The sequence below is a fragment of the Coturnix japonica genome, chromosome 27 (genome assembly GCF_054131305.1).
Source record: "Coturnix japonica strain WE chromosome 27, WE-NBRP24, whole genome shotgun sequence".
Classification (NCBI taxonomy): Eukaryota; Metazoa; Chordata; class Aves; order Galliformes; family Phasianidae; genus Coturnix; species Coturnix japonica.
Genome location: NC_140689.1, coordinates 6597387 through 6668092, shown reverse-complemented (window position 1 = coordinate 6668092; position 70706 = coordinate 6597387). Strand labels below are relative to the sequence as shown.

The 70706-nt window shown below is 44.5% G+C and overlaps 3 protein-coding genes across 6 annotated transcripts; all 3 read left to right on the top strand.

Moving 5' to 3' along the window:
• Positions 1-36971: 36971 nt before the first annotated feature.
• On the top strand, positions 36972-42487 carry LOC146756429 (kinesin-like protein KIF20B). Its single transcript, XM_085524467.1, has 4 exons — positions 36972-37029; positions 37243-37314; positions 38481-38676; positions 41111-42487. Exons 1-4 carry the CDS (start codon positions 36976-36978, stop codon positions 42316-42318), a joined length of 1530 nt encoding a protein of 509 aa, XP_085380593.1. The 5' UTR covers positions 36972-36975; the 3' UTR covers positions 42319-42487.
• A 189-nt stretch (positions 42488-42676) lies between these two features.
• Positions 42677-46622, top strand: LOC146756428 (kinesin-like protein KIF20B). Of its 2 annotated transcripts, none has more exons than XM_085524469.1 (5): positions 42677-42822; positions 43442-43581; positions 44778-44933; positions 45862-46052; positions 46488-46622. In XM_085524469.1, exons 1-3 carry the CDS (start codon positions 42783-42785, stop codon positions 44901-44903), a joined length of 306 nt encoding a protein of 101 aa, XP_085380595.1. In that variant the 5' UTR covers positions 42677-42782; the 3' UTR covers positions 44904-44933; positions 45862-46052; positions 46488-46622. The 2 variants fall into 2 exon arrangements, with proteins under 2 accessions (XP_085380595.1, XP_085380594.1); XM_085524468.1 differs by lacking the exon at positions 42677-42822 and adding an exon at positions 42841-43178.
• A 1113-nt stretch (positions 46623-47735) lies between these two features.
• LOC146756427 (kinesin-like protein KIF20B) lies at positions 47736-54850 on the top strand. Of its 3 annotated transcripts, XM_085524345.1 has the most exons (8): positions 47740-48036; positions 48986-49150; positions 49785-49904; positions 51413-51613; positions 52052-52132; positions 52861-52987; positions 53533-53675; positions 54690-54850. In XM_085524345.1, the coding sequence occupies exons 1-8, from the start codon at positions 47848-47850 to the stop codon at positions 54768-54770; spliced, it is 1107 nt and encodes a 368-aa protein (XP_085380471.1). In that variant the 5' UTR covers positions 47740-47847; the 3' UTR covers positions 54771-54850. The 3 variants fall into 3 exon arrangements, with proteins under 3 accessions (XP_085380473.1, XP_085380471.1, XP_085380472.1); XM_085524347.1 differs by lacking the exon at positions 51413-51613 and having other exon boundaries at positions 47736-48036; XM_085524346.1 differs by lacking the exon at positions 48986-49150 and having other exon boundaries at positions 47742-48036.
• The last annotated feature ends 15856 nt before the right edge of the window (positions 54851-70706 follow it).

Below are 70706 nucleotides of genomic sequence, written 5' to 3'. Positions count from 1 at the left end.
ACCCAAAGCACAGGACAATGAAGAGTGGAGAGCAGAAAGTACACAGATCCCGAAGCACCAGCTAAGCAGAGAGGAGAGTAACAATTAAGGTAACATTATAATATAACATAATTAAGTAACAGCAACAATTAAGGGTTTTATAGCTGCAACTTGCAGGAGCAGGTGTTGTCCATGGGGTCAGGGGATGGCATTAGATTGGGTGGGATCCCAAGTAGCAAGGGTTTCCCTGGGCAGCAGCAGCACAGGGTGGGGGAAGCACCACGTGGAAATGGGCAACATTTCTGTGGGGAACTGCATCGCAACGATCAGAACTGTGTAAAGTCCATTAAGTGTTACACTTAAAAACTGAGTTTAATTGCCACCTTTCAAAATGAAGAACACTCCACATGTGAGTACCAACTTTAGAGGAGAAAATCATGGTTTGTGTTACAACAGAAACACAATAGAAAGTGCAGTAATAACAGCATTGTAGGCTGTAACAAAGAGAGATATGCTCAAACAGAGCAGCTGTGTACACAGAAAAAAAAAAAAAGATAAGAATCTGCCTACTCTTTCAAAGCCTCAACTACACAGCGATCTCCAACAAGAAATACTCACCTCCACTGCCAGCCCGTTAATGAGGTCTGGGAAGGGGAGGATCCTGGTTCCACCTCTTTCAGTCAGAGCTCCCCTGGGTTGGCTCTGCCTTCCCACCATGTGCTCCATCATTGCTTCAGGCCACGACAACATTTCCACTACAGCAACAAGTATTATTGAAGTAATACAACTTGTGTATGAGATAATGTTATTTGTTTGCTGTAGTCTTATGGTTCCCAGCAATGTTTTTGCACATGTAGCTGCAGTGGGCATCCTGCCTTTTCCCATGAGTAGTGGGAATGAGCAGGTGAGCGCCTGCTGCAGCCATGAGATCTGGATTATCATGAATCTGATTCCTAAGATTTCAATAATGCTCGGTAATGCCATGGTTTTGGTTATGTATGAGGTGTGCCCATGTAAGTACAGCGCACAGTTGGGCTCCAGTAACTTGTGTGACCCTAAGAGCCCTGGCAAGAGCAGCCTTGCCCCAGGGATGGCTCAGGCTACATACACTTACTGCACTTAGTACTCAGGAAACATCGCATCTAAATCCCACAAAACTCAGGGGTGAAAACATCATGCCATCTTTGTGTCTTTCTGTTTCAGCAATGATGAACAGTTTCTCAGTTCAGTTAGTGCCTTAATTCTGACAGGACACAGAACTATAATGCTCTTTTGCTCTTTTACTAATGGAGGACAGCTCACTAGCAATTTCTGTCTGATCAGCTGTCTACCTTTACTGCTTTCATGACAGCTGTAAGAAAGTGCTCTTAAATGACAATCAACAGATGATGATTCCCACCTGACAATGCAGCATAATGAAAGGAAATAATTCTTTTCAGTTTTACTCAGGGCAGTTACACTGTAAAACAGACACCCATGCTATCTTTGGGCCAGACCCTTCTGTCCTAAAAAAGGCAGAAATGGAGAGATGGTGACACTCGGTGAAGCTAGTGTAACTTCTGTGAGGTCAGGGAGAGAGGAAATGGGTTATGGTCCAGGGGATTGGGTGATGATGGGAAGGGGCATCAGCACACAGGGGTTCATCCAGGTGGACGGCAGTGGCAGAACCAGCTTGAGATAGCCATCATCAGGACATTATGTTGTATAAAAAATAGACGCACAGAATCATTAAGGTTGGAAAAGACCTTTAAGGTCATCAAATCAACTGTCAACCCATCACACCATGCCCACTACACCACATTCCTACGATAAATACTAAGAAAAGAAAAAGAGAGAGAGAAGAGAAGAGAAGAGAAGAGAAGAGAAGAGAAGAGAAGAGAAGAGAAGAGAAGAGAAGAGAAGAGGAAGAGAAAGTTGGAGGAAGGGATTCCTCAGTGAGTTTCCACTTCTAGTAAAAGAAAGCTTAAATCAATCAATATTTTTGTTCTGTGTTCTGTTCCTTCCATTTTCTTTTCATCCCCATGGAAATGAACTGGGAGAAGCAGGAAATGGTGACCTGAAATTGCAGATGAGAAGGGGATTAGAACTGAAACATTTTCCAAAAAACGAGAAAATTCTTCCCAAACTCTTGATTCTTATTTAAGCAAAATTTGAGGGGAAAAAAAAAAAAAAAAGAAATATGTTATGCTTCATTTTGCTGAATTATTTATTTATCCTGCAGGAAAAAAAATAGTGTGTATTTCTGAGTGGCCGTGGTGGCTTAGGACTTTCAAGGCAACCATGAGACAAATGGGGCCTCCAGACTGCTCAGTGCTGCCAAGCAGAGTTCATGGCATGTGGAGCAGTGATAAATAGTAACTGCTATACAGTGCAGACTGAATAAATGCATACAAATTGGGAAAATAAATAAAGCACAAAGGGGACACCCGAATGGGAAAAACACACAACTTGGAGGCTCATAAAGTGGATTGTGAGCCTTGGGAAAATATGGAGGACAAGTTTTCAGTAATAGTTTATGCGATGTCTGTAATACATCAGATCTTCTTTGATGCATTATTAACTGTACCCACAACCGAAAGCTTGAATTAACACCTGTGCAGCAGTAAGTGTTGGTTCCTGGGCCATGATGCTCCATGAGCTTCACCCACAGCCACTCTGCCATTCTGTGTGCAATGTGCTGCTGTTTTCATTTGGCACACCCTATGTTAGAGCACAGCAAAGCTCTGCTTATGGAGCTGTTCTGAAAATCACAGGAACATTTTGTATTTTTGGCCTTTTTACTTTTCATTCTGTCTTGCAATTAAAAAGTGTGAAACACGTAATTAGCCAGAGCAATCCCTTACATGTTTAAGGCTTAGATGCATTATCAGCAGCTCAGCTCAGGGTGAAAGGAACTTCTTCCTGGATGCATTGTTTTGCAATTCTAAAGCAAGAGAACACAAATGTTTCTGTCTTACAAAGGATTTTTATTATTATTATATTTTTTAATCAAATTGACACTTGCAGAAGAGTCAGCTTTGTGAGGCAGTTGTAGAAACCACTGACTGGGATTCCCCACTGGCTGTGCCCTTCCTCAGGACAGAAGCACCGCTGCCCATGTGAAGCACAGCACTGGGGCTGTGGTGCTATCAGGGCAGCAGCACTGAATGTTCACACAGCAGAGGCAGGATCCTGTGCTTTGCTGCCTAATGCACTGGAAGAACACTGGCAATGTTTCAGAAACAAAAGCTCTTCAGATCTGAAACTTCACCAACCGTATCAGTGGTTCTATTAAGAAATAAAATCTCTCAACACATCCTTTATCATCTTTAGTGTTTAGATGAGGGCTGCCATTGCTTTACCTCTGCAACATGGAAAACTAATCACATTTTATGTGTTGCGAGATGCAGCAGATGATGCAATTGGTTCTAATCAAAAGCCCACTAACATCTATCCACTGTGAGCTGAGTCTGAATCGTAGAATAACAAAGTCACAGAAAGGCCTGGGTTTGAAAGGACCATAATGATTATCTAGTTTCAATCCCCCCACCACATGCAGAGCCGCCAGCCTCTAAACCAGGCTGCCCAGAGCCACATCCAGGGATGGGGCATCCACGACCTCCATGGGCAACCTGTTCCAGTGCATCATCACCCTCTGGGTGAAAAACTTTCTCCTAATCTCTAATCTAAACCTCCCCTGTCTTAGTTTAAAAACATTCCCTCTTGTCCTATTCCTATTCATCCTCATAAACAGGCATTCCCCCTCCTAAGTGCTCCCTTCTAGTACTGGAAGACTGCAATGAGGTCTCCCTGGAGCCTTCTCTTCTCTAAGCTAAACAAGCCCAGTTCCCCCAGCCTTTTCTCATAGAAGAGGTGCTCCAGCCCTTTGACTATCTTAGTGGCCTCCTCTGGACCTGCTCCAAGAGCTCCATGTCCTTCCTGTATTGAGGGCCCCAGGCCTGGACTCAGCACTCCAGATGGGGCCTCACAAGTGCCAAGCAGAGGGGGGACAATCACCTCCCTCTCCCTGCTGGCCACCCCTTTTATAATGCATCCCAAAATACAGCTGGCCTTCTGGGCTGCAAGTGCACACTGATGGCTCATATCCAGCTTCTCATCCACCTCCTGGTGGGACCCCCAGGTCCCTCTCCGCAGGGCTGCTCTCAAGGAGATCTTACCTCAGTTTGTATAAATACCTGGGGCTGCCCTGACCCAAGTGCAGCACCCTGCACTTGGCCTTATTGAACTTCATTAATTTTACACAGGCCCACTTCTCCAGCCTGTCCAGGTCCTTCTGGATGGCTTCCTTTCCTTCCAATGTATCGATGGCACCACTCAGCTTGGTATCATCTGCAAACTTGCTGAGGTTGCACTTGATGCCACCGTCTGTCATTGAGGTGTTGAAGAGCACCAGTCCCAGGACTGACCCCTGAGGGATGCCACTTGTGACTGGCTTTTTCAACCTTGAAGATTTTTCAAACTGTATCTGAGAAAACAACTAGAAAATGACTTCAGGTGTTCTCACCACCTCCCAGAATGTTGATGCCACACTCAGCAAGCAGTGCCAGCTTTGTCTGGGAATTGGGTGCTGGGGACTATGGAAAGGGGCACATTCCCCTCATATGAGTCAGATGGAGAGCAGGGAGGATAGGAAACTCCTGAGGCTGCTTGTTTTCTGCAGCATCTCCCCACATCCCTCCCCTACAGAAGGACATTCTATCCTCCTGGCCGTACTCAGGTACCAGAGACTCACACAGCTTCCCCTTTGCCCCCACTTTCACAGCTGCAGCTGGAGCTGCTGTTTCCTGGCCTTTACCTGCTTGGCCCTTGGGCTGGGCAGAGGGACCAACGCTGTCCAAACAACCTGGTTGCTGATGGCAGGCTGGTGTGCAGCCTGTGCTTAGAGAGCAGACATGATCCTTCCAGGAGGAATCCAAGCACTTGAGAGCTATTGCACAAGCCTTAAATTCATTATTAACAATGTAGAATTGCTAATTGTAGAATTGTGATGTAGAATTTGGTAATTGCTTACTATACAAACACTTGAGCAATTTAAAGAACATATCTAATTACTGGCTTTCAACATAATGCAGGCTTGTAATAACACCAGAGCTGCGGAAGAGCACGGCTCAGCATCCCAGCGGACTCTGCAGGTGAAGTCAAGATGAAGTGGATCCGTGCTGAACTAAGAATCCTTCCTCATCCTCCTCTTTCTCAGCCCACTCACACACAGTCTGTGCTGCACAGCAGGATGGGGCAGCCGCATGTCTCCCAGCAGGGCACCTGTACATGTTTTGTGTGAAATCCATGTTTGGTATGGAACTATATCAGAAATGAGACCAGGTGTTTTGTGTGGGTTCTCTTTTGTGTGTTTTGGTGCCCATCATGTTTGAAGATAAAACCAGGAATGGCAAAACTCTCCTCTGCTTTTCTGCTGGAAATATACACAGACTTACTGAGTTGCAATGGTAAATTTATTTTTTAAAAATGATTCTAAAATCAGATAGAGCTAATAAAATCTCTAGGAATGTGGTTAAAGATACTTCTTTCTTCTCTTGTTGTTGTTTGTTTTTGAGAAAGCAAACAGCTGTGTGGATCAGTCCCTGGGTGATGTGTGGCTCTGCAGCAGGGAGCAGGAAAGGCTTTGCCTGCAGTGAGTGGGGCCCACATGCACAGAGCCTTGGGGATGGGCTCTGAACCAACTACACAGGACACACATTTTTGGGTGTGCTGACTGAGAACATCTTGTCCATGAGTATCTGCACTTCTCCAGGAGGTGAAAAGCTTTTCTGGCAGCACACCCTTTTGCTATCCAGCCTGAAATCTGAGAGTGGAGTCATAAGAGAATGGACTAAATGGAGACAGTAGTACTTATTTCTTTACTGTACATAGACAGCCCCACTTTGATTTTAAAAAAATCCCTTCCTACTAACATGTAGCTGTGTGCAGCACATTTAGGCTCCTCCACAAAAGGGAAAATTTGAGTGATGGTGCCTCAAATGGATGAATGTTTTAAAGAGGCCATAAGAAATGAGAAAACTTGCAAGAACTGGGGAAAAAAGCTTATTGACCATAGGGAAATGCATCCAGGATTCAATAAAAATCACAGAGGAAACAAAGGTTTCTAAAAGAAAAGTAAGAAGAGGTTTTGATGGAGCGTGTGAAGTACTATGAGAGAAGTGGAACAGCAAAGCAGGAGTGGAAGAGGGCTAGGGAACATGTTTCAGGTCAGCACCAAAGGGCTGGTGCTGCTACAGCAGAAAAAAGTGAATTTCTGATGTCCACTTTTAACAATAAAAATAATAAAGTCACCTGGGTTTTAGCAAGAGGGTGGGCTGAGGGAGCTTCACACGTCCCTTTCCACCCCTGTGGTTCTGATTTTGTGACATACGTATTCCCCATAGACTGCCCCATGGCACCATGAGTAGAAAATAGTTCCAAATGGGCTTTAAAATGTGCTTGCTGCCTGACTACGTGGGAGTGAATCCTCCATTGGAAACACTGCCACAGCTAAACTCAGTAATTCAAGAGTGTTCGGAAATTGCATAGTATCATCTTTATTAGATTTATCTCACAGCTCTTCCTTCCTCCTCTGTAGGGTCCTTTATTCAGAATTTGCTCAAATATTTTTCTTCAGAAGATTTAATATCTCAAAGTGCAAATATCCAAACCTTGTATCATTTTGTAATTTCATACTCCATGGTTCTTTCATATGCATATCACTCATTTGCTATCCCTTTGAAGAATGCAGCTTGAGTAATGGAAGTGAAAGAAAACCCATTCAGTGTTGATTTTAATTGAACAAGCTTGGAAGCTATGGGGATCCATGCCAGATTCCAGCTCCCTCTCTTTTGAAGAATTATTACAAGACTTCTTTTGCCCATGTGCCTCTGCATTATTTTTTTTTCCCCATTGGCAAATTCCTGACAATATTAGTTACCCCAGCATCTTTCCATTTCTACTTGTTTGGGATGTTTCTGCCTAAGTCATTCTATCTAACTCCTTTTCCTGCCCAGTGGAATATTCCTTCTCTGGTCAGAAAATCATCAGACAGAATTAGACCCTGCCAGTACCTGTGAGTAAAATTTTGGAGTAACAATTGATTTGCTTTGATGCAACTTTGTCACTGAAGTGTGGTTATGCCAGTGATGAAATTCTGTAATGAAATTCTGCTTTAAGCTGTGACCACAAAGACTGTAAACCGAGTGATTATTATTTATTTTTTTTAAACTTGTGTGCATAAATGGTTCTTCATCCTCCCACTCATCAGCTAATTGAGAGCCTTCAGCTGATTGGGTGGGTATAATAGATAGGACATGCAGAAGGAAGATGGAGCAAGCGGCTCAAATTACTCTTCTCCACTTAAGTCTTGGCCTAAGGTAAATACTTGAATCAGCAGCTGGGAGACAAGCAAACCATTTTCAGTTCATGCTGTAAACCAGCCCTTCACCTGGCTGCTTCAGAAGCAGCAAGGATGCTCAGGCAATTCATGCAGGCTGATGATGCTGACTTTGCTACTTCCTATAGAGATGTCATCTCCACAAGGATAAGTCACATAAGGAATAATGTGAATAAGAAAGCATTAAAAAAATAAAAACAACCAAGCAAACAGCAACATGAAAAGAGTGCAAGTGTTAAGGGAGCTCATTAATAACTGCCAAGGGCACACCTAAGTACTGCCAGAAGAAGGGAAAAGGAGATGGGCAATGGAGCACATCCTTAACCCAGATGCTTGGTTTTATTTCATGAGCACAGGGGTGGCTGCAGTGTGTGGGACAGAGGCACTTCACTACAGCTGGGTGCAGCCCATCCCATCCCATGCACTCCTCACCCAGCAGCTCTGCCTGCCTGAATGCAGTGGGAGTGCACTGACCCTGTGGTGAGCAGGCTGGAAAGATGGACAGTGCTGATGGAGGCACTTGGAGTGGTGCTCTGTGTTCCTCCCCATCCTCCCCGTCCCCCATGCAGCCTGGTGCTGGGGCCACGCTGCTGTCCAACAGGCCTTGTGCTGGTAGTGATCTGCTGGGTGGCATTTGTTAGATAAAAGAGAGATATAAACCACCATTTTGAAAGTCAGGTGCCAATTGGTAGAAATCTTCATTTTATCGCAGACGAGATTTAGAAATCAACCCAAAAGGTGTCAGTGCTTTGTTTTACTTCTTTCTCAGAAAGCGAGGCTGTTAGAGAACAAACAGTATAATACTGTAATCATGAATGTAAATCTAGGCTGAAAAGATTTGTAAAAGATTAAAAAACAAAACAAAACAACAACAAAAAAGCCCAAAACAACCCACAATCAAACAAACCAACAAACCCATAAACTAAGAATCCCAAGGTGCACATCAGCAACCAAGCATCTATTTCACCTGGCTTAGTTTCAGCCAGGGAACCAAGCTGACCTGATGACCAGCCTGCTTCACCATCACCCAGCAGTGAAGCACATCCAGGGGCAATAAATGAGTCCGTGCTGCTGCTCGCGAACACGTGTACTGTGGGCTTCAATGCAACGCCAGTCCACTTTACAGAGCGTTAGAGTATTAAAGTAAGGAAGAGGCTTATCCAGCAATCCCTTCCGTGGGCCAGGCTCCTGCGGAGTCATCGCTGGTGAAGGATCGGGTGAGCCCGGCCCGGGAGGCTCTCACCGCGTGGAACCGGGAGGAGCAGCCTGCGCGGTTCTTGTGCAATGCAACAGCTCCCCCATCTTACAGACCGCAGAACTGAAACTAGAATAATTTAAACCGTGGGAAACCAACACCGATGAACCTGACGTACCGCGCTGCCGCCGCCGGACAGAGCGTCCCCTGTGCCCGATAACCGCAGTGCTCCCATTGCCCGGCCCTCAGGGGAGGACACACTGCATGCAGCGCTGCCCCGACATTTCCGTCACTGAGGCATTGAGCTTCTTGTAAAAATGAGTAAAAACCGCAGTTCCCAAACGCTTCTTGATTAGCCACAACAGACTACCATAAAAAGAAGCATTTACTCCCTCTTGCTTCAATGTTCCAACAGGGATGCTAAACCTTGCAGCCACCCATCCATTGCTGTTCTACCTCCCTGCACTGCTGTTGGTCTCCTTTAGGGTGTGTACATAGCACACTGCATTAGCACTCAGAGGTGGTTTTGGTTTGTTTTTAAGCATTTTGCTCAATCCAGACTGTCTCCCTAATCTGTCACTTCCCCAGGCTTGCACACAACACCTTAGGAAAGTATTTCTCCTTCCTTTCCCCAAGAAAAACGCCTGCGTGCCCAGCTGCTGGGCAGCACTTCTAACTGATGGCATCTTCCCCAGCTGCAAGGCCAGCAAGGGGTTATGGTGTGAAGCAGGTGGGGACAAGCAGCCACTGTGCCTAGGGCTGAGTGGGGCACATGGCTCTGGGGGGCAGGAAGCACTTGGGCAGCATGACAGGTACAGCACGTAGCTGCAGCCTTCCATCTTTATTTCAGCCAAAAGAGACCAAAGTGATGTCCGTGAGCCAGTAATGTGCCCTCACAGCCCAGAAAGACAACTGTATCACAGAATCACAGAACTGTAGGGGTTGGAAGGGACCTCTAGAGATCATTGAGTCCAACTGTACCCTGGGCTGCACAAAAAACAGTGTGGTCAGAGACTGAGGGAGGTGATCCCACCCCTCTGCTCTGCTCTGCGAGACCTCACCTGGAGCACTGCTCCATATGTGGAGTCCTCAGTTCAGGGGAGACACAGACCTGATGGTGTGTTCATCCAGAGGAAAATGGTTAAATGGTTTCAAACTGAAAGATGGGATATTTAAATTGGACGTAAGTTTTTACAATAAGGGTGGTGTTGGCACTGCACAGTTTGCCCAAAGAGATGGTGGTGTCCCATCCCTGCAGGCCTTCAAGGTCAGGAAATGGGTTCTGAGCTCCTGACGGAGCTGTGGGTGTCTCTGTGCATTGTAGGGGAGGTGGATAGGATGACTTTCAATGGTTCCTTTCAACTCAAGCCACTCAGTGATTCTATCAAATAATTCTTGAATGATACCTACGAAAGGAGAATATAGGGTAACAAGTGGTCTTCTGTCAGAAATAAGGCATTTATCCTGTTCCTGAAGGCTGCAGTAAGACAAAGCTCCCTCAAGGGCTCGTGGGGAAGGGTGGAAGTGCAGGTACAGTGGCTGAGCTGTGGCACAGCGGGTGCTCCCCATGGCCACCTGCCTCTCAGCGCTCCCAGACCCTCTGGAAAAGAGCATTTTTCCCTGGGGATGTTACCAAAGCAGCAGGGCCATTTCAGGCCCATGCCCAGCATGAATTTTGAGCTGGCAGTAGCCCCTGCACAGCCCTGAGAGCAGAGGGTGCAGGATGTTCCTGAACCTGCCTGTGAGGAGGCAGCTGCTGGGAGGTGCTGTCACAGTACCTGTTTAGAGTGATTCTGACCCAGACCTGGTGTTTGTGTTGGATGGCAGCAAAGCAGAGCAGCCTCCACTATGAGCCTGACTTGGAACAAGCTTCTCCTGTCACCAAGAAAGTCATACCCAAACATTTGCTTCCTTTCCTCGCACCAGAACACAGCTGGCACCGCTGCTGTGCCCGCCCTGCTGCTCCTGGGCCAGAACGGAGTGCCAAGGCAGCAAATGCTGGGAATGAGAGGCCTGAGGAGGCTGCTCCATGTGGCAGAGGTCAGCCAAGACTGCAGATGCATTACCACAGAGCGCCTTCCTGTCTGTCTGCTCCCTCCAGGGAGCACACTGCTAATGCTGAGCAGGGCCAAGCATGGGACTGAGGAGCACCAAACACACTCCCTCCAGTTCTAAAAGACAGCAGTGATAGAACTGAAAATTAGGGATGCACAAGAAAACCCCGGCAAAGCCAACTTTCTGACATGGCTTTTCTCTTAGGGGAGCAGAGGAATCAGTCGCTCCCTTCCTTCATCACTTGGGCCTCTCTGCCCTTCTAACAGCCTGATCCTGATCCATGGAGCAGTGGGCTTGAAAATGGATAGAGGAGAGCTGCCCTCAGTGCCAATCCTCAGTTCCCAGCCCCAGGCAGCAGTTGCTGATAGGGCAGAGGTGGCCACTGCTCTGGGAAGGGCAGTTTTTGATGGTCCACAGGCACAAGCTGTGGTGCTGATCTCAAAACAATGCTCCTTTTCCCCCTTAGAGGTTGCAAGAACTGTGTCCTCAGGCTGCACAGAGATGGGTCTGGGAGCAAAGCCGCATTCCCTTCCCTTGCTCACACTGACCCCAGGCGCTGGATCCCAGGGCAGGAAGTTCTCCAGGAGGAATGTGTGAGGTGAAGCACTGCAGCTTTCTTCTTCTTCTGGGGCTGTGCTCCCCCCACGTGCGCACCCAGCACAACGCCCAGCACAAGGTATCCAGAAGCATTGCATCCACCCCGGCACAACGATGGGCTGTACCCACATGCTCCACAGTAACCCTGGCCCCGCGCTCCTCCAGCTGCAGGCAGCATGAGAGTGGGGACAGCCCCAGCCTAAGCGGCACCACTGCTGTCCCCACGGGAGGGTGGCCGAGGGGCCAGGGTTCATGGCCAGTGGTGGGGGCCTCTTTCCAGGCGCAGGGTTGCTGCATGTTGGCAAGGTACGGCGGCTCCTCTCCGGGCAGGCAGTGTTTGTCGCGGTGCTCTGCTCGCCGTGCTGTAACATCGCTGTCATTTTCTGAGAAAACCGGACCAAGGTTTCAAAATGTCAGAGCTGCACACTGCTAGGAGTCCTGGAGACAGGTAACAACCTCTAAAACCCTGACGCCTACAGAATTTATTGACCCCGGAGACAACGTAACCTCTCATTTCCGCGCCGGGCTCATCTCCTCCACCCAGCCGCGTGTCGGGGCCGGGGCCGGGCCGGCAGGAGACGGTTCCGCTCCGCGCAGCTCCGCGTTCGGCTTCCAACGCCGCCTCGAATCCGTGCGTGGCTCCTCCTGGCGCCGCAGCCGTTTCTGCCGGTTCCCTCAGCGGAAAAGCCGCTCGAAAGCCGAAAACGCTCCTGAGCGGTGGCAGCAGCATTCCTCTCCTTTCCTCTCCTCTCCTCTCCGCTCCGCTCCTCACGCACCCGCCTCCCCACGGGGCCCGGGGTCCCGCGTCCCTCCCGCATCCCGACCCGAGCGTTGGTCAGACTCGTGGCTCCGTGCTCCCTGTCGGCGCTGCCCCGCCCGGTGCGCGGCTGCCCGGCCCGCGACACGTCTGCGCGCGGTCGGGCGGCTGCGGCTCAGCCGTGCGTGCGGGGCGGGGAGCGCCCGCATCCCGTGCCCGCCCCGGCGCGGCGGCGCGGCGCGGCGCGGGGGAGGCGGCGGCCGCCTCCGTGCTGCATCGCGCGGCGCCGCTGGCGGGGGCCGGGGCCGGGCGGCAGCGCTGGGTGCGGAGGATGGGCGCAGCGAAGGGCCAGGCCGAGCACCCCGCCCTGCCCCACCGCACCGCGCGGCGCCGCGGCTGCTCCGCCTGAGCGCGGAGCCGCATGGCCCTGCCGCCCGCCGCGCCGTAGGTGCCCCCGGGGAGGCTCCGCGCCCCCCGCCCCCTTCCAAGCTCCGTCGTTCCGCAGCGAAGCGCGGACACGCAGCGCTCGGCGAGGATTCACCCGGCTCGGCTCCACCGCGAGGTCGGCGGGCGCGGAGCGGAGCGGCGCGGGCTGCCCGCGGCGGGGCGATGCGAGCGGGCTCGGAGGGCTGCGCCGCTGCGTGCCCCGCGCCCGCGCCGTCCCCCCGCCTCCCGCCCGCCCGGCGCGGTGTGTGCGTGTGTGCATGTGCGCTGCCGCTGCCCGCGCCGGAGCCGGAGCCGGAGCCGGAGCCGGAGCCGGAGCCGGAGCCGGAGCCGAGCCGCCGCGCTCCATGGGGCCGTCCGTGCGGGCTGCCCTTCCCTCCGCGGCCGCCGGCAGCCGCCACCGCGGAGCCGGTCTAGGATGCGGCTGCTGAGCCATGGCACAGGGCAGAGAGGCGGCCAGCCTGCCTGCTGCGAGAGTCTGAAGCCCCGCCGGAGCCCGGCCGCGGCCGCCGCTGCAGGGGAAGCGCTCCGGATGCCGTCTTTCCCCGAGAGGCACCAGGTAATCGCGGAGCTGGCGGCCGTCGCCCGGCTCCCGCCGCATTGCAGCCGCCGTTACTTATTCATGGGGGAAGGGGCGCGGGAGGGCGCCAGCGGCGGGGTCCCGCCCGGCTCCGTGCAGGGCTCGCCCGGCATCGCACCGGGACGGGACGGGACGGGGTGTCCGCCGGCGCCTGGGACTCCCCTCCCGGGGGGGCGGCGGCCGCGGGGCCGCGCGGGGCGAGGGTGGGGTGGGCGCCACGAGCCGGGCCGGGCCGGGCCGCGCTCCCATCGCTGCCCGCGGGACGGCGCCGGCGGCCGCCCGCGGCTGGGGGTGCTGCAGGGCCGCGGATACCGCGGCGGCCGCCGCCCCCTCCGCTCCTTGGCGCGGTGCTGCCGCCGCCTGGGGAGCGCCGGCACCGCCGGGCCGGGCCGGGGCTGCGCGGTGCCGCCCGAGCCCTGCGCTGCCGGGGTCGCGGCCGTGCCCGCGGTCCTGCCGGGCGCTCGCTCGGGGGCACGGCTCGGCTCCTCCGGCTGCGGGGGGTTCTTGAGCTCCTCCGCAGGGAACGCACCGGGTGTGCGGAGATGCGGCTCCCGGCTCCCTCCTGCCGCCTGCCCTCACCGCGGGAGGCTCCCGTCAGCCGCGCCGTCCCGCTGCCCTCGCCCGGCACACGCCTCTCATTGCACCTCTGTCCTGGGAGGCTGTCGCTTGTCCCCGGGATCCCAGGATTTGTGTTAAGTGCCGTCCCTTCCCCTCCCCTCCTTTTTGTGTGTAGTGAGCGCTCCTCGTCTGCGGGAAAGCAAATGTAGGACACAATCAACCTTTTTTTTTTTTTTTTTTTTTCTGATGGAAGGTTCCCGTTAGGGGAGACAGCACGGCAGTTGTTGAGGAGCCAGCCGAAACCTTGCAGCCATGTTGATGTCAGGAACAAACAAACCTCCCTGCAGGGATCGGCTGCAGCTGAGGAGGGGGCCACGGAGGGCGGCTACACGGAGGGGCAGTTCAGTGCTGCCACACCTGGGGAGCACGGGCAGAGGTGGGCGAGGAGCTGTCACAGCCCTTCCTGCTGTTGCTGCTTGCCAGGCGCTGGCTTGGCATCAGCATGGCATCTGCAGATCACGGCCACTGCCCTCTGTCATTTTTTTCTGTGATACAGGGCAGCAGTATTTCCTCTCCTGTGCTGTTGTCTTCTCTCTCTAGCCTGGTCTGTCATGTCTCCAGGGCAGGCAATTTTCATTGCATTGAGCAACTGGAACAGGAGGGTGTGTTGGCCTTAGCTGCTGGTGTGAACATCATCTGACCAGCCCCCAAACCAAGGAGGGGAAAGCTGGGAGCCTTTAGCTGGGGCTGTCCCTGCACGGTCTCTGACTGTCTCCTACAGAGCTTGACAGCCCAGGATACCTATGCCTTTCTCGTCATGTTGCTGGTTACTGATCTTTCCCATTCACGTTTACATGTCCCCAGAGTAAGGTGGTGTCTGCTCATTCCTTCTGAGAATCCTTGTCTGAATGCTGCATGTCCAGCCCTTTTCAAGTGAAGGTCGACAGACAACAAAGCAGTGGGATGGATGGATCCTCCCTGGGTTGTTGGAGCCTTTTGGTGATAACTGTGTGTCAAAGGGTTTCTACTTCCTTGGGAGGGCTGGGCTGGTTCTGGCAGCACCCATCCTAGCTGCAGCCATCGGCAGGAGCACAGTGCCCAGGGCTGTTGGGCCAGTGTGTGCCTCATGGTGTGGTGGGGCCTCTGCCTGGTTCCATTAGCTTGGAGTCATCCCCTGGAGCCGTGGGCTGTGTGTGGGTCTCCCCTTGGTGTCAGCCCACTGCTGTGTTTTACTGCTGGAATCTGTCCTGGTGGGGTGGAGCCGCTGTGCTCCAAAACGTGGAGCAGCGATTCCTCTCTGTTGGTCTGAGAGTCAGGTTCAATTTTGCAGGAAGAACCATACCAGAAACTGAATGCTCTCAGTGCCCAAACACCTTTCTGATCTACATTTCTAAATATAAACTGTTCTCAAGGGATTATGCATTTGTTTAAATGCATAATAAATGCATTTTAATGCATTAAGGCTGTATCAAAATGCACACCCAAGCTTGCCAGCTAGGCCTCCAGTCACAAAGCTTACTAAGAAGCTTCCCATGGTATATTAGCTTGCATTTCTTCTTTCAGAAAAAGCAGTTACCAGTTTTCTCATGGCAATGCAGTCAGTGGAAATAAATCCTGGCTATTTGAAGAGTCTCGCATGAGTTAGAAGCTGAGCTGGTCTACCAGTTTTGTGGCTTACTAAAACCTACACAAGTCCAGGAATGGACTCCTTGCACTCATCAATCTCATCTTTGGTTTATGCTCAAGGAGGTGCAGTGTTATTCAGATGGTTTCTTGGGTGCTGTCTTTGAATTTGTTGTACAAATCTTTTTCCTGAAGAGATTTGTATTTGGCTGCATCATTATGAACATTGGTAGATGTTGACCATGAGGTAGAGGAAGAAGGTAAGGTGTTGTCCAACCTAAGAATGGGACTGATGAGGTATGTGGGGCAAAACAGGTGGGAACCCAAAAACAAATGTGTCAGAACAGCACAGAAAGAGGGAAACGGAGCTTCCCCAGGCCAATCTGTAACTGAGCTCCCCACGCAGCTGCCTTGGTGTACATTTTTTTCCAAAAATTTCAGAAGATGGGGATGGTGTTCCCGCTGGTGTGGTCTGGGCAAGCAAAGGTGCCTGCAAGCAGTGGGGAGATGGAGCGTCCGAAGGTACCTGGAGAGCTTGTCGGTCTGTTGGGGCGCATGGGGATATGTTAAATGCTGAAAGGCTAATGGCTTTCCATTGTTGATCAATATTTCCTATGCTTTCAGATGTGGGAACGGGTTTAGTTTATTAGAACAATCTTTGAATATTCTCTAAGCAAGCAACCCATCCAGAAAATCATGCTAATAGCTTTGTTATTAACAGGCCTGGCAGAATTTGAGCCAAGTAGAAAAGGCTTGTCTAAGTGCTGTTGCAGTGTTTGGGGCCAGGCAAATTCCATGCATTAGGAAAGATTTGTACTCCTTTGACCAGACATCACCGACTGTTGTCTATTTATATGCATCTAAATATATCCTCTGCAGACTTCAGACTCTTAGATAGTAGTAAAATTACTTTTCGATATTATGCTATTAAAATGTGCTTGCTGACACTACTTGATGAGTTTTATGCTAAGAGATGTGTGTGTATGTTTAAAATAAAAATTGTTCTTCAAGTTGTTACCTGAAATGCTTTGGAAGTGAAAGCGTGTTATGGTGCAGATGGAGAGCAAAAAGAAATACGGTTGAATCGAAGCAGTACTGGAGACATACTCAAGCCTCTAAGGCCAAATCCAAACAACTACAGGCTTTTGTTGCTTAAAAGTGAGCCATTCCCTCCATAAATATATATAAAATAATTGTTTACTTTGTGATACAATGGGAAGATTTGCTTCTGATTAGTCAGATATACCTTCTGACTACATGGTTCCTGCATGCTGAATACTGTGAAGTTTGAGACATCATTTTGGAAACAAATCCTGGAAGAAGCACCTTCTTGTCTGTTGTAGGTGTGCATGAGGCCCAGGCAGCCAGCCAATGTTCTTCAGTGGTGCTCCTGCTGGGGCCACCCCTCATCCACAACAGCGCTAATGTGGGTACCCACCTGTGCTTGACAGCAGGGGAGCTGACAGAGAGGAGCATGAGGTTCTCCTGACCAGGTTAACTGATCTGTCAGCTCCTGAGCTCTGGGTGAGTGGGAGCTGTGCTGTATGCTGCCCCAAAGGGACACACCAGGAAGTAATTGCAGGTGGAGGGGCTGATCTCACTGCATGCTGTGGTGCAATAGTAATTGCTGTCCAGGTAGTGTTTTGGAACTGGCAGTACAGATCCAGGGGTAAAAGATGATACTCTAGTTCCAAGCTTTCATAAATGTTCCCAGTTAACCCTGCTGCAAAAGTGGTTGCGTTGGTGATTCTGTGTCTGACTGGCCTTCAGACTATGATGGAATGGTAATAATAGTAATTTTCTGTGGCATCTCTTGTTTATGGTTCTTGAAGTAAGAAAACCTGTAGAGGAATTGAGAGCAATTGGTATCTGTAGGATGTTGAGACGGGCCACAGAGAAGTTAAATGTATGGTTCTCAGAAAAGGTCTCAAGTCTGGTATTTGGTCCCCTGATGCTCAGGGACAGGTACTGTGCCATCTTCAGCTCCTTGAATCATAGGATGGTATGGGTTGGAAAAGCTCTTAGTCATCATCTAGTTCTAATGCTTACATCTTTCTCTAGATCAGGTTACCCAAAGCCCCATCCAGCCTGGCCTTGAACAACTCCAGGGATGGGGCATCCATAGCTTCTCTGAACACCCTGTGCAGTGCCCTTACTACAATCATAGGTGGACAATCTGAGATCCAGACTGTTAGTCAGAGGAGTCCATTGCCCTGCCATGAACTGGGGTCATGGATTTCAGTGACAGCTGTCCTAGCTGCCAAATAGTCCTGTCATTTAGAAGGGTGTAGTGAAGTCTGTGATGTCTAAAGGGAGTAAGACCTAGGGGAAGGTCTGTGTCTGAGTGCACATTGACGTAGTGCCTGGTGCAGAGGAGGGTGGCAGCGCTGGCCACAGGGCTCCATTCCCCCGTGCCTGCCTTGCTGGCTGCCTGCTGCCTGTGGCTTGGGGCTGGAGCTGTTCTGCTGGCCTAAGCCAGTGTAGCAGTTCTCATGTTCTTGTGGGTTAAATCACTCTACAGATAATGTTTGTCCTGAGCAGGCTGAATAATGCAAAAGGTGATTTGTCAAATGGCTAATTCAGTGGCTAATGGGAAACCTCAGTAAAGGCCTCTTTAATTGCATAGCATGGGACTGGCAAACTGAGTGCTTGTATCTGGTTCCCAGTGCTGCAAAACCGTGTCTCATGCTTTATTTTTGAGGTTGCTCTTCCTGCTGAGTTTCTCAACAAGAACTCCTATAAGATCATTTCCATGAGAACACACGATTAGCTGACTTGAAAGTTGAATGCCTGTTTTTTCCCTTGAAGTTTTTTGTTGTTGTTGTTCAAGTTTCTCTGTCAATGTCATGTTGGATTGTTGTTTTTGTTTTGGTTTGGTTTGGTTTATTACAGAGATGAATAAAGCTGTTTTCATTGCCAAAGCATTGTTACGTTGCCAGGTATCTGGTATTCCAGTTTATAATTCCTCATTGTCACGGAGTTCTCTCTAGAGCTCACTCCGGGACAGAGGGCACAACCCGGGGCAGCAGGAACAAAAGCCCCCCCCCCTTTTCTCTAGCGGCAATGCGGCGCGGCCCGGCCACGTGCGTTTAGGGAGACGGGGAAGGGAAGGGAGATTGCGATTAGGTCTAACAAAAAGTAAGGGAGAAAAAAAAGGTGATCTGAGAACGAATGGCAGTTTAATAACCCAATAATGCTAAACAGCAACAAGAGAGTTTCAACAAAGAGAATACCAAGTCCCAAATCTCACCGATGGAGCTTGTGGAAGGCAGGAAGGTCTGACCACGTTGTCTCCTCGCAGGGAGCCGGTCCAGCAACGCCGTCCCCTTCCTCACTTCCCTTCCGGTGCCCCACCCCACATGCTCATTAAGGCAGTTCACAGAAAAAAAAACTTGTCCCCTTTACTCCCATTATTAGCATGGTGTTCTGATGTGGAATACCAGCACCAACCAAATTGCAAAACCATAACATTCCACCCCTTATTACACATCATCACATCATGCCTAACTTTTATCAACATATAAACAGAACAGTAGTTAACATGCATTACATATGTCTATACAGATATATATATATATATATATACATGTGGAATCACAGGCTGCACTCCCCCAGCATCAGATTTCCCTGTGGCACACACTGAACATCCCCATCCTTCTGCATCACCCACCAGGTGCACCCAGGTCCCTGTGCAAAGACAGTTCCACGGAGGGGCCTCCCTTTTCCAGAGGCTGGAAGGACCCAAACCGCTTTTCCCAGCATATTCTTTACATGCACCACAGGAACCTTGTCTCCCTCCACGGTACGCAGGGAGTTGGACTGTGTAGGGCCGTCTCGGTTGGCTGATCCTCGGATGTTTACCAGCCAGGTGGCTTCTGCTAGATGTTTCTCCCAGTTCTTAAATGTTCCACCACCCATCGCTTTCAGCGTGGTTTTCAGCAAACCGTTGTGGTGCTCGATCTTACCAGCGGCTGGTGCGTGATAGGGGATGTGATAGATCCACTCGATGCCATGTTCTTTGGCCCAAGTGCTCACCAGTGAATTTTTGAAATGAGTCCCATTGTCTGATTCAATCCTCTCTGGGGTGCCATGTCGCCACAGGATTTGTGTCTCTAGGCCTAATATGGTGTTTCTGGCAGTGGCATGGGGTACCGCATATGTCTCAAGCCACCCGGTGGTTACCTCCACCATGGTGAGTACATAATGCTTACCATTACGAGTCTTTGGCAGGGTGATATAATCAATCTGCCATGCCTCCCCATATTTATACTTTTCCCATCGCCCTTCCCCCCAGAGAGGTCTCATCCTCTTGGCCTGTTTGATCATGGCACAGGTGTCACAATCATGGATGATCTGCACAATAGCATCCATAGTTATGTCCACCCCTCGGTCTCTAGCCCACTTATGTGTTCCATCTCTGCCTTGATGGCCTGAGGTCTCATGGGCCCACCGAGCTAGGAATAACTCTCCCTTATTCTGCCAATCCAGGTCTATCTCAGCCACCTCAATTCTGGCAGCTCGATCTACCTGGTGGTTATTTTGTTGCTCCTCTGTTGCTCGACTCTTGGGCACGTGGGCATCTACGTGATGCACCTTTAGGACCATGTTCTTTATTCGGGCAGCAATGTTCTTCCATAGTTCAGCGGCCCAAATAGGTTTACCTTTCCGCTGCCAGTTGTTTTGCTCCCATTGCTGCAACCACCCCCACAAGGCATTGGCCACCATCCATGAGTCAGTATAGAGGTAAAGCACTGGCCATTTCTCCCGCTCAGCAATGTCTAGGGCCAGCTGGACAGCCTTTACCTCCGCAAATTGACTCGATTCTCCTCTTCCTTCCGTGGCCTCTGCAACTTGTCGTGTGGGGCTCCACACTGCAGCCTTCCATCTGCGATGTTTCCCAACAATGTGGCACGATCCATCAGTGAACAGGGCAAACTTCTTTTCATTTTCCAGAAGTTCATTGTATGGGGGAGCCTCTTTGGCGCGTGACACCTCTTCTGCTGGTGGTGCTTCAAACTTTTTACCTTCGGGCCAGTCCATGATCACTTCTAGGATCCCTGGATGGCTGAGGTTCCCCATCCGGGCCCGCTGTGTGATTAGTGCAACCCACTTACTCCATGTGGCGTCTGTGGCGTGGTGAGTGGAGGGAACCTGCCCTTTAAACATCCAATTCAGCACTGGAAGTCGAGGTGCCAGGAGAAGCTGCGTTTCGGTGCCAATTACCTCAGAGGCAGCCCGAACCCCTTCATATGCGGCTAGGATCTCCTTCTCAGTTGGAGTGTAGCCCTCTTCCGACCCCCTATATGCTCTACTCCAGAATCCTAGGGGTCGGCCTCGGGTCTCATCTGAGGTTCTCTGCCACAAGCTCCAAGTGGGACCTTTCTCCCCAGCAGCCGTGTAAAGGATGTTCTTCACATCCTGTCCCATCCGTACTGGCCCCAGGGCCACAGCACGGGCTATCTCTTGCTTGATTTGCTCAAAGGCCTGCTGCTGTTCAGGGCCCCACGCGAAGCTATTCTTCTTTCGGGTCACCTGATAGAGGGGGCTCACAATGAGGCTATAATTTGGGATGTGCATCCTCCAGAAGCCTACCACACCCAGGAAGGACTGTGTCTCTTTTTTGTCAGTGGGCGCAGACATTGCAGTAATTTTGTTGATCACGTCTATTGGGATGTGGCGACGCCCATCTTGCCATTTCACCCCTAGAAACTGGATTTCTTGGGCAGGGCCCTTCACTTTGTCTCGCTTAATAGCGAAACCAGCAGACAGGAGGATTTGGATTATCCGTTCTCCTTTTTTAAAAACCTCCGTCGCTGTATCACCCCACACAACGATATCATCTATATACTGCAGGTGCTCTGGAGCACCGCCCTGTTCCAGCGTGGCTTGGATCAGCCCATGGCAGATGGTCGGGCTGTGTTTCCACCCCTGGGGCAAATGATTCCAAGTGTACTGAACACCCCTCCAAGTAAAAGCAAACTGTGGCCTACACTCTGTGGCCAAAGGGACAGAGAAGAATGCATTGGCAATATCAATGGTGGCATACCATTTTGCCTCTTTTGATTCCAGTTCATACTGGAGTTCCAACATGTCTGGCACTGCAGCACTCAATGGGGGTGTGACCTCATTAAGGCCACGATAGTCTACTGTCAGCCTCCATTCTCCACTGGCTTTGCGCACTGGCCATATGGGGCTATTGAAGGGTGAATGGGTCTTACTAATTACTCCCTGACTTTCTAGTCGTTGAATGAGCTTATGGATAGGGAGCAAGGAATCCCTATTAGTACGGTACTGTCGTCTGTGTACTGTTCTCGTGGCAATTGGTACCCGTTGTTCTTCCACCCGTAGTAACCCCACAGCAGACGGGTCCCCTGATAGGCCAGGCAAATCAGACAGCTGCTTAATATTGTCTGTTTCTATAGCAGCTATTCCAAAAGCCCATCTGTATCCTTTGGGGTCCTTGAAATGTCCCCTTCTTAGGTAATCTATTCCAAGTATGCAAGGAGCCCCCTGGCCAGTCACTATGCGATGTTTCTGCCAGTCTCTACCAGTGAGGCTTATCTCGGCCTCCAATACAGACAGTTCCTGCGAACCCCCAGTCACCCCATGTATATGTATCCGTTCTGTCCCTTTGAAACCTGAGGGTATCAGAGTGCACTGTGCACCGGTATCCACCAGTGCTTTATATTTTTGTGGTTCTGATGTGCCAGGCCACCGAATCCACACCGTCCAATACACTCTATTATCCCTTTCCCCCCCCTGGCTGAGGGCAGGGCCCCTCTATTGGTTGTCTGCAGCGGTAGAGGCAACCTCAGTAGTGGCTGACCTCTTTTGTAATTTTCTTACCCGTGCTCGCAGTACAAAATTGGGTTCGTCATGCCACTTCTTCATATCCTCTCCATGGTCACGCAGGTAGTTCCACATGGCACCACGTGACATAGGCTCACTGCGGTCCTTCACTCGGACAGGTGTGCGTTTGCGTCTGACAGATGAGACTGCCACAGGTTCACTGTGGTTCCTTGCCGCAGACCAGCTCTTCTGCATGTTGTCCTGTCTTTTCTCCATTCGGTCCATTCTATCCACCATTTTACAGATGGCTGCGATGGTGGTACGGTGTGGCAGTAGTGAGTATTCGATATTTTGCAGTGAAAGGATGAGCTCAAAAATTTCAGGTCTCCTATCCAGCTCATCATACCTGTTAGAGTTCGTTAATAGTACACTGGAATACTTCCCTGGTGCAGACCGTATGAGTTTCTTGCATATTTCCGGAGTACCGCTCACCTTTTCTGGGTCATGGTAATCCTCTGGGTCCCCAGGGACAAACGTGGGATCGAACAGCATTTCTGCCACAGCCATTTCTCTCAGGTACTGGATACCTTCATCAGCTGTACTCCATTTTTCCAGTACAGGCTCCAAATCACTTTTGAGAAGACAGGTTGCCTTTACAGCTGATAGAATCCTCTCCCAGAGATTGGCGACTCCATCGAGACATCTGCTGATCCCTCTATCAATAGATGAGTCTTGAGCAATGTTTCCTAATTGACGAGCCTCATCGCAGCTTAGAGACATGCAGGAGGCCCCATTGTCCCAACACCGGAGCAGCCAAGTGACAAGGCGTTCACCTGGGAGTCGGGCATACTCCTTTCTCGCACTTTGGATTTCAGTAATTTTCAGAGGTTTACGAGTAGAGGAAGCAGTGACTTTTCCCTCATCATCACTATCTTCTCCGCGTCTGTTAGTCTTCTGCGTTGCCTTTCTCGGTGGTTTTGGGGAGGGTCCCTCACCAGGATCTTCCTCTACTTCCTCCATCCGTTCCAGACGTGAGGGCACACGTTCCCATCTCTGGCCTTCATCGTCACTATCTTCTCCATGTCTGTTAGTCTTCTGAGTTGCCTTCCTTGGTGGTTTTGGGGAGGGTCCCTCGCCCGGATCTTCCTCTACTTCCTCCATCCGTTCCAGACGTGAGGACACACGTTCCCATCTCTGGCCTTCCACTGGGACGACTGACACTGATGCTGGTGCTTCCTGTGGTCGGCTGGGATTAACTTGTTGCCTTCCCCTTAGGATTTGGATCTCATTCTCGAGACTCTCTATCTTTTTCATAAGCCATTCGATCTGAGATCCCCCTGATCTCCCACACTCACTCAGGGGTTCTATTAATTTCCCAAGGTCCCTCTGGTGTTCAGGGGTGAGATTACCTGATACTGGGGGTCCCGATGCTTCTGGCCCTTTTCCTGAGTCTCTCTGCACTATTCTTTGCAAGTCTCTCTGCAATTTATAGTAAACTACTACAATCAGAGAGACTAACAACACAGTATTCCAATTGACACCCCAGTCATACTTAAGGAATTCAGAGCATTCGTGAGCCAGTTAAAGCACGGTGCCTGTGATGTTCGTTAGTCTGGAAGGGAGCCAGGCAGATATCCCTATCCCTGCCAGCCAACGGCTTAATAAATCTACCCCTACCCCCAACATCAGGAAGTCCTTAAGCCAGGACCACAGGAACCTAGGGACTATCAGTCCTACATACAGGGCTGCTGAAAAAAACCACCTAATTACAGCCCAAAACATTGCCCTGAGCTCTGCCCGCATTCTCCACCAAAAATGTCACGGAGTTCTCTCTAGAGCTCACTCCGGGACAGTGGGCACAAACCCGGGGCAGAAGGAGCAAAAGCCCCCCCCCCCCTTTTCTCTCACGGCACGGTACGGTGCGGCCCGGCGCGGCCCGGCCACGTGCGTTTAGGGAGACGGGGAAGGGAAGGGAGATTGCGATTAGGTCTAACAAAAAAATGAGGGAGGAAAAAGGTGATCTGAGAACGAATGGCAGTTTAATAACCTAATAACACTAAACAACAACAAGAGAGTCTCAACAAAGAGAATACCAAGTCCCAAATCTCACCGATGGAGCTGTGGAAGGCAGGAAGGTCTGACCACGTTGTCTCCTCGCAGGGAGCCGGTCCAGCAACGCCGTCCCCTTCCTCACTTCCCTTCCGGTGCCCCACCCCACATGCTCATTAAGGCAGTTCACAGAAAAAAAAAACTTGTCCCCTTTACTCCCGTTATGAAGCATGGTGTTCTGATGTGGAATACCAACACCAACCAAATTGCAAAACCATAACAAGAGGGCAAACAGCGTCGGCTGGTGGTGAGCCAGGTGGAGAAGAAAGATGCAGGGGAGTACAGCTGCGAGGCTGCTGGCCAGAAACTCACCTTCAAGATTCATGTCACAGGTGAGAGAAATTGTTTTGACTGTATTGAACCCCCCAACAAAGAAGGAGGGGAAATTTAAGTGGTTTGACACATTCAACCCCAGCATTCAGTGATGTAGACGGTGCTTAAATTCTGTTTCATTCATGTGCTTTTCTGTTTGCCTTCCGAAGCTATGAACACTTAGGACTTGGGTAGCCTCAGCTTAAGACAGGCTGGAAATAATTTGGGAATTTCCCTGAGGATCTCAAGTAGATGCAATGATAGCAAAATTAGAAGTCAATAATTACAGGGGAAATTAAAGGTTATTAAAGATATCTTCAGGGCACAAGCACACTCCTGCAAATGCTTCTTCCTAAATAGTCTCAGAGACAGCATTTGGTCACAATGCTAGAAGGCGGCATTGGTGGTTTCTATTAAATTAAAGAAACCTGCAACTAAAAAGGTTTTCCCGTATTTTCTTTTGTTTTCTTCTCTATAGCAGGTACAAAAGAAATGCTTAAAAATAGAAAGGCTTCAAGCTGGTGCTTTTCTTTCCAAAATGGAGGAAGACAGGCGTTCTATTTATTAGGAGAGTCTGATAAGAAAGTGGAAAAAGGCTTTTTACCAGGGTCTGTAGCAACATAAGAAGGGGCAATGGTTTCAAAAGTGAAGAGGGTAGACTCAGTTTGGACATGAGAAAAGTTCTTTATGATGAGGGTGGTGATACACTGGAACAGATTGTCCAGTGCAGGTTGTGGGTGACTCATCATTGGGAGTGTCCAAGGCCAGGCTGGATGGGGACCCTGGGCAGCCTCATTTAGTGAATGATGTCCCTGACCACGGCAAGAGGTTGGACTGGATGATCTTTAAAGCTTCCTTCTATACCCAAACCATTCTATGATTCCATAGGGGAAACCATTTTATTACTGCCTCTGAAAACTCAGGAGATATTAGAATTGTTTTCAGAAATAAGTAGGTGAGAAAAATACATTTCCTCACTATGACTTAATCACAAACAGAATTTAACCTTGACCCTCACCTGGCTTTTGCTGGCAAAGCAACTTACAGCTGTCAGCTTGTTTGGACAATGTAATGCCTGTCCCCTTGTATGAAACAGACTTTTCAATGACTGCGTATGCTGGTGTGCTGCTGGACAGTGGGGAAAGGGGTGTTTTTTAATTTTTGAAGATTTTGGAACATGATACTGGTGGAAATGAAAACAAGTTTAGGGCTATCTAAGCTGTTTTGGTCTGGCAGGGAGGAAGTTCTTCACTGGCAATTGATATAGTTCAGATGTTGGCATTCAGTTCATAGCACTGTCAGGAAATGTGAGTGGGAAAGCTGTCCTCAACGGTACAGTCCAAAGACTAATTTGGGCATTTGGGGAAGGCTGTGTAGAAAAGATTCATGTCTTAAATGTGCCCATTTGCCTTCAATTCCAGAAGCAGAAGATGCTTTTATCAACAAGCAGAAGGTGCAGAAGGAGGTGAAGGCTGCACCAACAGAAAATGCCACGCTGAGCTGCGAGGTGGCCCAGGAGAAGACGGAGGTGAAGTGGTACAAGGAGGGGAAACTGATCACCTCGAGCAAGAAGTTCAAGGCTGAGTCAGAGGGCAAACAGCGTCGGCTGGTGGTGAGCCAGGTGGAGAAGAAAGATGCAGGGGAGTACAGCTGCGAGGCTGCTGGCCAGAAACTCACCTTCAAGATTGATGTCACAGGTAAGACAGGTGTTGTCTGAAATACAGCAGAGATCAGTAAAGTAAAATCTAGTTTCTATTATACAGTGATCCAGTTGCTGTGCTGAGGTTTTTCCCCTATACTTGATTGCCTGGGTTTGTAGCAAGTATTTGGATTTAGTATGGCACAAAGACCTGTTTCAGTCTGTCTGTAGAATAATAATTACTGATATATGTACAGTGGAAGCAATATTCAAGATATTATTCAAATCTCTCCAGTGCCTGAGATCCCAAACTGTAATTCTTGTTCACCGAAACATTTGACTAAGATAAGTATGTGCAGTGAGGCTGGAGTGCATGTTCTACGTGCAGCCTTTCATGGCAGGAGAAGCAGGAACTTCTCCTAGTAGTACACTGCCTTTTTACTATGCCTTTATGTTGGAGGCTGCATCTGGATAGGTGAGTCTGCTACTCACAGTAAGAGACCTGGTAGAGCTGACTATTCCCAGAGCTCAAAGTAAGATAGATATCTGCAAATCACACACAAAGAACAAAGGACTGCGTTGGTGAGCATATTTCCTTTGTGCCTTTGACAGTCACAGTTGTGGCAATGGTAGAGGCCATGAGGAGTCTGTTCAGGAAGCCAGGAGTACTGTTCTGGGTCATGAAAAGGCAGCCAGTGGTTTGACTATCGCATGTTTATGTGTTTTGATGTTTCACAGTGGGTCTTAAGCAAAAGGAACTCAGGTTTTGGTTGCCTGCAGGTCAGATGTTCTTTTGGGTTCAATATGTTTGCATAGTGACTTGCAACCATGGGACTGGTGTTCAAGGACCCTTTTGGTTCCTTCAGTTCCTAGGTTCTTGCCTAGATTTGACACTTTGTTTCAACAGAAGAGCTGATATTCTCTAGTGAAGGCTATTAGTTTGGGCACAAGTGGTAACCTAAACCTGTTCCAACCTGTACATACAAACCTGCAAGATGGTCTCATTTCAGTCCTTCTGTTTTTCTTTTCTTCCCTCAGAGCCAAAACCTGTGTTTATAAACCAGGAGAAGGTGCAGAAAGAGGTGAGTGCTGCCCTGGCAGCAAGTGCCTCCCTCAGCTGTGAAGTAGCACAGGATCCAACTGGAGTAAAATGATTCAAGGATGGAAGACTGCTTGCCTCCTCCAGAAAGTTCAGAATGGAATCTGTGGGCAAAACACGGCGTCTGGTTGTGGAGCAGCTGGAGAAGAAAGATGCTGGAGAATACATCTGCGAGGCTGCTGGCCAGAAGATGAGCTTCAAGTTGGAAACAACTGGTGAGCATTCAGAAATTCTCAGCCAGGATTTTGTAGCCTTGTTGTGAACTGGGTTTTAGGGTGAAATCTCAGTTTTCTTTGCACCTGACAGTGTGAGAATTTGCTCTGGCCCTTTGTGTACCTCCCCGGTGCTCAGCTGTTCCTTCCCTTACTTGGGGATAACGTCATTTATTCAAGGTGATGTCCAAACGGGCTTGTTAACAGTCCTCTGCAGTGCTTTAAGCTGTCATATGTCAGCCAGAATTTATGCATGTTCTATAGACATTCCTGCATGTTGAAAACACTGCACTGTGCTTAAGCTTCAGCATATGTTCCAGTAAGTACAGTTCCATTAATTCTAGGGAATTGGGTGAATTAAGCATAGATCTGAAGGCTGCCTTTGCCCAGTGCAGAGATGGAAGGACTAATGTAGATTTGACTTGATATTTTCCCTTCTAGGATGGGAAGGAGCTCTGTCAAAGTAAAAAAGTGGGCATTACTTCCCAGGGAAATAAGAGAAGTCTCATTATTCACAGGCGGTGAACTCTCATTTTCTCTCTCAGTCTGCAACCAGGTTGGGTTGCTGTTTCAGTACTGGCTGTTTTATGCAGGAACTCTGCTCCTGAGGTTAATCCAAGTTGTATCCAGGCCCTTCAGAAGGAAAGGGAAATAGCAGCACAGAAATATGGTCTGATTCTGACACAAAGAAGTGCAGACCTGGACAGTTAAAAAGTATTGTGTGATGTTCAAGGGATTTTGAAGCAAAGATGTCCCCTAGGTAAGATTTGTGGCTGACATTCCCCATACATTGTGGGCACACAAGCTAAGGAGAGATAGTGATGAGCATGCAGAGAAGCCAATGATTCAGACAGGTTTGTAGTGACACGACATTGTAGAGTTCTGTCTATTTCTCCTTGGCATAGTTTGGAAAATAAAGATGAGGTGATGGTGGTAACCAATATGGCTTCCTCAAGGTCAAGCCATGCCTGACAAACTTGGTGGCCTTTCATGATGGAGTAACAGCATCAGTGGATAATGGGAGAGCAACTGACATCATCTACATGGACTTGTGCAGAGCATTTGATCCCGTCCTGCATGACATCCTGGTCACCAAACTGGAGAAAAATGGTTTTGATGGATGGACCAGTTGCAGGATAGGGAACTGTCTGGATGGTCACACTCAGAGAGCAGCAGTCAATAGCTCAGTGTCCAGGTGGAGGGTGGTGTTGGGACCAGTGTTATTTAATATTTTTGTAGGCAACATGGACAGTGGAATCAAATGAACCCTCAGCAAGTTTGCAGATGACCCCAAGCTGAGCGGTGCTGTTGATGTGCTAGAGGGAAGGGATGCTACCCAGAGGGACCTGGACAGGCTGGAGAGGTGGGCCCTTGGCAGCCTCATGAACTTGAGTGTGGCCAAGTACAAGGCCCTGCACCTGGGTCAGGGCAATCCCAAGCACAGGCACAGGCTTAGAGGAGAATGATTTGAGAGAAGCCTTGACCCTGAGGAGAAGAGTTGGTGTGGAGGGAGGTGTCCCTGCCTATAGCAGGGGGACTGGAACTAAATGACCTTAAAGATTCATTCAGTTCTATTGTTTTTCTATACTTAATTTTGCTTGAAAGGTTTTAGAATAAATGAGATTCTGGTTTCCATGAAAACTGTTTGCAGGGAGCTCCATTGTAGCTAGTAAGTCTATCTTTAAGTTCAAGGGCAATAATGCATTGACTGTGTTGAAGAGAGAAATGACTCAGGAATGGATGATGGTTTAGAATAAAACATAATCCTACTTATTTTCTATGCAAATATGTGTAAGGAAAAGATGCTGCACTCAGTTCTGGAAATATCCTGACAAATATATCTCTACTGTTTCACAGCTGGAGATATCAAGATTGTTAAAGCACTGGAAGATGTGGAAGTGAATGAATATGGGAGTGCATCTTTTGTCTGTGAGATTTCACACGATGAGGTTCAGACCCAGTGGTACAAAGATGACGACAAGCTGAAGGCTGATGACAACATCAGAATGCGGCAAGATGGTAGGGTGTAAGAGGGAGATCTTTCTCCTGAGTGGGGGGTGGGTTGAAGATGAAGCAGAAAGGACATCTGAAATGAAGTGAAGAAGGTTAAGAAGGGAGTTCCCCTTTTGTTTTGGGACTGATGTTAGGGTGGAACAAGTGACATGGACCAGCTAACATCATTTGCAAGAATGTCAAAAAAGTTGAACGCCACCAGGACCTTTCAGAGAAATAAAAACTCCTACCTACCTACCTTTCTGCCCACAAAATATCCAGCTTGTCTTTTGGGTTTTACTTTTGCTAAGTAGAACAGATTATTTTCTTACGAGGTTGATTTTCTACTTTTAAACTTCAGATTTGTGTTTGAACGTTGATGGATAAAAAACATAGCTTGACTTTTTCTTCATTTTCTCTGTCTGTTTGAAAAGAGCACAGGGTTGTTTTTGTTTTTTTTTTTTTAATATATACAATGTTAGGGTATATATATGATGTTAAGTGTGATAAAGAAAAGGGAGACATTTGAGTTAGCACACTACTCAAGAGTTCAGTCCCCAGCTTTGCCACTGTTACCATTATAAGGGCAAGAACATCCTGGAAAATGAATTTCTCCTAAGTAGAGTCAATACATTTGAGCTACAGAGACCTTTACTAGGTGAAAACTTGCTGTTCAGAGCTAAGTTGCTGTATTTAACCAAAGTAATTATCAATGTCTGTGTTTCATTGAACCTCTATTCCATTTCGTAATGCGAGGAGTTTGATATTGGGATGGGAAGGTCATGGTTTGATTTGGATGTTGGACTGGGAATCAGAAGAACTGGGCTCTCTTCAGGTTGTCAGTCTTATTGTCTGACTTCTTAACAACATTCCTTTCTTTAGAATATTATTTAATGATGTTTTAAGGCATTTTGAGCTGATAGGTGTAGTGTTCATGTGACTTCTTAACAACATTCCTTTCTTTATATTATTTTTAATGATGTTTTAAAGGCATTTTGAGCTGATAGGTGTAGTGTTCATGTGCAGTAATGCTGATGTGAGTAAGTAGGGTGATAATGTAAGGGTTTTTTACATTCCTTCTACATCTCTGCTTTCTCTTGTTCCATCCTTCTTAAAGAGCAATCCATTAGTCTAGTAAAGGAGCTGTGTGATGAGGATGTGACTGAGCCTGAAAAAGCCAAGTTTGAATGCAAGATATCCATTCCTTCTGTGAAACCTCCCAAGTGGTATCTACATGGGGAAGTCTTACAGGCTGGCAGAAACTTGATTATGCAGCAAGAAGGCACCATCCACCAGCTTGCCATAGCGATAACCACCACTGATATGACAAGCACCATTCAGTTCTCAATTGGCAAATCAAAATCCACAGCCAATCTGCTTGTCAGAGGTAACATATCCAGGCTTGGTTTACATCATGAAGATGAAGAATTAATTAACGTACAGTCTTCCTTCACTGGGGTCTTTGAAATATTTTGTGTGTGTCTGGAGGGTCTGCTCCATTTCCAGTTCAAAGTCGTTGGACACTAAATGAGACAGCTGCATCTCAGTAAAAGATCTGTTTGAATAGCTATGATGTGCTTACTATTCAGATCTACAGAGCTGAGGTTTTGTCCTTGGCTATACCAAAGAAGTCAAATCAGGTGAAATTAATTGTATTTCTGAACTAGACAAGGTTAAGTTTGGTAGCACCTAAATTTGATGCAGTTTGTCATTGATTTCACCTGAAAGAAACTTGCAGGCTTTTTATCTGCTGTTGTCCCCAGCGTAAGAGTCTCCATTCACATCCTAAAGTACTTGTTATATTTTCAACTCACTCTTATTTGAATAAAAGCCTCAACAAATGGGAGCAATTTAATTAGCACAGAACAAGAGCTGGACCTTGCATTTGGTAGATAATATACAGTATTACTTTATAGAAATGTAGTCAATGGCATTCCCTATAGACAATCATTTGTTTTATCTTTGGAGTGGTTCAAAAAACCATTGTGAACATGACATTAATTGGAATTGAATACATGCAAGAGACTTTCCTCTTCTTCCAATTGTCCTCATCCTTTCTTCTCTTCCACCCCTGCTTTGCAGATTACCATATAGAAATCACCAGGAAGTTGGAGGACAAGACAGCTTTGGAACGTCATTCTGTCATCCTGTCCTGTGACTTCAGGCCTTCTCCAAAGGTTGTTAACTGGTTCAAGGGCCACACACCCATCGAGCCCTCTGAGAAGTACAAGATCAAGAGGGATAAGCATTCAGCAGAGCTCAAGATTCTGAAGCTGAAGCCCGATGATGCTGGTGTGTACAAGTGCAAGGCAGGAATTGCAGAGACTGAGGCCACGCTGACAGCTGAAGGTATGAGCAGGGAGGGTGGCCTCTTCCATGTCCTATTTCACCTCAGATTTCTCTTCTTGGGGTTGATTTCTGCCATTCTCTCCTGCTAACTTTATAAATGTATAATCTTCACTGAGAAGATTACACAAAGATCATCTAGTCCAACCATTCTAACACATCCCAGTATGATTTATAGTAACAGTGGTAACAGTTCACCTTGTTTCCCCACAGCCCGCAATGTAGAAGTAACGAAGCATCTGCAGGATGTAGAAATTGAAGAAGAGAGCTCTGCTGTCTTCTCCTGCGAGCTGTCCCATAATGACGAGGACGTGGAATGGTTCCTGAATGGCAACCTCCTTTACACCAACAATTACAATGACATCAAGAACGTTGGCAATTGCTGCACACTGACAATGAAGCAGGTTAAGCTTGAGGATGCTGGCACAGTGACAGTGAAGTCAGACAAGGTGTCAGAAAGCGCACCTGAAGGTGATAGGTGGGTCTGATCACACCCCTCCTGGATGTAAGAGATGCTAAGGAGCTCCAGTTCATTCTATTGTGCAGCAGTCCTGCTTCTAAAGCTCACCTCTCTGGGGCTCAGATAGCCACCAAATCATGATGGGCTTTTTTCCAGTGATTTATGGAATTAAGGATTTATGACTGCAGGGAGAGATCATTCAGTGTGTGTTTTGCCTCTGGGATGACTAATGACCAGGCTGTGAGCAACCTGATCTAGCTGTGAATGTCCCTTTTTATTGCAGGGGAGCTGGGCTAGATGGCCTTGAAGGGTCTCTTCCAGTTCTAAGGATACTGTGATTCTAATCTGCTCTCCCCAGCAATTAAGCTCTTTTACTCTATGCGCTCAGAGTTTGAAGGATTTCCTCTTTCTCCTTTCTTTTGCATTTGGTGGAAGTTTTTTCCCCAGTATAAACATCTGATGTGTGAAATAGAAGACAGATAAGAGGAGTCAATAATACAGGAAAATCAAAAGTGTTCCTCTTAATCCTGTGGCCTGCTGTATGAGCTCTGCTCCATGTGAGGGCAATGCCAGCTCTCCAGCTTTAGAAGAGCTGCATCCCAATTACTTCATATGATATCAGTCCCACCCAAGGCAATGCAGGCTGTCCCTCCTGTTCCCTGTATTCTCCTACTGATTAGTTCAGAATTCCATAAAGCGTATTCAGTCAACAGACATGAAACCGCTTTAGGTTCTATCTTGGTGTCGTCAGTAGTGGTGAAGATTTATTTATCCCTCTTTAAAAATCTGAAAGCAACTGGAAATGTCTGATCTTCTGTATCATGTTGTTCTGTTTTGCCTTTTTAATTGCAGAGAAGCCTGCTGTCTTCATGAAGTCCTTGGATGATGTTTTTGGTGAGGAGCGAGGTGTGATTAAATTGGAATGCGAAGTCTCTAAAGAGAAGGTCAAACCAGTGTGGAAAAAGGACGGTGTTGTGCTCACTTCTGGCAACAAGTATGAGCTGGTACAGTCTGGGAAGACCCTATGTCCCCTTATCCATGACATCGAGAAGTCAGATGCAGGTTTCTATACCTGTGATATTGGCACTGATGTTGCCAAATCAAAGGTCGGCATTCAGGGTAAGTACTGTGGAAAGTAAAGGAGTGCTGAAAGCACATTCAGTGTGGTCACTATGTCTTACACCTATTCCCCCATGAGCCTTAATAGTTTCTACAATAGAAGTGTATTACTGCAATTAGCACAGTGATGTCTGGAAAATTCCCATTGCTTTTGATGTAAATGTATCTCATTTTGCCATGAAAATCACCAAACACATCAAGAATGTCGTTTTTTACTGCCCGTGGTCTAACCTCTAAAGCCTCTCTGTCTGTGAAAGGTAATGAGATGGGAGAGATTCTGGGGTCTGATTCCTTCAACTGTCTTCTGATAAGATTGTCGTGAGAGCTAACTCATAATATGGTTAAAGTGAATAGCAACCTTCTACTTGAACCTCGAAGCACTGAGAATTTCTCTTAAAAATAAGTAAAAGGAGGAAACATTTTACACAATTGTGAGAACTACCCAAAGCACTGGGGTAGTGTTGGAAATGGGCATCTCACTACAGCTTGTTCCATTAACAGTAAATCAGGAATGATCTGTTGAGGGAACTGTGGGAGCAAATATCCTCTAAGTATAAGCTGAAGGGATGGCCTTCACACCATTTAGCTGTACAACAAATTCCTAACTAGAACGTGTGCATCTGAGAGCATCATCCGAGGCTCCCAGTGTGATGAGTGGAGAGAAGAAAGAGGCAGTTTTCAGACATGGTTCATCATCCTCAATTGGGTAGATTTAAGAGAGAATAAATGCTGCCTGGAATTCTATTGTCTGTACTTTGCAGATTACTGCTGGCTGTAGGATGGCGTCTGTTGCAAGTGCCTCTCTAACTTATCTCCAGCATGTAGATGCATGTATTTTGAGAGAGGCATCCTACCCTAAGTGTATGTTACTCAAAAAGGAATGTTTTCTTCCAGGAAAACCTACTGAGGTTTCAAAACAGCTGGAGGATAAGACAGCAGCAGCAGGGCAGGACATCAGCCTGAGCTGTGAGCTGTCAAAACCGGATTTGAACATCAGGTGGTACAAGGATGGCAAAGCAATCAGAAAAAGCCAGAAGTACGACTTGCAGCAGGAGGGAAGTGGGGCCATTCTGATCATCCATGACTCTACTGCCAAGGACAGTGGGGAGTACCCCTGTGAGACAGAGGACTCCATAACAAAAGCCAGGGTCACTGTGCAAGGTGAGTTGAAAAGCACACTGGGGATGGCATGTAGAGAAGTCGAGGTAAATATCTGCAGCCTGTGGGTGATGTTTTTCTCTTCTGTTTCCTTGAGCAGGATCAATTCTTAGTTTTCAGAAAATATGATGGATTAAAATCTTTTCCTTAAAATAATCTGGAAACCGAATGATTCTCCAGTGTGATGTGGATCTGGGCAGCCTGGTCTGGTGGTTGGTGACCCCTTGGAGGGGGTTTGAAACTAGATGATCTTTGAGGTCCTTTTCTACTCAGGCCACTCTATGATTCTGTGATCATTCTATGATTCTATGATCTTGGGTGTTAGTGAGCCAAGAAAAGATGGCAATCTGAATTAGTCTATATTGAATATGTGTAATCAAAACTATATGCAGTTTATCAGATGAGATCCTACCAGCGCATGTATAATGGTATTGAACTTTCCAGATATCTACTGGAATTATCAAACCTATGTAAATGGGTGGACTCTGTGGTCTTCTTAGACTCTTTGCATCTCTATGTGATATTCTGAAATGAGGGCAAAGGAGATTCAGGACACCTCTGTATGCTTGGGACTTGTTGGGGTAACAAATCCCTTTGTCCTACACCCTCATCCTTTTTTTTTTCCTTCCAGAAAAACCTAATTACTTTATCAAGGAACTTTCAGATGTGAAAATTGAAGAAAGTGGAAGTGCACTTTTTACATGTCAGAGCGAGAAAGCCGCATCCTTTGTCATAAGGAGGAAAGGCATTGCTGAGCTCAGGCCTGGCAGGAAATACAAGAGGGCACAGAAAGGACGAGACCTGCAGCTGTGCATAAAAAATCTGGAGAAAAGTGACAGTGACGTGTACACCTGTGACATTGGTGATGCCCAGTCCAGAGCCAAGCTGGTTGTACAAGGTATGTGTGAGAGCCATATGACTGCGCATCCTGTTTCTCCACTACCAAGACATTATCCTGGTAGAATTTGTACATTTATGGCAGGTCTTTGGGGCTGCAGCTGTCTGGCCTGAATAGCGGTTCACAAGCCATGCACAGAGCGAGCTGCACGGAAAGGGAAAGAACTACCGACTAGAGCAGTGCCATTGAGAACTTTATGTATCATTAAAAAACCAAAAGTGCTGATGTACGGTGAGGCTGGTGACCCAGAAATCAGTGTGAACTTTCTATCTCTGACCTTTCTGAATTACAAATAGTCCTCCAGAGTTCTAGGCAAAAATTCCCTTATGCTGCATTCTGGGTAGTTGTCACGGTTTAAACAAAAATCTACCTGTGTCCGTGACAGGGGGGCCACAGGCAAGCGAGGTGCTAGAAGGAGCTGAACCTCTGTCCCAACTACTTCAGAAGCAGCCCAAACCCCCTCGTACATGGCTAAGATCTCCTCCTCAGTTGGAGTGTAGCACTCCTCAGACCCTTTATATGCTCGACTCCAAAGTCCCGAGGGTTGGCCTTGGGTTTCTCCTAAAGCTCTTTGCCACAAACTCCAAGTGGGACCTTTCTCTCCAGCAGCAGTGTAGAGGATGTTCTTTACATCCTGTCCTGTCCGTACTGGCCCCAAGGCCACGGCACGGGCTATCTCTTGTTTTCTCTGCTCAAAAGCCTGCTGCTGCTCAGGACCCCATGAGAAATTATTCTTCTTCCGTGTTACCTGATAGAGGGGGCTCACTATGTGGCTGTAGTTTGGGACATGCATTCTCCAGAAGCCCACTACTCCCAGAAAAGATTGGGTCTCTGTCTTGGTGGTGGGAGGAGACATAGCAGTGATTTTGTCAATCACATCTGCTGGGATGTGTCGATGCCCATCTTGCCATTTTACACCTAAGAACTGGATTTCCTGGGCAGACCCCTTCACCTTGCTGCGCTTAATGGCAAAACCAGCTTGCAAAAGAATTTGGATAATCTGTGGCAGCACATAGTTCCATTGTATCCCTGGAGGACCCGAAGGAAGATACTGGCTGGTTTGAAAAGCAGCTGGAGAAAACTAACTTTGAACTGATGGAGACCAAAGAAGAGCTAACAGAGAAAAACACCAAACTACTTAAAACTGAAGAAGAGCTGATGCAGAAGAACAAAGGTGAGTTATGCGATGTGAAAGGTAGAAGACAGAAATAGTTCATTAATCTAAAAGAGAAATAACCAGTTTGAGTAGGAATTAGAGGAGATGTTCTACCTTTGGAACCATAGCCTGTAGATAAGTGATAGTTTGTTCCTTGTGTATATTCAGGTTCAGCAATTCCACGGTTTTTGGTTATTTCTTTTCTTTTTTTCCCCCTCTCCTTTAAACTGCAACTAGCAGCTTTACGCTTTCATAAGTATGGGGTTAAATGTCTATATCTTGATTTTTACTTTTATATTGTAATCTCTACTCTTCTTTATGTCTTGTTGATGCAATGTTTTTGTTCCAAGAAATATAGAAAACTTTTGAATCACTCCCAATAAGTGAAGACCACATGCAAATTAATTAATCTGTTCAAAGCTACCTAAACATTAGAATATCTGGAAAAATTGATTACTTAATAAACTATCTATTGGCTACTTATGTAATACAACCTTTTCTGTGTGTTACAGACTTTGAAATGCAGGTGATTAAATTGGATGAGTCTGTTGAGCAACTTAAAGAAGCAACTGAGGTAACTTTATCAAGAAGATGTTGTGTAAAATTGTTTTAATACCAACTTGTGGTAGCTTAAAATGCTATTCCAGTAGGCTCCATTAATAGATTTCTTACCGAGCTTAGCTTAACTGAATTTGCCTTTAATGCATTGTGTAATTCAGCTACTTAACACTCCATTAGAAACTGATGACTGAATTTTTTTTATTTTTTATTTCCATTCTCAATCAAGGTGCAGAAAGATGACATTATTACAGAGCTACGAGACTTAAAATCTCATTTAGAAGAAAAAGTAAAAGATTATGTGAGTTTTACACATCTCCGTATCCTTATACAAAAAAAGGAAAACACTAATTCTATGCTTGTAATCAACACATTTTTGGAAAACTGATTTTCTGTATGTAGCTGGTACTCGCTTGAAATTGTAAACAATTCAAATTTATCTGAAGGTAGTTGTTGTTAACACAAACAACAAAAATATCAACGTGTTCCACTAACTCCTGCCTCACACTCCTACATCAGATGAAGAGCAACAGTAAAAGTATATTGAGTTTGAAGTACGAGTATGAATGGTCAGGATATCTCCACGTTCTATGCAGTCCATAAAACTTTATCCTGACTAATGTACTGCGAGCTACTGAATATGTGAAGACTAGCTTGATTAAGTATGTGTGCATACCACTTCTGGTGGTTTTATAGTTAATTCTGTCACTCAGATCTCTAACCTTGTAAGCTTAGCAACTTGACCCTTCTTAGTCTTTGACTGTCTGCATCACTGCAACTTAGTATTTCCATGGTATTAAAGCTGACTGTGATGAGTAGTCATGTCCTCACCTATTACTTCTTCCAAGAACAAGGCTCCAACTCTATCTGTGAGATTGTGTGGCCTGAACACTTCTGAGGCTTTTCTTTTCATAAGCTAATAAAGATGAATAATCAGTCCTTGGCAGTGCCAGCATGGCTTAACAATCGTCATCTTGTAAGTAAGGAAGCTTCACTTGTGGTCAAGGACACAATCTAAAATATGCGTGACAGAGCTGACTAAGCTTTAAGGTTGGATTATATCTGTCACGATGAAAGTGATTTTAGCAGCTTAGCAGAAGTGTGATGTGATGAACTTGTATGAGAGCTGACCATTTGCTCTTTGACCATGTTTGTAATTTTGTTGACTTCTTGGAAACAGGAAATTCTTTGATAAACTGGTAAACTCTTGATTGTGTGCAAGTCTTTTACTTTGTAACCTGCTAGGCTCTTGCTTTCCCTTGTATACTCTACCGAGTATTGCACTTGTCATTATCTGAAGGTGTACTTGTTCTGTCTGCTATTGAGATTTGTAACTGATGTCTATAGAGTCACCGGGTAAATATTTTAGCTGTATGGTTTTGTGTAAATATTTGCCTACAGAAGATTACTGAGACTTAAGTGCTCCTTTTGTTAAGCTTCAATGTAACTGATGTTATATCAATACAGGAAAAGACTACCTACCATTTAACTACCATTAAAGCAGAACCGGCAGAAGAGAACACTAATAAAGGAACTGAAAGCAGCCAATTTTCAGTGCTTTCAGTTAAAGCACTGAAACAAGAGAAAACTGAGTTGGAAGTGGGAAGAAAGCGCAGTATTGATGAAGATAAGCCTACTGTGGAAGAGCCACCTACAAAGAAAGGTACAGTTTCTTCCATCCTTGAACAGGGTGTCTTCCAAAACAATAAATTGCTTCCTATTCCGGATAGGAAGCAAAAGGCTGTGAAGCACGTACCTTATGGTATAAGGAGAAAAGCCACTGTGTTAAACTGTAAATAGAAGTAACTGTTATGTAAATATCCCTTTTTCAGAATGCTTTTCTTTTTTGAATGCTTAAGAATAAAAGTTTTTTGCACTATTTTTTTCCTTTTTGCTGCTTTTTCCTCATCTGTTGATGCACTTGCAGATTTGGTAATAGTTTTAAAGCAGTTTCTTTAGGATTGTTTCAACTGCTGTTGCTGATCTTCTGAGTAGCATCAGCTGTTCAAGTGCTTTTTTTGTTTGTTTGTTTTGTTTTTCCTGAAGCAACTATCAAAATTGTTGACGACCTGCTAATTGCTCGCTCATGGGCAATATTTGAGCAAAATGGTTTGGATAACCTCTGATGCATTTAACTTCACTTCTGGGCACAGCTGATCATCAGTGTTCCTAGAATTACGGAAGGCATATACAATGTAGAAGGGAAAATCTAAAACTTAGCTGTATTCCCTTCCTTTCTTGTATTCCTCTTGCAAAATATGTGCAAGGGAGAAAGTCAAGGCCTTCTTTGGATGAGATGCTGTTCTTGGATGATTTGTCTTTGCTGCCTTTATTTGGCATAAATATTGAATCCTAATGTGACCACTGAATGGCATCACATATAAGCATCTTACCAGAGACTGAGGGAGGGATGTGGACTCCTCCATACTCCAAATAGTAGTGGGTTTGTTCTAATCATATGACCAAAGCTCTCATTTTAAAATTAATGACAGCAATGCTTCACATAGGAATTAAAATGGGTAGCTGATAGTCACAATGTCAGCATGAAGTTTTCTGTTAAGAAGTACTGAGTATTCAATCGTTAAAATTTTCTTCTATTTGTGAGTATTAATAGCGTCCAATTTCAAAAACCGCTTAATATATATTCTTTAGCTATGTTAAATATACACAGTAGAACAATGAGCACAGGTATGTTGTGCTGGTTCTTTTGTAGAATTAGTTATATAAGTAGCACGAGCAAAAGTGTTTTAGGAGATGCTAGGTTATCTCAGCTTCAAGTTCAGGGTATTTACACCATTCTCTGAGCTTTTAGGTCTTGTTTCCTATGCTCTGTAATAATGTTTTTTCCCTACTTCCTGTGTAAGGAGCTTCTAGACTGAACATTACAAATCTTCTCCCTAGTCTTATTTATCTTGCTTTAGTGCTTGCTTGTTGTTTTCAGCATAAAGTGTTTAGATTACTTATAAATCATATTCCCCTCACTAGTGTTGCTGGGAGCAGCAATCAAACCCAAAACCTGGTTTGGGGTGGAATACGCCACTGCTGTTTCTTCAGTATGACTTTTAAATCAATTGAGGGCTGTATATAAAACTCCTTAGATGAGTTAAGAGGCTGTTTCCATGCAGTACATGTGAATCTGTATGTAATGCAGGCTGCACGTGGGCGCTATAAAATTCTGCATTTCTGTAGCTGTAGTAATAAAAGGACTGTACAAGAATCACCATGGAATATATTGTTGTGGTGACACAATCCCTAGTAAGTCTTGACTTATATTTATTTTTTTTAATACTTAAAGTATGCATATTATGGAATGGACATAACTGGATTCTAAAGCAGTGATGAAATACAGCAGAAGTCGCTTTTGATAGAAAGAAAATGCATGTGATTTTAGCTAATTGCTCACCAGTTAAAGAAAAAAACAGCCCCAAGCTAATGGAATATTTATGGAAACTTGAATCTGCAAATTTGTACAACTTTATGAGTGAACTTTATATGCAAAAGAGTAAGTGTGGACAGAAGTAGGAATCCTCATATTTTGTTTAGAGATCAACTGAATAAGAGAGACAGATATCAACACTTAAGTGATCAACTTGTCCAGGGTTTTATCTTTCTTTTGAAAGTAAGAGGACTGTGAGTTGGAATGAAATTTCTTAGAGAACTGTTTATCTACCATTTAGATGTAGATGGAGTGATTCCTGGCTGCCTTATAGGGATTGCTGAAGCACGGAAGATAGAAAGAATATAGCTGTGAATTATCTATCTCGTTCCCATGTTTCTTAGATCTAATAAGATTTTCTACTGGTGTGGAGTGGAAGGTTTGAGTAGTGCCATGGTAAAAGTGTTCTTCCAGACTGAAAACCTTTTGCTGTTAATTCTGTATAGAAATCTGAGGCACCTGATTATGTGTCCAGAGAACTTTAATTCCTTCACTACTATCAAATACTATGTGATGTGAGGGCATGGCTTGCATATTACGACAGTTTTTCACTTAGAAGTTGCTACTTGGTGTTGTGAACTGCTATGTAATAATGATTTTAATCAATCTGAGCTACATTCCTTTTCCCTTTTTTTTGTTTGTTTGTTTGTTTGTTTTACAGTAGTTGTAAATGAGAGAAAGAAAAAGAACACTGTAGAGCAAAAGACAATTGAACACATGAAACAAAAGTGCTCCGCGTACCGAAAGGAAGTACTAGCACTGAGGGAAAGAACTGAAATCTTGGAACGTCATTTAACTGTGCTTGAAGAACAATGCAGAAGAGAAAAAAATAAAAACGAAGATTTCAGTAAGGAGGTAACAAGCCTGCGTATTGAGCTTTCTTTTTCTGAAGAAACAGCTGATGTCCTCCGTGAACAAATTCTGCAGGGTCAAGCTGACTATCGGGAAATTGCTTCTGAACTGGATGAACAGAAATCTATAAATATGACACTAGAAGACAAAAATGCCCAACTAACTAACAACATAGAAGTTGCCAAAGAATATATAATTGATAAAGTGTCACAAATAAAAGAAATGCGGACCAAATTAGATGAATTATACAAATGTCACTTAGAGTTTCACGCCATCGGTACTGACTTTGTCAGTGTAAAGGATTCCTCAGACTGTGAAAAAGATGAGCCAGGGACATCTCAAATTAGTTCTGCATGCATTCAGTCACAGACTTCTTCCATCTCAGATCTTGTGCAGGGCCTCTCCTTTAACTATAGTCTTGAAAGGATTTGGGAAGTATGCAGAAGTATTGTTGATGTTTCCTCACAAAAAAGTCAGCACATCAAAGCACTGCTTCAAGACAATGAAAACCTAAAGGCGGGACTGAATAATGCTGAAAATCATAATCGTCAACTTGTAATGAAGCTATGTGAGATTACAACTCACACTAGTCAGGAAGATGATCTTGTGAATCAGTTACATGAGCAAATAGAAAAGAAAACTCAGGAGTTTGAAGAAAAGACTGCAGAAGATCAGAGAGTGATTGCACAATTTCAGGAGGAAGTTGCCAACTGTGAGGTAAAAAGAAGAGAGCTTGAATATCGCCTGGAGGCTTCCAAGACAATGGAAGACAACGTGTCAAAACTCAATGAATTACTTAAAGAAAAAGAATCTATTATTGTTAATCTGGAGACAGTTACAGCAACTCTGCAGGAGAAGTCTGCAAATGCAGACAGAAAGGTTGAAGAGTTAAGTAGCAAAGAAGCAAATCTGATTCAAGAAGATATGCAGCTGAAAAACAGCTTGGAGCAGATGAAACATTCTCTTCAGGAAAAGGAAAAGAGTGAAATGGAGAAAGTGCAGCGTATAGAATCGTAAGTAACCACTGAGTTAACTTAGAGCCCTTTGAGAATGAACTAGAGTTAAAAATAGTTAATGGGAACATCCCTTTGACTTAATGCATTTGCAAAAAGAGACAGAAATAGCAGAACTGAGACAATCTGCCTTAAAGGATTCAAGCAAGGTCAGCTCTCCTTTCCTCCTACCTGATTAGCTACGCATAAATTCTGTAAAACTCCTGTACCTGCTCTTTGTATTCTGGGTGTGGTTCTGTTCTTGAACACTGTCGTATTGACATCATGTGCAACTAACCAAAAAAAGCACCAGCTTTTATTTTTGTTCTTCAGAAACAGAATTTCTGTTAATTACTAAAATTTCAATTTTTTCAGTAGTTCGATAAGCAGATGTCAGTTTGATGCTTATGATCCTACAGTCAGACTGGACATCTGTAGCTTTTTCCGATAATTCAACATGAAATATAGGAGCTGGTGGAAACTGAGAGGATGGAAGATATCTCCAAAGACTATGACCAACTATGTGACGGTCAGCCATTATTTGTGTGTGTGTGTGTGGAATATCTGTGTAAATGTTGTCACATTGCTAATGACTTTGAGTCTTCTGTGTTTCGATTTTAAAACATATCTGCATGTATTTGTATGTAAATATTTCAATGGAGATGCTCTATTTCTTTTAAAAGAGCTTTTGGTCATGGGAGAATCTTGATTTGAGAATAATGGGAGCTAGTAGGGAGTTCATCTGTAAATTTTCAAACCTTCTGTGTGCAAGGGATAGAATAATTGAAGTTATGCGAATGACATTAGAAGAACAAGAGGAAATGCAGCTTAAACAAGATGAAATGCGTGAAGCTCTGTTAGAGATGAACGAAAAATTAGCTTCAGGTAATCTTTCCAGGGAAAGGGAGCAGGGATGCAAAAGGGGTTTAGACGTACTGTGATAGCCACTTCCATTTTCATGTGACTGTTACTTAGGCATTAACGTTCCATAGTAAACAACAACTCTCTTGTAGTTAAAGGCTTCTGTTATTTCTTTATGTCTGTAGCAGATAAAACCGAAGCGGTTTTAGTAAAAAGTCATTGGTGTGGTATTTCAAATATATATTTGAAATGATATGCTATCTAACCTCTTTTTGTGTATTGAGTAGAACTGATTGCATGGAAACAGAAATACAGTGAACTGGAATACCAGAGCAATAGTGACTGGCAGCAAAAGAACAACGAAAGTGATGAGGCAAATTTGAATGAAAACAGTACAGAATTAATAAAGCTGCAAAAAGAGCTGGAGGTAACTTAACTTCAAAGTTGTAACTTGATAAAGTAAACTGTTATATTGATTACAGAAACTTCCTGTAAAAGCTGCAGTGCAACATGCAATAGGGACCAGGTGCAGCTTTTTTGTGGTACGTTAAGAATGGAATCACTGATGCCCCCATAGTATAGGAAGTGTAGCCTTCCCTACATTATGCTGCCATGAGCAGTGCTTCTTTTGCTGGCCTCTGAACAGTTAGTTGTCTTATCCCATCTGATGTTATTTTTTGTTGTTGTTGTTTGTTTGTTTTTTTAAATAAAAGTAATGGGCTGGCAGTGGGAGTTTTCTAAGTGAGTATACAATAGGTTACATCCACTCTGTTAGTGGAATGGTTCTGAGCTTCTTTCCTCCTTCACCTTGAGTAAGCTTATTCATGATATTTTTTTTAATGCGCAGAGCCAATTCCCTTTTTCAAGAAGAGGGGAAAGTTGAGCATTCATTGCTTCATTCTATACCACGTCAATGTGCTATAAGCAGAGTATACTTATACAATTGTTGTTTGCAAGAAAGGAATACTAACTCAAAGCAAATTGTAACTTACGGTGTATTTGTCAAAACTGTTTTCTGTTAGTTGCTTGGGCAACTAATATAAGCTATCGAAATCATCATCTAACTTTATCACCAGGAAGCCTTTTTTGTTGGGCTGCGGGTCTACTAATTTTCCTTGGTTAAAAGACTTTTATTTTTTCCAAGCGGTTTCTCAGGTGCTCTGTCCTATATATGAGAATGTCTGCCAGTAGGTTTGATAGGAAAGGAGACTACTCCTACAGTGTAAACTATGTTGCTTTTCTTTGTCTTTCAACCCTGAAGGAGCTGCAAGTTTTTCTACAACTGCTGCAAGGCAGCGTAAAGTGTTAGAAGTTTTTAAGTTAAAAGAGTTTTTCTTATACTGACTTTTGGTGTAAGTTCTGTAAAGCTTGTGTGAACATTTATAAAGAAAAAGAGATGTTTTATGGGGGCTCTCCAGTCTGAATAATAAATACTGGAAATGATTATTTTTTAATGGAAAAGAACTAATGATTATCCAATACCTGCCTTTGGGAATATTCTGTAGTAAAAACTGCTAATGTTTCTGTTATCTTGCAGAAACAAGTCTATTTAATGATGATCTGGCTTTTAAGACTTTTATTCCTTAATGTCTCACTATTTCATTTTTGGTTTCTTTGAAACAGGAAAGTGAGACTAAGTATCAAACTGATAGAAAAAAGTGGCTGGAGGAGAAAGAAGAGCTCCTAAATCAGATAAAAGAAGCTGAGAATATTCGCAACAAAGAAATGAAACAATTTGCTGAGGACTGACAACATTATGGAAAGCAACAAGCAGAAATCGTAAGTGATGAGGTCCTGGCAGAGTTGTCTGGTGCCTGTAGTTTGGAGACAACTTCATACCAAGTATTAACAGTAAGGGTGCATAAGAGCAGCTTGTCCAAGTCCCCTTGCTTTCTTATGTGGCAAAGCCCATATGAGAACTGCTTGATTTGGAAAAGAAAGGAATGGGGGGGCCACAAAAAGAAAGATCTTTCATAAGTGCATAATGAAATTTCACGTATGTGGGACATCAATAAGAAAAGTACAGTTGAAAAATAGATCACTATTTAATGAGGCTAAGAAAGTATTTTGTACAATAGCTTTTGTTTGTTCTCTTTTCTGCAAAGCAGAAGGCCTTTAAGCCTTTATAAGGAAGAAAAGGCAATTGAGTTTCTAAAGAAACCCCACAAACTTCTCTCCAGATACTGAATAAAAATACTTGGTCAAACGGCCACAGTTTTGCTCCTTTATCACTTTCCAAATAGTGACTGATAACAAAGTCACTTGAGTTACTTGAGCTGTTTGCTGGGCTCTTGTCATGTAACTTCTTAAACATGTGAATCTGTACATTCTGCAAAGCTTTTTTTACATCTGGAAGTAGTTAGTCCCGACTTTCTGGACCTGCAAGCAGCATAGAAGGATGTGAGGAGCTTAGTATTATTATCACTTTGTGACTTTATTTTCCTAAAGCTCATTAGTAATCATTAAATGAGCAAATTGAAGTTCTTAAATAATACTAATATTTTTTCACAAGGAGAGTAATGTAGGTTGTCTAATAGAAGCATAGTTTTGCTTCTGTAAGTTTGTAGTGCAACTAGTTCTAGAGCTCCTGTGGATCTTGAAGAGATCATACATTTACTAAGACTGTAAAACGGTGCTAACTACCGAAGTGTTAGAACAGTTCAGTGTGTAGTAGGTGATGTTCACTGTTCATCTGTTCTTCATTTAGGAAAGACTTGTTGCCCAGCTGGAGGAAAAGGACCGTAATCTTCAAAAGTGGCATGAGGAGAGAGATCAGTTAGTAGAAGCTTTGGAAGAACAGCTCAAAAGTTTGGCTTTCAATGAAAGCTTGGAGCAGATGAAACATTCTCTTCGGGAAAAGGAAAAGAGTGAAATGGAGAAAGTGCAACGTATAGAATCGTAAGTAACCACTGAGTTAACTTAGAGCCCTTTGAGAATGAACTAGAGTTAAAAATAGTTAATGGGAACATCCCTTTGACTTAATGCATCTGCATGCTTATCAATGGCCAAACTACTACTTTAGGATGCTTTGGTATGCTACTTGAGTTCCAAGGGAAAACAGGAGTGTGCAAGGAAATAAAGAATAATATGGGGATTGCTGGTGGTTTTGTTGTCCATCCCTCAGAATAGCATCTGAATAATTTATTGCTTCAGCATCTGATTATGAGAAGCAAGCTGAAATTCAAAAGTAATTGTTTAAATCACTGGTCTAGATAGATTTAAGAGTCTATTTACAAATAGAAACCAACAGGCAGGGCATGGATTAAGCTGTAATTGCTGTTTCCATGAGATGTGTAACAGTAATGTTCTTTGTGTCTTTATTTTTAACAAAAGGCTAGAAAATATTCTTTCTGAGAGTTCTGCCCTTGTACTGAATCTGAAAAAAGATTTGCAGAGGAAAGAAGAAGAGTATGCAGATCTGAAAGACAAACATTCTGATGCCGAGAAACAAATTCAGCAAGTACAAAGCGAGGTTTGTAGTCAACTGAGATATTTTTTTCTGTAAGATTATGCTTGGCTTTCTGCTGTTAAAACTTCTCAAACTTTAACTATGAAGCTGGAAATTTCACACTAGTGTGGCTAGCAGCAAATCTTAGGTAAAGTTGCCATTGAAGCTCTAGAGGGGACCAGAAGTTAAAACATGGTTTCACATAGATAATGAACAGAGGAAAGTAAAGTTGGTTGGTAGTCTGGAATAAGGTTTGTGAAGAGAATAGCTAATCTGTCTCTGGAGGGGACTTGTTATTATCTCTACGTTTCTGGTGACTTGCCATTGGTATCCGTGGTAACTCCAAAGCCTAAAACCTAAGTCTTGTGAAAAAACGCTGATAACTGGGAAGAAGAATGCTATTTACTTGAAGAGAAATAGACTAATTTCCAGAGGCTCTTTAATATAAGCATGTATATTTTTTTTCTTCAATTTCAGCTTCAGTGATGTTAATAGTTAAAATTTAATTATTAAACAAGAAGATATCTTAAAACCCATTTTGCAGGATCTTAGTCTGAAAGTTTATTGGGTGTGCTTGGGGTGGAAAATTGAAGCTTAAAAATGAATTCATGTCTTCCTTGGTAACCTTGCACTTGCTGTGGTTTTCCTACTCAGCACTTGTTTGTGAATTCCTCTTTATTTAACAAAGAAGTATTTGGCCAGGTTGGATTACAGAAGTCTTTTAATGAACCGTGAGCTGTGCTTACATTACAGGTGTCCACGATGCGTTCTGTGGAGGAATCCCTCAGGAACAAGATGGAAGAACTTGAAAGGATTAATAACCAGTTTAAGGATGAGCTGGATTATAAAGACTATACTATCCAACAACTTAAACAGGTATTTTACTTGCTCTTAATTTTTATTACATGAATGATGCAGGTTTTCCAAGCAACAGGGAAAAGGTCAAAAAAGAAAAAAAATAGAGCAAAATGAAAGTGGCCAACTGAAATTAGTGGTAGACCATGAAAGATATTCAAATAATTAGTCACTACATAGCACTGGCAGATTGCTTTAAATACAATAATCTGCATAGTAAATACATATGTAATACATGCATGTAACCTGATCTTGTTGAGTGACATCACGATATGTTAATTGAAATGTCTTACCATAAACTCTTTTTATCAGCTTGAGTCCTTATTTATGCTATATGAAAAACTTATTAATTCTAGGCTGTCTTAAAGATTCTGCTTGTTTTTACTGTGTATGCTTTTCTTTCAACATGAAATATATGAGCTGGTGGAAAAGGACCATAATATTCAAAAGTGGCGTGAGGAGAGAGATCAGTTAGTAGAAGCTTTGGAAGAACAGCTCAAAACTTTGGCTTCTATTGCCATACAAAAAGAGACAGAAATAGCAGAACTGAGACAATCTGCCTTAAAGGATTCAAGCAAGGTCAGCTCTCCTTTCCTCCTACCTGATTAGCTACCCATAAATTCTGTAAAACTCCTGTACCTGCTCTTTGTATTCTGGGTGTGGTTCTGTTCTTGAACACTGTCGTATTGACATCATGTGCAACTAACCAAAAAAAGCACCAGCTTTTATTTTTGTTCTTCAGAAACAGAATTTCTGTTAATTACTAAAATTTCAATTTTTTCAGTAGTTCGATAAGCAGATGTCAGTTTGATGCTTATGATCCTACAGTCAGACTGGACATCTGTAGCTTTTTCCGATAATTCACAGCATTTCCGGATCCCAAGCTAGGCTCAATACTCAGACAGTAGTTCTGTCTCAGGTTTCTTACTTTCTTTGCTTTCTCTGAGGTAGTATCTACAATGGCATGAAAAGACAGAAGGGGACGTGGAGAGAGATTAAGGGAAGCATCAAAAAGCAGAGGGGGGATGATCTCTGGAAGTTGCATTTCTTATTTCAACATCCAGCTTTTAATCAGGATAGCCAATCTAAGACGTAGCATAGAATTTCAGAAGCTAAACAGAAGACTAAATGAGTTGTGCTCTTTTGAGAATGTTTGGATTCACTTTCTCTGAGAAGAAAGATGTTCTCATAGCAAAACTTCCCCTACAACTGCCGACTTTCTCACAGTACCGAGGATTTGGGAACAAATAAAAGCTCGGGTTATTATATCTTAAGAGAGATGAAGGCTGAAGCACATAAGTAAAATAGAAGAATCAAAATATATTGTATTACAACTTCCCAGGCAATTCTGTGACTACTGCACTTGTAACAGTGACCGTACAAATCCGTGAAATGTTACTGTTCTTGAATAGTTAAGTGTTCTAGCCTGCAATTCTAAAACTGATGCTACTAAGTAATTGCAATACTGCTTGTGTGTGTTAATTCCTTTTGCCAATCCCACAACTCAGCAGTTTTTACTGTTTATTAGGATAATGCAACTGTGATAGAAGAGTTAAGAAAAGAACTGGCTGACAAAGATGACTTTATAAAGGAATTAAAAAAATGCATTAACCACAGTAGCCCTCAGTGTTTGCCAGAAATACCTTTACTTGAAGAAAGACAAAGTAGAAGGAATGACTCTGTAAATGAAAAAGTATGATTATATTTATAGAAAGTCAGTACTTAACATCTTGTTAACCCCTTTTTGTTCTTCTGTTTTCCTAGGAGATACTGGAGCTGGAATCATTTTTCTTAGCATATAGTCCTTTAACTACATATTCAGTGATGAGTACTTGTTGGTTCTTTTTGTCTTCCACTCAAACATGAGCTCTCATCTTCTCAAAACTATTTTATTTACTAGAACACCATCTCTCTGTGTACATTATGGAACTTTTCCATGCAGTTTTCCATGTATTCGTATGTGGATGCTGAAGATTAGGCAGAGGTTTAGCCTTTGGTGTTCTAACATAGCAGCTGTGAGCGTGCAGAGTATGGGGGGAATGGATGACAAAACGACCAGCGTTACAGATTTTGTCCCTAAATAATGTCTCACTTTCTCTCTTTTGGAGGCAGAATACTGCCTGAGACTGTTAGTGAGACCCAGTAGGGTGTATCTGAAGATCACACAATGAATAGATGTTACTACCTTCCCACACTTGTGCTGTGTTTCAGCTTACGTGTTCATGTGGCGTCTGAGCTTGAGGTTTTACACTGTAACTTTAGAAAACTCGAGATATTTTGGAGGTCTAATGCATAGCCTAATCTTTACTCCTTTTAAATATTTACAGCCTAGGAAACAACAAAGCAAAACTAAAACTGGAGAAAGTATTCCATTAAGATGCAAAGCTGAAGACAATTATTTGTCACGTCGATGTACTAGGAGCCTCACTTCATTAAATGAATCTGAGGTTAGTATGAAACTTCAGATCTGACAATGTTGTGATTGTATTGCTTTTGATAAGGAATGAGTAGGAAAAGATCTCATGTTCTCTAAACAATTCCCAAGTTTTAATTTATTTATCCCTTTCAAGGTGATCAGATCACCTGTTTTTATAGCCTTTGATAGGAATAAAAGCTGTTGAAACAATTGTGTGATGAATTTTTGTCAGGTGCTGTTGAAAACTCTCCTCATGTTAATGCTTATGAAGTGGCTCATGATTAGATAAGTTACTTGGAAAAAATTCATGGAGCCACTGAAACGGGCACAGCAAATTGAACTTATTTTCTTCCTCTGCAGGATTTCTGGACATTGTTTTGTTAGCAGATGATGTTAATCATTCCTATATAAGTTTTTAATTGCTAACTTTCATAAAACAGCAGTTACATATATTTTAAAAACAAAGTATTTATTAACCAACTTAATTCTTGGAAATACAGTGGGTGGTGATACTCCATTCAGATTCTTAGCAGAGCCTGATAAAGTGGCTCTGACTACTTTTTGTCTTTCTACAATCTTTGGTAACTTTTTGAGAGGAAGAAGACTCCCCTCAGGGGGTCGGAACAGTGTAAGTAGTAAAAGCTGCTAGTCTGTGTTTGGGACACTGGAGTTTGCTAGTTACTAGCAGCAGTAGAAGCAGCCATCTCCCATTTTCTGATGTCCCCAGCAGCCTGTCTTCCATGTGTTCAACCAGCATCTGAACTCATTTTTGATATGCTAGCTGAATTCCTGCCATAGAGAAGGAGGAGTCCAGGTGATCTCAGTTCTGACTTTGTTGTTCCTGTTGAGAAAAACAGGATTGGGTGGATTGTGGACAGTAAGTGCTGCTGGGGAAATGCATACTGACATTTCCCTGTCACTTAGCTGTGCATTTGCTGCCATTTGACCGTGAGCAGGTACATGATAGCCTTCAGCTTAAGTACGGTGTCATTGCTTGAATGTCTGTATTCTCTCCAGGGAAAAGATAGCAATGGAGTTCTTTAATGACTTGTACTGGGCTTGCACCTTGCCAGCTGGACCTTACTTATGTAAATAACATCTCTAGTGTAGAAGAGGAAGGGCAAATTCCCTAAGATTAAGCTGGAAGTTAATCGAACACTTGAATCAAATGCTCCTGTTCCTGCCCAGTTCTGACGCAGCAGAGTTGAGATGAAGAAAATCGTGACAGTTCTACCACCATTCTCTATTAAAAAAAAGTGTAGTTGTCTGTGCCCTTGAGAAAAAATGACTTGTAAAGTATCAGGCTCAGTTTAACATGGAGAACTTTTTTTGTGATCATAGATTGGAAATAATTTTAAATGTAACAAGTTCTAGGAAAGAAGGGTAAAACTCTGCTGTAACTGAAATAGACTCCTTCTGTTACAAGTGTTCTTACAGCAGGAAAATCGAATGCTTACATATCCTTTTCCAGATGCTTTATAGCTTTTTAATCTCATGGCTACCTCAACACTTGCACTTAAAATTCTTCTGTGCTATCAGGAGCATTTGGAAACTGTCCTCGACTCTTCTGGAGTGTCCGCAGAAAATGGCAAAACTAGTCGGTTCCCAAAACCGGAGCTGGAAATCCCACTGACACCTCTGCAACCTGATAAGACGGAGATAAAGCAGCACGGCAGCATGATACCTTTAGGAGTGAAAATGCCTAAGGCAAAAAAGAAAAGAAGTGATGACATGGATGAGGTATGACCTAGACCCAACAGAAAACAAAATATCTGATGCCTTTTTACCATTCTCATTTAAGCATTAAAAAAATGCTATTTCTACCTCAGTAAAGTAGTTGAAGAATTTAATCAATGAACTGCTTTAATGAACAAAACTAATAGCCAAGCTCAGTGATAATGGTTTAAGAGAAGGGAATTTCTCTTAACTCCATTGTGTATTTTCTTTGAAACCTGTAGACATAAATCAGCTTTTTAGACATCATGAGATGTCTAATACTGATATATTAATGTCCTGTTTTTATAATTGAATGCTTATTTATTATTTGATTTACAGTGGAATAGTTACCACTAGCAGATACTTCCCTACTATTAGCAAAAGTGTTTGAAGTGTTCACTTTTGTGACATCAATTGTTCTTTCCAAAAGAATCATGGCTGAAACTTGTCTTATTTTCCCAGGATTTTGTGAAAAGTGAGAACACGAAAAATACAAAATCTGTCATGGCTTTTAATTCACCCTCTGCAAGTGACGAGAAAATGGTTGGTTTTTGTTCTAGTTTTGAAGCTAGCTTGGGTCTTCCTGTAATTGTGTGGTCACACGAAAGAAGCAGTGTCTTATCCTTATGTGTATACCTGAATGGGAATCTTACATGCTTATGAGCTCTTCCTATTAAATTCCATAAGCTAACCAAAGGGCAAGTCAGTCTGTCCCCAGAGCGTGTAATGGCTGTACTGTGTAATGATTTGGAGGGAAGGATATTGCACACTGAATAGTTGGGAAGAGAAGCTTTAGTGTATTATCGTGTGCTTTTGTAAGTGAAGCCCTTGTATTAAAATAAGGTTCATATCATTAATATGCATGGCAGTTATTAAAAACAGATGTTCACATGTGATAGCAGTATCCTTGGCATGGTCAGAGTATGAGTAGTAGATTTTTCCCATCTGTTGTCTTCTGTTTTATATGTTTGTTTATTTTATGTAATTAGAACAGCTTATGTAAGAAACAACTCCACAGCTTGGGAGCTACTTTTAAAGAAACTACTGCCTTATTAAGAAACTTTAAGAAACGTATGCCTTGAAATAGCTGAGATTTTGACAACTCCCTGAAGGGTATAAAATTGTATACATTACTTGCCGTTGTGGTATCATCAGCATAATGAACAGAGGTGTCAGTAGTAAAGCTCAAAATGTCAACTTCAAATAACATTGAACTAAAATGAAGTTTAAACAATGTTCTTGTTTCACATGTTCACATCTCTGTTGAACAGAAATCCGGAAAAGACTACTTCCTGAGAAAGCGAGTACATGCTTCAAGACTGACTAAAAAGAAGGATGAAACACTGCAAAAAGTTGGAGATTTTATTCAAAGCTCTCTTTCTATTATACACTCTAAAGGTTGGTGTAGAATAAGTTTTATTCCATGTTTTCTAGACATTGTAGAATGGCTTGTTTCTGCTGTAGGCTATTGATGTATGTGTTCTTAGAGAACTTGTCTGCCATGTTAAGTTGTCTTGTCCTTTGATTTATGAAGTAAATGCATTTATTCGTCTCTTCAGAGATTCATTATTACATTTGTGAAAACCTACAAGTATACAGAGAAAGTTGGTTCTGTCTTGTGCTTCTGTCAGCACGAAAGTTAGGCCTGTTGTTTAACTCCTGCTGAAGTTTCTGACTTCCAGCGACTTCTGAGCCATGATTGTCTTTCATACTCCATTTTAATGCGTGCTTTAAGCTGCCGTACCTGAACCTATAAACTGTTTCAGCTATAGAAGCAATAAAGAACCTCGATGAACAAATACAATTTCTGAGTATTTTCACTTAAATTTTACATGTCATTTATAAACCAAGTTTGTTACGAAGCTTTTTTTGCATTCAGTGATTTAAAGACTCACAAAACCAGTAAGTTGATTGGTTTACGTATCAAAACAAATTTCTTCTAGCCAAGAAGCTGATGTCAGCAGTAAGTTCTCCTAAATCAAACGAACCTGAAAGTCTCGAAGAAGGAGAGACCAAGCCAAAACGATGCAAAAGGAAGCTGTATTCCACTGTCGTTTCTGGCCCTCTAGATATACCAGCTTCTTCGGTAAGCGATTATACTGTAGTCTTGGCTTAAAATAAACTACTAAGGAGTCCAAACAGACTGGAGGTTTCATCTATTTGCAGGAGGAGGTTGAAAGTACTGAGGTATTTCTTTATTCTACCAAGTCATTCTTGTTGGTCTTCCTGCTGTTCTGTTTTAGTTTGTCCTCAAAGATCTCTGTGTTTGGCTGGCTTACAGTTTACTAAGTAGGTGATGTAGCAATCACGGAGATGTCTTCTAATTTGGAATCATAGATAATTTCAGTGTGTTGGAGTGGGATTATTCTACTACACGCTTTTCTAGAGCACAACTTAGACAGCTTTTTAGGTATGCTTAAACTATGATCTCCTGTCTAAGCCAACTTGCAAAGGATCTGATGTGCCAGTTTCATGACTCTGTCGGCAGCTATTGTGCTAAGAACATTCTTGCTCTGTTGGAACTGCATCTTTTAATTATATTAGAGTCCTTTTTCTGTTCAGCATAGTGATCATTTGCCCATACTGTAACATCCCTCTGAATTTTTTGATGATTTGACGAATGATAGGGGCAGAAACCAAAATGTTATTTTTTTTTTGTTAGAGGATGAAGAAGGTGAGACAATTTCTTCTCTCACTGTAGTTCTGAGAACACGGAACTGAACCGAGAACTGAAATTCTGGGCAAGTCATAGCTACAGGGGTTGAGGCTAAAAATGTTTTCTGAACGCTTCATGTTTCACAAAACAAGTATTATAATACTCTTTTGAAAATAAGTATTTCAAAATGAAAGCTGCCTTCAGGCTTTCCCCAGATGTGTGTGCTTTTTTAAGATAAACAGGATTTTGTACATTCTCCATATTTGTTCCTTGTGATTAAGCTGCATTAAAATGATCTCGGTATCCCATATTTTTCTGAATAAAATATAATAAGCAAATTCCATTCTGAAATCCATTTAGGGGATGAAATATGTTTGCGTGGGTCAAGAAGAGCTTGTCAGTCTTGTGCAAAAAGATGAGTAACTTTTGAAATGTTTTCTTCAGGAATCTGAGGAACAAAAGAAGGAAAGTGATCATCTGATCATCAAGCGACGGCTGAGATCCAGAACAGCTAAAAAACCTTGAAGAAGCGTGTTTGTTCCCCTTTCTCAGGACATACTTTTATTGTATTATTAAAACTGGTTGTTAATAAACAGTAACAGTTACTCCGTTGTGTTCTTAAATTTGTATATAGGTGTTTGTTGCAGAACGGCAGGAGAAAAGCAGACGACCACACCTGTCATTGACATATGATCAGCGAATCTCATTTATTCCTTGGCTGCGTGTACCTTAATAATACGGATAATTAGCTCATACATATTGCAAAAGTGGAGCTCATCATTGGTTCCCAATTACATACTATCCCCGAGTATCTTAACAGCTTGTTGTTATCAACTGAAAGCTACTCCCTTGCTGAGTTCCCAGAACCATGGCTAGTTTCTCACCATCCCAGGGCATCCTGTTGTTCTTGCTGTCCTTGCAGGTGTTATGGCTGCTTGCTTAGCTGCACCATGTTTACGACCCTTCTCAGCTAACTAGCTGTAAAAAACACACTCTGCATTTCCCCTGTTTTCTTTTAGGCTGAAAAAGGGTTTGATTTAACGACCGATTAATCATATTTAACAAGCAGTTCAGTTCATTTGTTCAATCAGTTCTCATGTAGTTTTATCCTGCTTCGTAGCTGCTGTTCTGTGAACTTCTCATCTGGATCCATGACGGACGCTCCGTAGAATTCTTCTTACAATACTGCCTATAGAATAGCAACACTACTTAAATTAATAACATAACTATTATAACTCAATCAAGGCCTAGATTGACAATACTCTAAAAGTGAAAAAAGAGACAAGTCAAATACAACATAACAACATTACTGTTAAACTCACTAAAAAGAACAAACATGTTTGTACTGCAACCTAAGTTTCTGTAACCTGAAAATAAATCCATGAGGGTCCCATTGTGTTAATGTGTAACTGATCAGGAAAAGTCTTCAATTTTCATATACTCTGATATATTGATTTTAATGAACACTAAAATTTGTGCAATAAATGCTTTTAAGATGCTCATAACCATGCTCTACCGACTGAGTTATCCGGGCTAATAATTGATTAATGATCGTCCAATTTTATGAAGTAGCATGTCAAATAGAACCAATTTTAGAGCACAAATGTACTAAAGTATCACTAGGGGCTAATTAATAGGCTAATAACATAATAACCAAACAGTACTAAAACATTAAAAGAGCTATTCCTGTAGATTCTAGTATTGATTAGATCAAATCCTGTTTAATACACATCTGATCTATTACTAAAATAGAAGAAGCACACAACATCCTAGCTAATGCCTTAAATTCTAAATCTTGAGACTGCATTGGTAAAACAGAAAATCACACACTATGTCAAACTATTACCAATATTATCTATAACACAGCAAGTTACAAAGCAATATCACTAAGTAAGAAACACACAATTACAATTACTATGAAGGCTGGATGCTATTTTCTGCCTTCAGATGAGACCGAAGATATCATGCTGGAATCCACATAGGGCCAGTCCCTGTGGAAATACGAGCATATTCACGACCCCAAGTTGTCAGTGGTAGGGAACAGTCCCAAAGTCCTATGGCCATATTCCAAACATTAACCATAGGCTGTTCCTTTAGCACTGGGGAAGCCTCAAAATGACGATCCACACAAGCTGTATCTCTATGAACACGATTCAAAAAATTCAGCACAAGCAAAACAAGAAAAACCTTGCACAATACTTCTTGTAGTGTGTCTCCCATATTCCCCCTTTTTTGTTTAATAATAATAAGAATGGATTTCAATGTTTGATAAATGTGCACAGTGATAGCTTGTTCAGTGGGAGAATGAGCAATAGCTGTAGTATGTTTAACACCCCCTTCTTGGAGGAAAGTTTGAGTGGCCTTAGAGGTATACGCAGGCCCATTATCTGTTTTTGTAGTATGTGGGATTCCCATAGCAGCATAAGCAGATAACCAGTGTTTATAGGTGTCATGACTGCGTTCACCTGTATGTGTTGTGGCAAATACATAAGAAGAATGAGTATCTATTGTTACATGTGCATATTTTAGATGGCCAGATTCAGGAACGGGAGTGACATCTGTCTGACACAGTTGAAGAGGTGCTGTGCCGCATGGATGTGTCCCAATTTGAGGCAAAAAGATATCAGTCAAATTATGTAGCTGGTATTCAGTCATAAACATGGTGTATCGTATAAGAGAGAGGATCATTCTTAACACAATTTTTCAGTCGTGAAGGGTCATAGCGTAACTGTCACTGTTTGCAACCAAAAGATTGTATGTAAAGGCTGACTGAAGTCCATATGTTCTTGCTGACTCCCTTAGCTCCTTCACTGCCTCATAAGGCAGGGATTCCCAACGGGGGACCTGATTCGGCTGATACAACATAGGAAAGGCTTGCAATGTGTCAGCATCACCCCTTAATATAGTTTCTTTTCTGCACTGCTCTAAGACATCACAGTACGCTGTAGGGAAATTTGTCGTTCCTGCTCCCTTCAAAGTACCATCAGGAGGAAATGCGTCCGATTCTCTTTCTGGATCTACAGGACTGGGGTCACAACGATCCACTGGTTTTGGTCCATCCGTGTCTTTAACCACGTTATACACGGGCTGCACAGACGCAGCCATGCATGACGAGGGGGGGGCGGCACGGCGAGGCGCAGAGAACGACGTGGGCGGAGCAGAGGGCGGGGGCGCGATGAGCAACGTAGGCGGACTGAAGGGCGGGGGGGCGTAGAGGCCGACAATGCGGCGAGCGACGTGAGGGGGGCAGCAGGCGGCCTCTGGCTGGGAACGGCTGGTTGTGTCGGAGCGCAGCCGCTGTTCTTTCTCGCGCTGGGCTGGAGGTTTCTTGACCGGCGACGGCAGGTGACGGTGTTGTGGTTGTCCGAGCGGCAGTTCTGGCACCACACACCGACAGCTTGGCAATTCCGTCGCAAATGTCCCTTAACGCCGCACCGGAAACATTTAACAGAGGTGCTTGGGCCTGCACTAGTTACCGCAGACACTTGTAAGGGTGCAAGAGCTGCTGACACTTGATTCTGAGAAGCCTCAGCCTGTGCCTTTAATCCTGCCCCTAGCTCTTTAATAGCCTCAACTATGAAAGCCTGAGCCCCTGTGGGAATGCTTGATAATCTGTGTAACGCCTCCTCTATTGTCCAGTTACTCCTCAAAGTACTTAGAATGCCACGAGCTGTAGCATTACAATTCTGAAGTGCTCAATGTTTTAGCATTATTTCCCTCATGTACTCTGGTACTCCAGCCTTCTCTATGGCTCCGGCTACCTTATCTAGAGGCGCTCCAAAATCCTCATTTCTTCCCTGCTGGGAAGAAACTTGTTTAGCAGTATCTTCACCCTGTTCATCAATATACCATGAGAAAAGACCTTTCATCTCATCTCATTTGATGTATGTATGTTGCAGAATGGCGGGAGAAAAGCAGACGACCACACCTGTCATTGACATGATCAGCGAATCTCGTTTATTCCTTGGCTGCGTGTACATTTATAATACGGATAATTAGCTCATACATATTGCAAAAGTAGAGCTCATCATTGGTTCCCAATTACATACCATCCCCGAGTATCTTAACAGCTGTTATCATCCTGAAAGATACTCCCTTGCTGAGTTCCCAGAACCATGGCTAGTTTCTCACCATCACAGGGCATCCTGATGTTCTCACTGTCCTTGCAGGTGTTATGGCTGCTTGATTAACCGCACCATGTTTACGACCCTTCTCAGCTAACTAGCTGTAAAAAACACTCTCTACAGGACCCCACAGATTACCTTCAGAATTCAACAGTTAGTTCTGTTTCCTTTCGGAGTGCATAACAACCTGAGCAAATGAATTGAATGACGTGGCTTGTTAGTCTGGTACAAACTCTGCTGTACACTGGAACTTGGTCCATTTGTAAGCAGGACTTTGTCCATTTCTGCAGGACAGCAGAAAACCCTTTGTGCTAATCATGATGCCAAGAAGCATAATGCGGCAAATGGCAGATGATCCAACTGCTTCAGGTGTTCATTTCCTTAAAACTGAGAATAGTTTTGGACTGAGAGTTTGTAAGCAGAACGGAGCTCTTAAAGCTGTCAGAGATTATTTCTGCACTGCTCAATTCTATCTGCCTAACATACACAGGATCTCAGAACTGCGTTGCGTGAACTGGTGGAACTTGTTGAAGTGAACTGGGATGAGCAAATTTTAGAACTTAGTCAGAACGCAGTAAAAAATGGATAATCTCATGGGTATTAAGGTACAGGCTTGCTATTTCTGCACTGAATTTGTTTTTATTTTACATGGCTGTGATCTGAAAGTTGCTTGAAACGCAGGCACCTCGGCACTGTTGTGTAACTGAATTTCACACGATAGGTCCTGAAATATCCTGGAATCTAAAACTCTGACTTGTTTTAAGTCTGCTGCTTGAGTATAATCAGGGTCATAGTGTCTGTGTGCAGTGTTTCTTTTCCCTGTAATGCTCCACATCATTTCATTTTGGGAATATTGAAGGAAATGGACTATGTGCCATAACTGTTGTTAGAACAAACTATGCCTGGTGTGATCTTATGCATAGGTTCTGTAACTGCTCTTCACAGCTCAGGTGTTTCACCTTCCTTTTGGTGAAGTGATGAAATACTGCTGGTTTCTATTTGTGCTTCTAGGCACCTTGAAGCACTTAGGAATAGAACAATTGTCTCCAGTTCTTTTCAGTGATATCAGTAACAGCTCGAGTGCTGCTGCCCACTAGGTAGACCCAAAGAAGCAGATTACAGTGAAACAATACATGAGCTGGACCTGCACGAGGATCACTTGCAAGACAGTGGCTCTGTTGCTTGAAGCCTATTTGCTTCTTCCTGACGCCACTCTATTACCAAATATCAACAACCTTTCATGATTCAACTTGCAAACGTTTGACACTAACCCTTGTGTTTCTATGCCTTCCTAGGTGATTCGAGCCCTTGTCAACCCCAAAGATCCAAACCAAGTAGTGATGTGCAGTGTGTTTCCATCAATGGAGAGTTCTTATTAAGCACGAATCGCTGCAATTCGGATGACAGCCTTCCACATGGTAACAGTGATGGACACAAGGGGCTCATCCACGTTCATGCTCTCATATCTCCTGGCTCTGCTGAAGCTCCTGACCTGAGCCTGCCAGACACAGCAGTCACCTGCCTGGATTGTGACCCAGCGCCTTTGCAGTGCTGCCCATCCCAAGCACAGCCCGAGTGCCCCAACAGCAGCACCACCATGCAGGAGCAGGTCAGCATCAGTGAGGTGAAGCTGAGCATCTTAGATGGGGACTTAGAGTCAGGCTGCCAGTCCCAGGCACCAGGCAGCAGCACCAGCTCTGAGCCACTCTCATCTTGACAAGAGGAGTCCCATCTTCACCCTTGACCTCTCAAGCCCTCCTGTCTTTTATTGAATAAAGTCACTCTCATGCTCAATCATCGCCTTGACTGCATTCCGAGTCTTCATTCACAGGGATTGGGATGAATGCAACAAACAGCAAGGCAACTCAGTTTGCAATGCTATGGCTGTGGGGTTCGTGCAGGCAGAGCTCTGGGTTCCCATTTTGCCTGCCTTTGGGATGTCTGCAGCAAGATCTCTACCATTTTGTATGGGAGCAAATAATCTCTAGCATCCAGGTTGCTGCTCATGATAATCCCAGTCTTCCTGGCTGTTCCTTTGTGATACTTTTCAAAGCCTTTTGATACTCTCTGATGCCTTGGCTGCTCCCTAACACCTCTGTCCTCCTGCCATGTTGACTCACGTCTCCCACTTTTAAGCTGGCTTTGCAGATCATCTCCAGCCCTGTCATCATCACGCTGCAGCAGGAGGTGCTCACCTGGCCCAATGTCTGGCAGTACTGCTTGTTCTGTAGATGAGCAGCTGCCTCCTCATCTCTTCAGCTACAGTAGTTTTTCTCAGGGAAGTTAGATGCAGTCATGCTCCTCTGGATTTGGTGTGTTAAATCCATGCTGCATGGCAGCAGTCAGTGCAATACAAAGGTGTTCTGTGTGCCACAGCATTTTTGCAGGGGCTGCCAAAGGTAGAAGCACAACACAGCACCATCCTTCTGACAGTAATGTCTGTGAGTGTTAGACATGTGAGCACTGCATCATCCCCAGGGTGTCAGTGCTTTTCCACACCAACCTGACTCTCACACACTCTGCACTGAATGTAACTATGCTCTTGTGGAGACAAATGCTTTCTGTCACATCCTCCATCCCTGCAACCATTTGCCGGTAGGCAGCTCTTGCAGAAGAATCAAGCAGCAGAACCTTTTGCTCACCCTACAGCATGCAAATGCTATGAAAGCAGAAATAACCTGGCATGCTCTGGGTCTGCAAGGCTGCACAGATGGGAGAGGTAGATTGTGTTTTTGCAGTGGAAGTTTCCAGTATTTTCAGTACATAGTGTAGGCCCTAACTGAATGTATAACCCTCTTGTTACACAGCTGTATAAGTAGTTTTTCCACCAAGAAAGTTGCTGAACAGAGTTAAGTTCAGACTGGGGGCATTCTGACATGGGTAGAATTGAGACAAGCACAAGATAAATACAGAGTGGGTAGAGCCCAGCACAGGACAGAATGAATGTACTGACTTTTGGAAACATTGCCCTTCTCTCTCCGCAGAAAAGTACAAGGCAGACCTAAAAACAAGAGGTTGGTAATTGACCTTCTATGGAAATGAATCCTAGCAACAGTCTCGAGGAGTCTGTGAGCCTGAGATGCTCAACCAATGAGAGCCATGAGAGCATCACCTGCCTTGGGTTTAGGGCATAGAACAGAATTGATTTCACTGACTGGTGTGCAGTTTCTCCCTTGCCAATAGGGGATGTGCGCGCAGTATTGCAATAATGAATAAGCACTGCTGCTATCGCTGCCATCTTTGCCTAACTAGAAATCTTTGACTTTGAGAGTTTCTCACACAAGGGGAGAGGGTAAGAAAGTAAAGAGGCACAGAAAACTAAGGAAAACTGCTCTTCTTTATCTTATCTATAAAAATTGATACGATGCTGTTGTGCACTTTTTTTAATTTTATTTTTAATTTTTTGCTAATGTCAGTTAGATTGTTTTAAAATATCCACACACCAAAATCTGACTACCAAGCAAATGTAATGAAAATGAAATGAAGGTGAGTTAGCGGAAAGCACAAGGCCATATTATATTAGGCTCCAGCAAATTTACAGGCAGTCACTGCACGAAGAGGTAGATCTGAGTTGCACATTATATGATTCCCACAAAGATTAAGGAAATCTGAAGCTTTCAATATATTTTTTTAATTCTTTTTTCATTACATTTTTAAACACCTGACCCAGACCCCAACCCTCACAGGAGCTGTAAAGATAACAGCATTAACCCCCAATGTAACTCTAATCCTAACCCTTACCCTGATTCTAAAATCGTCCCTAACTCCAAATGCAACAACAAAAATGATGCTAGAAGTTTGTAGCAAAAGGAACCTTAACCCTGATCATAATCCAAAAAAAAAATCATTATGGTAACAATAATCTTTACCTTAAGAGTAATATTAATCAGAGCCCAGATGATGCCTGCATCCAATCAGAAGCATGCTTTGTATTATTTAAGAGTTGTATTTTTTCCAATGAACTCTCTCTATTATCACTTTTATAAAGTAACAGAGTCTGTTCTTTTTCTCCTGACACTGTGCCTTACTCCTGACACCCCCTGAAAATGACCCAGATAGGGCACCATCAAAGTAATGCTAATAGTAATGTCAATCCTAAGGGTATCTCTAGCCTCAGTGTTAATGGGACGCTAACAACAATCCCAACAGCCTTAAACATTCTGGTGGTGTGAAAGAGGTGCTGCCTTGCACATGCTGGGCAGTCCCATTGCCTGTTAAATGCAGGCGGCAGCGTAGAAACATGATGCCCGTGGTCAGAATGCCCTGTGGCAGATCCTGGCACCGGAGAACTGACCGGAGAACCATGAGAGAACTGACAACAAATCACTCGACATCAGAACCGACCCAGTGGTTATTTACAAGCCTTGGGTGACCCAGACAGGATCTCAGAGTGGTGAATGTAGGTACAGAAGTTGTTACTACTCTGTTTTCTTCTAAAAGAAGTGTTTTTTTTTCATCTCAGAAGTTGGGGGGGGGGGGGTGGTGGTGCGGGAAAGGGATATCAATTTAATTACTCATTAATTTATTGACAGACATTCACGTTTGCTACGTTTGGAGAAGTTTTTATTTGTTTGCTGTGGTTTGATTTTTTTTTTTTCTTTTTATTTTCCCCCTTCCCTCCTCTTCCATCTTTGTGTTCTTCCCCTATAATCAAAAGAGAACGGATCCCCAGAGTCTGTCCTGCAGACGTTCTTTCCGTGGTCTCTGCTGCCACCTGCTGGCCAATAAGCAGAACTGCCACTGTTGGGCGTTTGGTGCCGCAGGAAGCACAACGCGGATCTGAGTTCTGACCGGTCTACGCAGCAAATCCGCCATTCTTTATTGCGATAAGCCCTCCAGACAAGAGCATAAAGTCTTTGCCTGAGGGCAGGGTTAGTAGTAATGGATGTCAGTTTTGAAATTTCCAGTCCATTCACCATAGCACTTTCTGCCTCCATGTCCCATAACCAGAGCAGCTATGCTGGCATGCTCTCTTGGTTTCTGTCTAAACCACTCTACTATATCCATCAGTTCAGCTGCTGTATTATGGGCAGCAGGGTTTGGGGGGTGGACACTGGTCAGGGCACTCCCACCAGCCTATCCTGCATTTATTTTTTTTCATTTATGGGTTACAATCAGTCAGATCTCAAATAGATCTAGTCCAAATGGAACCTCAAAATCTGACCTTTTAGTGCCTTCATTTACAGAGTCCATTTTATACAGATTCCCTTGTACAGGGCCCCCATGGTCCTCCAGAGAGTTGTTACTGATCTTCCATAGGAGAATGATTGAATTAGGTTTTTTTCCCATCAAAACTGCCACCTGTCTTTCCAATTTTTCAACACTATCATTCAATAGCTGATTTGCATCAGCCTGAGCCTCTTCAGTTATGTTCAGACAGTTCAAGGTCATTAAAAGTGGCCATGCCACCATGAACACAGCTAACTGTCATTCTCAAGTTGTAAGTATGTCTTTGCTAAGACCATGGAAATACTCAGTCAGGTGAGCCAGGGACTCATGGACCCTCCCTCCGTCCCACACAGGGCCCCATTTTTCAGTGACAGAAGCAGTGCTGCATTTTGAGGATCCTAGGAATCCCAGGACATGCCCTGACAAAAGGTCATTCAAAGGGGTAGTCTTTCCCCATCCAAACAACTCCATGATATTCACAGAATCACAGAATTGTAGGGGTTGGAAGGGACCTCCAGAGACCACTGAGTCCAGTCCCCCTGCCAAAGCAGGTTCCCTACACCACGTTGCACAGCTCAGCATCCAGGCAGGTCTTGAATATCTCCAGAGAAGGAGATTCCACAACCACCCTAGGCAGCCTGTTCCAGTGCTCTGTCACTCTCACCGTAAAGAAGTTATTGCACACATTAGTGCAGAATTTCCTATGGTCCAGTTTCTGTCTGTTTCCCCTTGTCCCTCCTCCACACACTGCTGAAAAGAGTCTGGCCTCACATCTTTGCCCCCCACACCTCAAATATTTATAGACCTGGATCAGGTCCCCTCTCAGCCTTCTTTTCTCAAGGCTAAACAGACCCAGTTCCCTCAGTCTCTCCTCATAGGGGAGATGCTCCAGGCCCTTCACCATCTTTGTGGTCCTCCACTGGACTCTTTCCAAGAGATCCCTGTCTTTTTTGTACTGGGGAGCCCAGAACTGGATACAATATTCCATATGGGGCCTCACCAGGGCAGAATAGAGGGGGAGGATCACCTCCTTCGACCTGCTGGACACGCTCTTTTTAATGCACCCCAGGATGCCATTGGCTTTTTTGGCTACAAGGGCACACTGCTGGCTCATGGTCAATCTGTCGTCCACCAGGACGCCCAGGTCCCTCTCAGCAGAGCTCCTCTCCAGCAGCTCTTCCCCCAGCCTGTACTGGTGCATGCAATTATTTCTACCCAGGTGCAAGACTCTACACTTGCTTTTGTTAAACCTCATCCGGTGTCTTACCGCCCAGCTCTCCAGCCTGTCCAGGTCTCGCTGAATGGCAGCACAGCCTTCAGGCGTGTCAGCCAATCCTCCCAACTTCGTGTCATCAGCAAACTTGCTGAGGGTGGTCACTATCCCCTCATCAAGGTCGTTGATGAAGATGTTGAACAAGACCGGACCCAGCACAGACCCCTGGGGGACGCCGCTAGTTACAGCCCTGCAGCCAGACACTGCACCGCCAACGACAACCCTCTGCACTCTGCCAGTCAGCCAGTTCTCGACCCACTTCACTGTCCAATCACCTATCCCATACTTCCTCAGCTTTGGTATAAGTATGTCATGGGAGACTGTATCAGTTATAGAGGTTATAGAGTTCAATTCCTGTAGTCAATTTGGCGGCCCAGGTGGGACCAGCTCTGTTCGCTGCAGGACCAGCTGAGAGGGAGACACTTTTGGCGCACCCTGAGATTTCTCTGAAGGACTCCCTTCCTCACCTGATCACTGCAGGGACAGACAAGGACCACCCATAGGTGGACCAGGTATGTGTATGGTAAGTGGAGCCCATATGTCTTGAGGAGACATCCTACACAGTTTACAGCCATACGTGCTGCTCCCAGGGAGGTGAGCTCATGGCTTTGGTTGCCAGCTGGGTAGGAAGACTCCTTGGGTGAGTTCCTATGAAAGGGAACTGTATGTCATATGAATGGAAACAAGAACAAATACTCTCTCCCAGGTAGTTGACAATAGGAGGGACCTAGGTTGGTCTCTCCTACGGGTATGGGATATAGTGGATAGCCTGTCAAATGGTAGCCTGGGTTCTCTAAGTTGTAATCACGGGGGTTATAGGTTGTATGTTCAATATTATCATCTGCTTTAAGTGTTTGGTACCGTGTGTCAAGCCGACTCTGGGAAAAACATTAACGTTTGCAACTGGTCGACCAGAGTATGAGTGTTATTAAGATTCCAGCTAGAAAACGTTGTCAGCATTGTGTAGTATGAATAAACCATGGTTTTTGATCTAAATGTCAGAGTGAGTGTGGTGTGAGTGAGACACAGAACAGCTGCAGGGTGAGTGCCGAGTCCCGATCCATGTTTCCTTCCTCCTGTGAGGGAAATGGCCAGACACGGACAAAGTGAAAGACTGTGTTGTCTGTCCACTCATATGTACTTTCTGCTTGTATGTAAGAAGACGGGAGTTTGTACTCTGTAGATTAGTAAGATTGTCCTGAGGAGAGGTGTACATTCCACCCAACCAATGAATGTCAACCCATTTATGTAATACTATGTACTGCTTGCGAGGAAGTGTGTGAGGGAGGTGGTTCAGTCAGTGCTGGTTCTGTGGCACAGTGTTTATAACTGAAGAATACAGACTGTATTAAGGGAGTTTATGTGAACTGAAGAACCGTACTGTTTGACAAACAGTTTTGATGGTATAAGAAAGTGTAATTGTTAATGATATATGGAAGTGTACTTGAGGGAATGTGGGAGTGTATCTGTGCATACAAACAGAGGAAGCATTTACAGAAGAAAAAAGGTTAAAGTGAGTTTACCTGCACTGACATGAGAGCAACACCCTGCACCGCAGCCCTGTGAGCTGAGCAGAGCAGAGCAGAGACACAGTCCCCATGTATCAGGTAGTGTTATTCTGCTTACCAAATGAATGAGTTCACTACAGAAGAGGCAAATCTTCCCCTCTGCTCCATTTGTGGCATACTCTGGAGTTCAAGACATTGCAAAGCTATGGCACATCTACTTTCTTTCAATGATGACGCCTTAGTATGCTCTGGGCTGTCATTTCAATTGCATCTAAAGAAGTCTAGGGTCATACCAGCTGACAGGAAGCTGGCAAATGTTGTCTTGTTGTAAGGAAGAGCAAGAAAGATGACATGGGCAATTATGGACCTGTCAGTCCAGAGCCTGGTAAAATTATGGAGAAAATGATGGTGGGAGTTATGGAAAAACAGCTGAAGGACAATTCTGTCATTGGTCGCAGCCAACACAAGTTTGTGAGGCGAAGGTCCTGTTTAATTTAAGCTCATTTTGTGACACAGTTATCCATTTAGTTGACCAAGGGAAGCCAGTCGATGTAATCCTTGAGGATTTCAGTGGAGATTTTGATACTGTTTCTCGCAACAACCTTCTGGACAGAATGTTCTGCATATGGCTAGACAGAAACACAATGTGGTGGGTGAGCAGTTGGCCAGTAGGTCAGTCCCAAAGGATTATAGTCCGTGGGTTCCATCAGGCTGGTAGATGGTCACTATCAGGGGTCCCCAGGGTTCCATTTGGGGGCCACTTTCCTTTCGTGTTTATGCAGATGACTTGAATGCAGGACTAGAAGACGTTCTGAGCAAGTTTGCTGATGAGACCAGATGAGGAGGTGCTGTTGCCTCCACTGAGGGTGGAGAGGACTTGCAGAGAGATGTGGACAAGTCAGAGAAGTGGGTACCAGTTGGTACTAAGCACCAAGTGCATAAAGTATAACAAGAACAAGTGCCTGATTGTGCGCCTGGGTAGGGGCAACACTGGACATACACACTGACTGGATATGGGACACTGGAGAGGATTCTGACTGGAAAGGGTTGGGGTGCTGGTCAGCATCACACTGAATGTGAGTCAGCAGTGTGCCAAGGCAGCCAGGAAAGACAACAGTCCCCTGGAGTGCATGAAGCAACTTATTGCCAGCTGGGTGAGGGAAAGGATCATCCCTCTCTGCTCTGCATTGCTACTGCCTCACTAGCAGCACTAGGTGCACTTCTGGGCACCACAGAACATAAAGGACATCAAACTCTGGGAGAATGTGCAAAGGAGGGCACTGGAACTGAGAGATGTGAAGTTCAGAGTTTCACAGGGATTGACTGCTTGTTCAGACTGGGCCCTTCTCAAATCCCTTCTCACATCCTGCAATGAAACATAGGTCTCATATGGGACATGAACCTCACAGCGTCCTTGCACCACATGTAGAGCCTGGGATCTTCTGTCCCCATGTCTTTCATTTAACATCATACGGACCTCCAACCCATTGCCCCAGGAAATGCTAGGAGCCAACATGAGAGACAGGATCTCTCTACCACTGGTCTTGCAATCAGGGCTTGTCCTGTTTGCTTCGTAAGGCAAAGGAGAGGTTTCTTAGCATGCCAGTGCCTTTGCCTGCCTGTAGTCATGGCTTCCAGTTATCTTCTCTAACAAGTCCCTTGGGAAGCTTACTTGGTAATGGCCCTCACTGGGCCCATTAATACTCCAAGAAACTTCACTGTTACTTCTGACTTTGTCTTGTTGAGCACTTTGTGCAAACTTCTCTCTGCACTGGAGGCTGATGAACTCAGCATCAAATGCACCCTGGGACCATTATAACCTAAAGAATCTCCTGTGCCTTATGCCATCTTGTTATCTTCTTCAGGTTATCAGAACTTGTTCAGCAAAAAGGAGGGATATCTGGAGAGAGATTAAAGAGATAGAATCCATTATAAATTTATTTTCTCTTTATTTATATCTGGTTTTAAAGCAGCACTGTGCAACTGATACCAATCCAGGATGTCCCAATGAGTTCTGTACTGTTACTGTGTTGACAAAGGTCCTTCTCAACCTCCCCACACGATTTCTGCTCACATTGGACCTATGGGACTTGCATCACTTTTCTTCACATCACTCTTCTCCTCTGCATTCATCCGCTCAGTGTTAAAACTGCTTTGCACCAACTCTCTCTGGCTTTCCTTTGAGAACCAGCTGCACATGGAAAAGGAAAGATTTCTCTCTTTTATCTGGCCAGCAAATGGAAGGAAAGGTGATGCAATTGAATGAACAGTAAAACACAGTGATCAACTGCATGCCATGTTCAAGCTGCATCTATTGAAGTTTGTCTTTCATATGGAATACTTTTAAAATAAATGATTTATACTGAGGTAGGATAGGATAGATTGAATCACAGTGAAGTAGTTGACAACAGAGGCCATCAGACTCTGGGAGATGGAGCAAATTCCAGTAATCTCCCTGGGATAGATCAGCCAGGTAGTTGAGAGGTATCAACTTAAAACTGAACAGGACTTGTGAGTATTTCACACATTGAGACGAGTTAACATATTCTCACTGATTTCTATTTTTGTCTCCAACTCTATTTTACACTTTTACTGACATTAATGAACATCTTTCAAACTTTGTGCCTTAATAAAAAAGAGACAGTGATTGAGAAAAAGAAAAAGTATAAGAAGAAAAAGAAAAAGAATAGATAGGAAGGGATAGATCAAATCACAGTGAAGGAGTTGACAACACATTCCATCAGACTTTGGGGAGATGGAACAAATTCCAGTAATCCCCCTGAAAGTCAGAAATCAGACAGATAATTGGGAGATATCTGACTGAACAAAGAGCAAGGGATGGAGAAATCTGGAGGGCAGTGGGAGTACTGTGTGCCCAAATGGCCTGCTGAAAACATGCCCTTAACCATGGCCATTTATTTAGGAGAGCTGAAAAAACTTGGAGGATGAGGCACATCAAATAGGCAGCAGGGAAGAGTAGTGCTGGGCACCGGGCAATAGTCACAGGGCATTGGCACTGGCACCGCTGTCTGTGTCTCTGAACCTGAAGGCATTTGTGTCCAGCGAACACAGTTCTGGAAAACATTGTAGTTTCAGTAAAAGAAAAAAAAAGAAAGAAAGAAAAAAAAAAGACATCAAATCACCTCAAAGATTCATATATACAACTTAAAATGGAACAAGACTCATGAGAATTTCTCATGTTGAGAAGGGTTAACACATTTTCATTGATTTCCATCTTTGTCTTCAATTATTTGTTTCAGTTTTATTGACATTTATGATCAACTATTAAGCTTACAGCCTCAAAATAAATAAATAAATTAAAAGAGATACATTTGCATCTTGCACATGGCCTGATGCCCCTTTGACCTTCACAGTTCCCACAAGTCCTTCCATGCCGGAGAGTATGAGATCCAGCAGAGCACCTCTCCTCTTTGGTTCCTCCATGGCTTGGTCAAGAAGCTGCCATCTGTGCTCTCCATGGATCTGCTGGATGGCACATGCCCTGCTGTGCTGTCCCTGCCGCAGATAATGGAGTGACAAAGGCCACCAAATGGGACAAGGGACAGACAACATCAGATTCCCATCTGTCTGCAGAGGGCACCTTCCATTGACTGTCCCTGATCAGGAAGACAGGAAAAGACACTGATGGTCTCCTCTGTTGGCCATTTCCTGAGCTCTGACCTGGCTGCTCTTCCATCCCCAGGCAGAGCTCAGTGCACTCTCACAGAGGGCATTCACCCTTCTTTGTCTCCTTGCCCATCCATCCTAAAGACTCTGTATCCCCCTTGTGCTACAGTGCAGTTGTGGAAGCCATTAAACTGTGTCCCTGCGGTCCAAACAGGAGCTCAGGCCTGCAGCTCTACCAAGATTTCTAGCTTCTTGTGTGTTGGTGTTTGCATTAGTGCAAAAGCACAGAAGTAAACATCCTAATTGAAAAGCATCACTGGACATTGCCTGACTGGATAGCTCATCTATGGTATCAGTGTGCAGAAGGTGGCACACAGGCATTAGAGTGATTGTGGGTCTTGGAGGTGACGTAGCAGCACGGACACACCATGGGCATGGCTTTGCTGAAGGCCCTGTGCTGCACTTGCAGCTGCATGTGAATTCACCAGACAGCCGGTGCTATCCCCTCTCTGGCCCTCAGTTCATGCCCAGGAAGGAGCTGTCTATCTCAGGGATTTCCCACATGGTTTACAAGCTCTGGCACACATCAGGAGCAGCCCAGGCACCTTGGGCATCACCCAGTGTCTGTGTGTGAGCAGCTGCCTCCCTGCTGAAGGGCCGAGGACTCAGAGCAGGAGCTCACATGCAGGCAACTCCTTGTGCACTTCTGAGCTGAACCAGAGGTATCCCAGCTCCTGTGGGTGTGTAGGGAGCTGAATCC

Coding starts and splice junctions, on each gene's coding strand:
- LOC146756427 (XM_085524345.1), top strand. CDS start 47,848: ATGCTTTTCTTTCAACATGAAATATATGAGCTGGTGGAAAAGGACCAT. Junction 48,037..48,985: donor CCTTAAAGGATTCAAGCAAG/GTCAGCTCTCCT, acceptor ACTGTTTATTAG/GATAATGCAACTGTGATAGA. Junction 49,151..49,784: donor ATGACTCTGTAAATGAAAAA/GTATGATTATAT, acceptor AAATATTTACAG/CCTAGGAAACAACAAAGCAA.
- LOC146756428 (XM_085524468.1), top strand. CDS start 43,013: ATGGGAGCTAGTAGGGAGTTCATCTGTAAATTTTCAAACCTTCTGTGT. Junction 43,179..43,441: donor GAACGAAAAATTAGCTTCAG/GTAATCTTTCCA, acceptor TGTATTGAGTAG/AACTGATTGCATGGAAACAG. Junction 43,582..44,777: donor AGCTGCAAAAAGAGCTGGAG/GTAACTTAACTT, acceptor TCTTTGAAACAG/GAAAGTGAGACTAAGTATCA.
- LOC146756429 (XM_085524467.1), top strand. CDS start 36,976: ATGCAGGTGATTAAATTGGATGAGTCTGTTGAGCAACTTAAAGAAGCA. Junction 37,030..37,242: donor AACTTAAAGAAGCAACTGAG/GTAACTTTATCA, acceptor TTCTCAATCAAG/GTGCAGAAAGATGACATTAT. Junction 38,677..41,110: donor AGAGCCACCTACAAAGAAAG/GTACAGTTTCTT, acceptor TTTGTTTTACAG/TAGTTGTAAATGAGAGAAAG.